Raw genomic sequence first — 72089 nt, forward strand, 5'->3', positions numbered from 1 at the left:
AAACCCTACACTCAACATCGCGAAGATTTAAGGCTTTTCAGAAATGACATGTGCAGGGTTTCGCCACAGACACATCAACAGAAGGAAAGAAGCAATGCAGACGTATCCTCTTAATGTCACAGGTGTGAACACCAACACACAAAATGGGTTCTACCCTTCGTTAGAACAGGCGTAGTGTACCAGAGCATAGACAAAAATCATACAAGTGATCGGTACCTGGTTTGAAAAGTTGACTGTCATCTTGTGTGATTTAAATAACTTACGTTTGTACAAAAACAAACTGTAAAAGCCGCTAGAGTGTTGAGACCTAAAGAGAAGACTTGGGTCTGTAACACCAAGTTCTGGGCATGGGGGCTGGTTTTTTTTGGCTGGTCTGAGAGTGGGACTTTGCTGCTGGGATGTTTTGTGAAGAGAAATTTGATTCAGAGCCTGTGGCAGGTGAACTGTCCTTGGGGTAAGGAAAAGGCTCATCAGCTTTCCTATCTGCTGGTGGATGCCTCCCCAACAGGACCCTCAAGAAGAAGCAGCATCAGCCCCAGGGGATGCTCTTGCTCTGGCAGAAGAAGGGTCTTCCTCTCCCCCTCTTCCTCACCGAGCACCAGAGAGGAACAACCCCCACCAAAAGGCCAAGGATCAAGTGGCAAGAGTTCTAAAGCCTTCCTAGCCAGCTGTCACTGACCAGCACGTGACTCTGGGCAAGTCATGTCTCCTCCGGGTCTCAACTCTCTCATCTACAAACTGGAGGAGGTCACAGGCATACCTCGTTTTCTCACGTTTCACAAATACTGCAATTTTTTACAAATTGAAGGTTTGTATCAAATGAGTCTACTGGCATCGGTTTTCCAACAGCATTTGCTCACTTTGTGTCTCTGTGTCCTGTTTTCATAATTTTCACAATATTCCAACTTTTTCATTATTTTCATATTTTTAATGGTGATCTGTGATCTTTAAGTTACTATTGTAATTGTTTTGGCATTTTTCAGCAATATCTTAATTAAAGTATGTGCACTGATTTTTTTTTTCAGCCATACTATTGCACATTTAATAGACTACAATATAGTGTAAACATAACTTTCACATGCACTGTGTGACTCGTTTTACTGTGATAGTTGCTTTTTTGTGGTTCTCTGGAGCCAAGCCTGTGCTGCCTCCGAGGTATGCCTGTAGACTGTGCTCTCCTACAGCTTAGTAAAGAAAAACTCTAGCTGTCCTCTTACAAAATGAATCCTTCTCTCCTCCATCCTTAAAGATGAAGTGTTCCAGAAGTTTCTATACATTCTACAAAAAACATTGAGTCTGACACTAAAAGTAGAAGGTCAGAAGAATTTCACTAAAATGATCAAAGGTCTGATTATGAGAACAATAACCTTATGAGAAATAATGAAAATAGGTGGCATTTTTTAACCAGATGAAATAAGGAATCAAGGGCAAATTAGAAATGTTATTTAAGCAGTGAGAGTTGATCATAGGGATGTTGGTAACCAGTTGTCCCCAGTTTCCCTAGGGAGGAAGGAAAGAATACTTGTAGCTGAGAGACTTTGTTGTGAAATAGAAGCTCTGAAACAGGAAGAAACACGGACAAAATGTCATTAGAGTAATATTCCTACCTGTTTCTTGATGGCCTGAAACAAGGCTCCCAGGAGAGAAGTTTTTTCAGGATAAAATGGAAGGAAAAAGAAGATGTCAAATGTGGCATCTGTGACCTGTGGATGTAGGGCAGTGCTTTTTCAGCAGGGGCAATTCTGTGGCCCATGGGACATTTGGCACCGTCTGGAGACACTTGGGACTGTGACAACTGGGGAAAGAGTGTGTCTAGTGGGCAGAGGCCAGGGATGCTGCGAAACCTCCTACAAGGCACAGGACAGCCCTGCACCACAAAGAATTATCTGGTCCAAATGTCAACAGGGTCTAGATAAGGGCGGAGAAACCCTGGTCTAGGGTAGCTTAGACATTCTGGGATTCTAGGACATGTTTTGAAAAAGCCTCGACTTTACTTAGGTCTCTTGCTAAGATGGGAAATGAATGCCAAGAGACCAAAGATGGGTTCTTTAGTTTCTCCCTATTCAGGCTGTGGAAAGTGGCCTCCAAACTCTCCAGTGAAAGCACAAGACGTCCCTGAATCATTCCTGGTAGTGGAGGGCCAACCAGGAGATGGAGCACCCGGAAGAGAGCTATGAGGACAGAGCTTTGGGATGGCTTCTTTATGGTTCAGAAAGCTTGACGAGTGAATAAGACTCTGCCATGAATGGTCAAAGACCCAAAATCAGGCTTGTATTAGATGTCGTCACACAAATCTAATCCCAGGGTCTAATTTAGAAGAGAGAGAGAAATGGACCAGTGGTGAAGACAAGAAAACTGCCTGCCCTGGAGAAACCTTTAGAACAGGACAAGAAGCAAACTTGTTTTAAGAGCAAAAAGTAACCCTCAAGGTCATCCATGGAGACCCCAAACTCAACTACAAAGGCATCTGGAGGAAGAGGACAAGTATCAGAGGGCCCAGCCTGACTCTGTGAGGCCAGGGTATGATCTACTCTTCAGTTAACAGATCTAGTCTCTAGCTGGTGTTTTGGGGCCTCAGTCTATTTGTGCTTTGAAAAAAGTAAATCCTAAGAGCCCTCCTGGCAGCACTGAAGAGTCCCATTCCCGGGAGAGAAGGTGAACCAAATGCCTCTTCCCCTGAAGTTCTGGGATGGCCTGGCTTTTAGCCACATAAGATCACTTGCACCCCTAGGTCCTGAGAAGACTGGGGGTAATTTTCAGTAAGATGCAGGAGATGGGAGCAAAAGAAGCACCTGTAAGAGGGGTGACCAAGGGAAGTCATAAGTATGATGAGCAAGGGAGAAGCTTCATACTTGGGCCGAAGACCAGATGGAAGGGTGGGCCGCTGGGCCAACTCTTCAGAGGCCCCCTCGGCCTCAGGGAACAAACTGTAGTCTGTTTATGGAGGGAAGATGCACACCATCCTGCTGGCTTACGTAAGGGATGTGCGTTCCAAAAGGGCTTACGTAAGCTGTGCACTCCGAAAGGGGAAAGTTCTGCACTTTTTCCTCTGGTCTTCCCAGGGACCAGGGCCATGGGTTTGGGTGCAGTCAGGCTTGGTTCAGTATTCTGGTTCCACAAGCCAGCCACACCCTCATGCTGCTGACCTCAGATACTAGTCAATACACAAGCAGGGTCACAGTTGGTTGGGGGGATAGGGAAGAGGGTGTGTAGGTTACTTGAATGTGACAGTACAAAGTTTTTTCATTTTTCTGGCATGATGTAAAAGTCTTGACATGCTTTAAAACTTGCAAGACATTTCGTGTTCTGTAGTGTTAACATTCCTGACAATTATCAACAAGTCAATTTCCTCCAGGAAAGTGGGGAATATGCCCTGTCCCCTTCCCAATGTATGGAAGTATGTATGTGACATGTGACCACATCAAACCATCTCTGCCTGGACAATGCTTTGGAATACGTGGGTTGGAAAGTCAAACCTCTCTTGGGAAGAAAACCTCCCAAACGAACCTATTTGGAAAGGGCAGAGATAGATAGCCGAGCCTCTTCAGCCTCAGTCAAATAAGTATTGTGACTTATTGAGAGATGTCAAGAAAATGGGTGTCCTTAGAGAATACACCAAGATCTACAGACACAGACTGAGAAATACATATATCAGCACCTAGCAAACTGAATGACACTGAACAGATGCTCAATAAATAAGCACTGAATAACTATATATGCATATGTTTGTATGTACACACAAACACACACATAGCTACACCAGGTTAATATGCATATTGGATCACCAGAAATAATTTATCCACAGGCTGGTGAGTATGCTTGTGATTTTCTGGGGAGCAGAAATCCTAAAACTGATGAGCCTTTTACAAGTTTGGTTTGATGAAATTTCTCCCAGCCACAGGGTTTTCTATAATTTGCAGCTCACGTGCAGTATTCATGCCAATTTTGAATTTTTGTTATTAAATTTCAGTGGTTCAAATATTTACTGATCTTAATAAAAAAATTTGGTTGTCCATATAAAATATAACTGCACACACAAGACTATAAACATTGTAAGCTTAGATTTTCAGTATTTATCTACTTATTGCAAAAAGAGCCATCTTTTTTTCATTAAATAATCATCACATTAGTACAATACAATTTTATATTTTTTAAATATACTATATATGTTAAGGATAAGGGGTGAAGTTTTCTTCCTCTGTAATACCTGTTTCAAGAGTTTAATGGATTAGGAGATTAGTTTTAACCTTGAGGAAAAAAGTACAAATTTGTCTCATTAGGATATTTCTACCAAGTATTTCTTAAGGCTATATTTTAACATTTGGTTTCAAAAAGAAAGAAAAGTTTCATTTAAAAAATAATTTAGTGAATTACATTCTTTCATAACTTCCACCCTAATTAGTTACAAAGATAAGTCTAAAGATTCTTAGTTTTGTGTACTAATTTACATTTATATTTAAAGATTAATTTTACTTGTATCTTAAAACAAGAATTTTATGTTGGAAAAAAAACACACTAAATACATTTGTATAAACGCTGTAAATGTCCAATGGCAAATGCTCTGTCTCGATTTTTTTTTCTACCACAATGAGAAATAGGTCTCTGCAGACAGAGACTTGGGTTCTTAAGGTTCACCTTTCTGAGGAATCGTGGGCTATGGATCTGAATAACACACAGAAACAACTCGATTTCTCTTTTTACAACTGTACCAGAACTTCACAGCTACAATGAGTATGAACACATGAAAAAATGACTTCAAACAGGATTTAGAAAAATCGGGGTGACCTCAGGGCCAGGGCAGCACCCCTGCATGGTGAGGTTTACAGTCAGTCGTTCAATCTGGAGAGTGTGTGTGTGTGTGCGCACATATGTGTGTGTGTATATACAGATATCTATATATATAAATAACCACGGTTAGTCCTTTACAAGCCTGTAAATATGATGCTGTGCTCCATGTTCACTATTTGAAACTTCAAATACACAGGCCATGCACAGGAGAGTTTCTTGTGTATCCCTGTTTGTTACCACCTGTTAAAAAAATAAAAGTGTAAATGGAAAAGATTGTGAAAAATAAAGTACACATATATATATGTATAACTGAATCACTTTGCTAGATAGCAGAAATTAACACATTATAAATCAACTACACTTCAATAAAATTTTTACAAGTTTTATATATACATACACACACATATATATCTATATCAAACACCACATGAATAAAAATATTCTACCTGTACCATGATGAAATGGTTTACTCGGGGATGAATACAAAGTCTAAAGTTCAAAAAGTTGATTAATTAGAGATCTATTCAGCCTCACTCTGCCCCCTCCTGCACAAACTCAGGATAATAAGGGTCCAACTTAAATCCTATCTAAGTTTAGTTACCATATGTAAGAAAGACCTTAAAGATGGGGTCTCACTCATAATCTGAGCCTAAGAAGACACCACAAGAATTACTGTGAGTTTTTTTTGAGGGCGGAGGGCTGTGACTTTTTTTTTTTTTAACAACATAGAGAATTTTCTATAATTCTGTCCTATAGGACAGTCATTTATCCTAGGAACTGTTTCCTATCTTATCCCTAAACCTTCACTAAATTTTGTTGCACAATAGTCAATGGGAGACATAACTCTGTGAATGACTTAACTCACCACTGCATTAACATGTAGTGCCTGGACTCAGTGAAGCAAGTGCTGAGTTAAAAGGAACAGTCATGCAGTTTAAACCCATGCAGTTCAAGGGTCTACTGTATTTGCTGAATGGATGGAAATTCACAGAATAACAGCCAGCATCTGTTGACTGTTAACTATGCATCTTCTCGGTATTAAACACTCTGCAGGAAGAATCTCATGTAATATTCCAACTCCAGCAGCAGGTGTCATTTCACCCCCGTTTGACAAGGGAGGATGATTGAGGTTAATTTGTTTAAGGTTGTACTAATGTCAATGAGGTGCTTCCCTCCTAGCTCAGTTGGTAAAGAATCCACCTGCAATACAGGAGACTCCAGTTTGATTCCTGGGTTGGGAAGATCCACTGGAGAAGGGATAGGCTACCCACTCCAGTATTCTTGAGCTTCCTTTGTGGCTCAGCTGGTAAAGAATCCGCCTACAATATGGGAGACCTGGGTTTGATCTCTGGGTTGGGAAGATCCCCTGGAGAAGGGAAAGGCTACTCCAGTATTCTGGCCTGGAGAATTCCATGGACTGTATAGTCCATGGGATAGCAAAGAGTGGGACACAACTGAGTGACCTTCACTTTCACTTTCAATGTCAACAAAAAACCCAGATCTTCTGACTCTGAAGACCTTTTTCTTACCTGTTATGCCATGCTGCTCTAAATAAATTAATGCATACAGTGATGAATCATCTACTTTTTCTGGGTAATAAAGTTTTTTCAGTACTAACATCCACCTGCTTTTCTAGTCTCACTCCCTGCCTCTTCCCTTACAGATCAAATACTCCGAGTGTGCAAGTCTTTCATGACTGAAATCTCTCTCCCTCATCCCCACATCCAAACAAATGTCATGTTCTGCTGCTTTTACCTCCTCAAGATTTCTTGAATCCACCTGTTTTTTTCCTACTGCCACAACCCAAGGTATCAGCAAACCTGATCTAGACTCCCCTACCAGGAGTTACTCTTGCTGGGCACCAGTTCCATCTGCACACAGCAGCCGCCACGACCTTGAAAGAGAGAGAAATCTGACAACAACACCCTCCTGCTTAAAAACTGAATGGACTCTTTTGAAATTCAGGATGAAGAGAAAGCCTGTTCTCCTCCTACAAGGATGAGCGTGAGAAGAGACAGGGCCCAGGCCGGCTGGTGCTGCCTGCCCAGCACCCTGCTTGCGGCCCTCCTCTTTCTCCCTATGCCAGTCACACTGCCGTTTCCAGTCCTCCCAGTGCCGCATTCCCTCCTGCACGCAGTATTCTCTCCTCCCCTCTCTGCCTATCTAGCCATCTGGCAGACACCTTTCAGTTGCTTGTTGCTCAGAGAAGCCTTCCCTGACATCTCATTACACACCTCTTGGCACCACGCACCGACCTTTACCAACCGTCTGCCACAGCTGAGTTATGCATCTGGTGACTCCCTGTGCTTGACAGATGCCCACCTCTCTCACCAGACTCCAAGGTGCCTGCCCCGACTGTCCTGTGCACCGCAGCCCTGCACCTGACACGTCAGTATGCACCCATCGAATGACCTTTTCTTGGTAAATTCGAAAAACACATCTGCTTATCCATCAAGGCAACTTAAACATCATCTTTTAACATCCCTGAGAATTCCCTACCTCACTCAAACTACAGGTGCCTGCTCGGGCAGTTCAATGACTCTTTTTCACAAGCGTACCACACCATGACAGCCCTGCAGGGTCGTCGTCTACTTTTCTGCCTCGTTGCCCTCACCAGACTCACATTTCCTGCGTTTTATTTGCGCTCCATTGCAGCAGCCAGCAAACCTCGCCACAGTTTAGCTGAACAAATGAAAACACTCTCAGTAACCAACGAAGTGGCGAGGGCAGACTTGAGCACTTTGTAAATGGAGGGAAAATGAGGTCTGGAGATTTTAAATGACTTCACCAAGGTCATAGGTAGAGCTGGGACATAACCCAAGTCTTCTCATTCCACGACCACAACATACCCTGCAAAGTGTCTTTTCTATCAATTCAAATCTTAATTTATGTCTATCACTAGCTCTGTGACCTCAGGGAGGCCTAACATTCCTCTATCCATAAAATGGGAATACAAATGACCTCACAGTTCCGCAGTGAGAATTTCATAATCTATCTACAGAAGATTCAGCATTGTGCCTGCAACCTCTGTGATCTAGCTTACCTTCTTGCAAACTTTCTATGAAAGAATATATCCTATATCCTATTTATGCTTCATGCTTGTGATGAGGAGGAAAGAAAAAAAGTGTTTCTAGCAAGCTATATGTCAAAGTATGTATGACCTTGAAAGATGACTGGAATCCTTGGCCCACAATTCAGTTGCTGTCTTCCTTGGCCTGACTGCCATTATTAGGGCCCTGAACCTACAGGGTCACCTCAATTCCAGAGTCATCCTGATGAAACCAGAGACTACCTTACAGGCCAGTAAGTGCCTGGAACTGGTCTTGGTGACATACAGGTTTTGTATTCAATGATCTAGTAAAACACCTGCAACTATGTCCAGCAGCTGTCATCCTGGCCATGTTCTTAACCCCACCCTCTCCAAGGAATCACTGAAAAGCACAATCTCTGCTGTTTATCAGTGAGATGACTTCATTACCCAGGAGTGCTGGCTTAATTTCATTTTTCTACAGAAAAATGTTATTCCTAGCACATATTTATTAAGAGCTACTAATTCTTTACAACAAAGGGATTTATGTAGTTGATATGTTTTAAAATTAATTTTACCTGGTAAGTTCTTTGGATGGAAGTCATGTTTTCAAAGAGGCATTACCAATATAATAGTTCATGGGTTCTGTGGGTAATAGATACTCACAACTTTCCCAGGTCATATATTCTTTGGTTGTGTTTGAGGTCGGGTTTTAGGGACTGAGGACTTATTCCTTAATGTGCTGAAATAGTCTCACCGGTTTGTAAGAAACAGCTAAGACTCCTTCCAGGAGAGGGAGGGTAGCCATCCATTCAGAGAGTTTTGCTTAACTTCTGAGGTTATTTAACATCCACATAAGGATGCCACACTCACCTTCCGCTCATCTGAGCACTAAGGTGATTCATATGTCCTTAAGTAGCAACAAAAAGCATCTACAGCCAAGTACCTGCCAACATCCTAAATCTTGAACTGCTCAATTTTCACCAAATGTCATTAAAGAAAAGGAAAATAATGAAGAGTTAGTGAAGTATATGTTTTTTAAACTTTCTCCCAGACAACTAGCTTCCACGTTTCAGAGGGACATGGACACAGGAGAATCCATTGAGATTCTCTCCTTGGAATAAATGAAAACAATATACAAAACCATCTGTCTGCCTACTGTCTGCCCATAGTCACATGTCTATGAGCTGAGGCCCCCTGTGGCTTACTCACCAATCCCATATAGCAATGCGTCTAAACCTGGCTGCACACCAGAACTACCTGGGGAGCAGTAAAAATAAACAAAAACCATGATGCTCGGCTCCATCCTTCAGAATTTTTTAAAAAACATTTACTTATTTGGCTGCACTGGTCTTAGTTGCAGCATGTGGGATCTAGTTTCCTGACCAGGGATTGAACCTCAGCCCCCTGCATTGGGAGCCTGGAGCCTTAGACACTGGATCACCAGGGAAGTCCCCTGAATTTTTAAAAGTGTCCTGGAGGAATCCAATACACAGAAGGTTTTAACTTTCTTAATTTTTATTTATGTATTTATTTTACAGTGGTATACAGGAACTGGTTCCTACTAGCTTTGAATATAATTGTTATATATTGAGGAATTTCATGAGCTAGATGGCCACTGTAGCTTCAAAGTGTCCATGGAAGATATATTTATATCATAAAAAATGGGCAAAAACCATAAGTCAGGGTTTTGGGAGAAACTAGGGGACAGCCTTTTATTTTCTTTCTTTTTTACCAGTACATTACAGGGCTTCCCTGGTGGCTTCTGCATGCAACGCATGAGACCTGGGTTTGATCCCTAGATCCGGAAAATGCCCTGGAGAAGGGAATGGCTACCCACTTCAGTGTTCTTGCCTGGAGAATTTCATGGACAGAGGAGCCTGGCAAGCTGTGGTCGATGGAACCGTAAAGAGTTGGACACAACTGAGTGACTAACACTTATACACACTGATTGAAAAACAATGTCCCATTGGATCCAAAGTCCAGGTACAGAACTCCTGCTCTTCAAGAATTCTTATTCTAAATTCTGGTAACAAAGAATAACAAAGCAGGCCTTCAGAGGGCTGAATATTTTACCACAATATTGTCCTGCTGCCCCTTTTAGCAAAATCTCTTCCACTGAATTTTGTTTTGGCATTTTGCCTTTGGTTTAACCAAAGAATGTTATTTTTTTAAAAAACCGAGCCTTATGAAATCCATTACTACATATTTTATGGGTGTATTTCGAGGAGAACATTGTACTTATTAACCTTCCTAAGTCACCAAATGAAGTCTCCACGAGAAATTGTTTTAAAGTTAAATATTTGGGGAAGGAAAAAAAACACACACACAGAGCATTGCCCAAGGGAACTGGAAAACTTTCCCATCGTGGACCTTGAGCACTACTGGTTTTTCCTTGCTCTTTAGCTGCCTGTTAAGTTTTGACCATACTTTTCAGCCCATAAATATTCTCCCATCTCCTGCTCCTGGTTATGCCATTATATTCTAGTTAACATTTCTCCTGGTACTGAGAGTTTACATTTTACTATATTAATATACGCTACTTAGAATAAGGCCTTGTAAACCCTTCCTGAAATGAGTGTAGGTATGACTTAAGTACAAACCTGCTAACTCAGCTTTTGCCTCATTTATGGTTTGTATACTACGGGGCAGCTGAGACTTCAACTTAGCTGCTGCTGGGATAAGCTGGGGAACTTTAGAAAAATACGTGCCTGGGTCCTATCCTCAGAGATCCTAATTTTACTGATCTAGGATGCAGTCCTGCTATCAGGATTTTTAAGACATGCTTCAGGTTTCTCTTATCTGCAACCATAATTGAGAATCTAGTTTCATTACCCCCACCCTCCTTCCCCAAATTCCAGTTCTGCCAAGCTTAGAAAGCCCAGCCAGATGAGAGCCCTTCTCTTTCACAAACCTGAGCCAAACCAAGTTTGCCTTATGGATGCATGAATTCAGCTGTTGACTGACCACCTGGGACCCAGACCCACCCAGGCCCCTCTTCCCTGGCAGCTTCATGGCTGAGTCTGACAAAACAGGAAGAGACAAAACAGTTACCAATAAAATAGTGAAGTTTTCCAAAACACTGTTCATCATATATTTCTCTGGTAAGTGTTTGAGCTTGTGGATGAAGTTGATCATATATTCACACATTGGGGAGCGGTTTATTCGGTAGACAAATCGGCCATTCTCAAACCTTGCGTATTCCGTCTGTGAGGGAAAAAGGGTTTATACTTTTGACTTCAACATACATGAAAAAGATATGATTGTCTATAAAAGCATTTCACTTTTTCAACATGAATCAGCTGTTATATGTTGCACTACTTATGTACTTAATCAAAGAAAACCCTAACTCCAATTTTAACACCATACTCAGGATCCATTATTTTTCTGGAAATTTTTTTTAAAATTGTAAAAATACTTTAATGAAAAGTTGTATAGATGTTTTTTCAGCAAAGGTCAGGAAAAAAAATGTAATTGCCTGCTGAGTGATTCCCTACCTAGAAATTTGTGAGAGCAAGCCCAGCTAGTCACAATTCTTCAAAGAGCCTGCAGAAGATCTTTCTTTACTGCGATAAGGCCTCATAGGCCAAAACCAATGCAGCTAATTTCTCTGCTCTAGGAAAAACTGCTTCACACTGATCAAGAGCCCCTGGCTGTGGTATGTCTTTAATTTTTAAAAATGTTTTATACATATATATATATGAGAAGGAAATGGCAACCCATTTCAGTATTCTTGCCTGGAAAATTCCATGGACAGAGGAGCCTGGCGGGCTATAATCCATGCGATTGCAAAGAGTCAGACACGACTGGGTGACTAACAAAACAGTTAAATACGTATTTAAAGATCCCACTGAAACACTCAGAGAGAAGAAAGACATTCTTAGATACTTTGGATCAAAGAGGAATTTAAAAAGAAATTACAAGCTATCTAAAGAGTAATGAAAAAGAAAATATTTACATCAAATTTGGGGGACTCAATGAAGCTGTACTTGGAGGAAAGCAGCTTCATGTCTTCATTATTAAAGATGAAAAGTTACAGAACTTAGTACACATCTTAAAAAGTTAGTAAACCCTACAAAATAAACCAAAATCAGGGAAAATCAGGAACCAAAAATTAATAAAAATAAAAGCTCAAATGAGTCCAAAGGAAATAAAAAATGTAAACAGGATATAAAATCTAACTTTCTAAAAAGACAAAACAAACCCTCCACAAGCCTAAGAAGGAAAAGAAAGAAGACAAAACAACAGTCACATTATCAATTGGAAGGTTAAGAAAAGGTTACTTCATGTAACTCTATGGCAAACAACCAATCCATCAATCAATAAAAGCAAAGAAAAATCCAGTGAATATGATGATGTCCCAGCAAAACACAAATCACTAATACTCAACCAAAAAGAAGTAGAAAACTCCAGTAGGTCAATTACTGTAGAAATAACTAAACACTATGTAGACACCGACCACTGAAACAGTCCGAAGACCGAATGGTTTTACAGCTAAATTTTATGTAACCTTTAAAGAATTTTCATCTTGTGACATTTTCAGTGTTATTCAAACTATTCTATACCATAGAAAAAGGTCGGTATTCCAACTATTTTTGTAAAACTGATGTATATTCAATACTGACATATGATGACGAGATTATAAAAAAAGAAAAGTAAAAACTACTATCACTTATGCAATGCAAACATTTGATGTAAACAGCAAACAATGCATTAAGGTAACCAAAATAGAGCTTTCTTTGGGAATGCTGTGGTGGTTCATACGTGGGATGTTTGTTAACTCGTGATGTCAAAAAACAGAGTAAGAGTTGGTGAAAAGGCATTTGATAAAATATTGCAGCTATTACTAATAAAAAAATTAAGTGAAATAGGAATAGAAAGAATTTAACATAAAATAAAGACCATTTATAAAAACCAATAATAAATCCAATGTTAAAGCATCAAAACGGTTTCTACTGACATCAGTAACAATATAAGGATACTCACCATCACTATTTCTTTTATTTCTTTTTACAACTGCGTTGGAAGTTTTAGCAAATGAAAAGGTGAGAAAATAATAACAGTAATAATAATAAAAGTGGCAAGAACATTGGAAAAGAAGAGATAAAATAAAGTCCTTTTTTGCTGCTAAGATAACATATCATAGGAAACCCAAGAATCTGGAGGGAAAAAAACCACTAGAAATAAATGAATGTGGCAAGGTGGCCAAATAGAATATACATATGCAAAAAGTAGGAGGTTTCTTCTAGTAATTAAAATCTAGAAGTTGAAAATTGTATTAACAAATTTATATAATATTTAGAGATATATTTAACAAGAAAGAGATGAATCTACATATGAAAAGTGTAAAATCTTACTAAAATAGATAAAATGAGATGAAAATTCAAATAGATTCTCAATTAGAAAGATTTAATGTCAAACTGCCCCTAAATAACATCTAAATCTAATGCAATTACAATTGTTGCTGTTGTTATTGTTGTGTTAGTCATGCCTGACTCTTTACGATCCCATGGAATGTAGCCCTCCAGGCTCCTCTGTCCATGGGACTCTCCAGGCAAGAATACTGAAGTGGGTTGCCATTCCCTTCTCCAGGGGATCTTCCAGACCCAGGGATTGAACCAGGGTCTCCTGCATTGCAGGCAGATTCTTTACAGTCCGGGCCACCAGGGAAGCCAGCAATTACAATTAGGTTGCTCAAACAAGGCTTTTGTTTCTCTTTACATTTTTTAAATGATCTCATAACTTTGGAAGAATAAATGCTGGTAACCTGCCTAGAAAATATGTGAAAAGAAAGAGTAGGGAGACTGATTCGCCCTAGCAGATATCAGAAAATGCTACTGTTGTTGTTTAGGCGCTAAGTCGTGTCTGACTATTTGCGACCCCATGGCCTGCACCACGCCAGGCTTCCCTGTCCTTCACTATCTCCTGGAATTTGCTCAAACTCATGTCCACTGAGTTGGTGATACCATCCAACCATCTCATCCTTTGTTGCTCCCTTCTCTTCCTGCCCTCCGTATTCCCTGGGATCAGGGTCTTTTAAAATGAACTGAGTCTTTGCAACAGGTAGCCAAAGTGTTAGAGCTTCAGCTTCAGCATCAGTCCTTCTGATGAATATTCAGGATTGATTGCCTTTAGGATTGACTGGTTTGATTTCCTTGGAATCCAAGGGATTCTCAAGAGTCTTCTCCAGCACCACAGTGCGGAAGCATCAATTCTTTGGCACTCAGCCTTCCTTATGGTCCAACTCTCACGTCCATACATGACCACTAGAAAAACCACAGCTTTGACTAGACGGATTTTTCTTAGCAAAGTGATGCTTCTGCTTTTTAACATGCTCTCTAGGTTTCTCATAGCTTTCCTTCCAAGAAGCAGGTGTCTTTTAATTTCATGGCTGCAGTTACCTTCCACAAGTGATTCTGGAGCCCAAGAAAATAAAATCTGTCACTGTTTCCACTTTTTTCCCTTCTATTTGCCATGAAGTGATGGGGACTGGATGGCATGATCTTAGTTTTGTGAATGTTGAATTTTAAGCCAGCTTTTCATTCTCCTCTTTCACTCTCAAGAGGCTCTTTTGTACCTCTTTGCTTTCTGCCATTAGCATGGTAACATCTGCACATCTGAGGTTGTTATTTCTCCTGGCAATCTTGATTCCAGCTTGTGAGTTATCCTGCCCAGAATTCCTCATGATGTACTCCATATATAAGTTAAATAAGCAGGGTGACAATAAGCAGCTTTGACATACTCCTTCCCAACTTTGAATCAGTCCATTGTTTCATGTCTGGTTCTAACTGTTGCCTCTTATCCTGCATGCAGGTTTCTCAAGAGACAGGTAAGGTGCTCTGCTATCATCATCTCTTTAAGAATTTTCCACAGTTTGTTATGATCACACTGTCTAAGGCTTTAGCATGGTCAATGAAGCAGAGGTAAACGTTTCTTTGGAATTACTTTGCTTTTTCTATGATTCAGTGAATGTTGTCAATTTGATCTCTGGTTCCTCTGACTTTTCTAAATCCAGCTTGTGCCTCTGGAAGTTCTCGGTTTACATGCTGTTGAAGCTGAGCTTAAAGGATTTTGAGAATTACCTGGATAGCATGTGAAATTAGTGCATTTGCACATTAATTTGAACATTCTTTGGCCTTGCCTTTCTTTGGGACTGGAATGAAAACTGACTTTTCCAGTCCTGTGGCCACTACTGAGTTTTCCAAATTTGTTGGCATATTGAGTGCAACAATTTAAAAGCATCATCTTTTAGGATTTGAAATAGTTCAGCTGGAATTCCATCACTTCCACTGTTTTGTTTGTACTAATGCTTCCTAAGGCCAACTTGACTTCACATTCCAGGATGTCTGGCTCTAGGTGAGTGACCATACCATCATGGTTGTCCGGGTCATTAAGATCTTTTTTGTATAGTTCTTCTGTGTATTCTTTTTTTTTTAATACATGTTTCAATGCCATTCTCCCAAATCATCCCATCCTCTCCCACTCCCTCTTCTGTGTATTCTCACCACCTCTTCTTAATCTCTTCTGATTCTGTTAGGTCCATACCATTTCTGTCTTTTATTATGCCCATCTGTTCCCTTGGTATCTCCAGTTTTCTTGAGATCTCTAGTCTTTCCCATTATATTGTTTTCCTCTATTTCTTTGCACTGTTCACTTAACAGGGCTTCCTTAATCTCTCCCTGCTATTCTCTAGAACTCTGCATTCAGTCAGGTATATCTTTTCCTTTCCCCTTTGACTTTTGCTTCTCTTCTTTTCTCAGCTATTTGTAAGGCCTCCTTAGATAACCACTTTGTCTTCCTGCACTTCTTTCTCTTGAGAATGGTTTTGGTCACCTCTTCCTGTTACAAACTTCCCTCCATAGTTCTCCAGGCACTCTGTCTACCAGATCTAATCCCTTGAATCTGTTAGTCACACTGTATAATCATAAGAGATCAGATGTAGGTCATATCTGAATGATCTAGTGGTTTCTCTTATTTTCTTCAATTTAAGTCTGAATTTTGCAATAAGAAGCTGATGATCTGTGTCACAGTCAGCTCCAGGTCTTGTTTTTGTTGAATGTATAGAGCTTTTCCATCTTCAGTTGCAAAGAACATAATCAATCTGTTTACGGTATTCAGCATCTGGTGACGTTCATGTATAGTCATCTCTTGTGTTATTGGAAGAGGGTGTTTGCTGTGACCAATGTGTTCTCTTAGCAATACACTATTAGCCTTTACCCTGTTTCATTTTATATTCCAAGGCCCAACTTGTCTGTTACTCCAGGTATCTCTTTACTTCCTGCTTTTGCATTCCAATCCCCTATTATGAAAAGGACATCTTTTTTGGGTGTTAGTTCTAGAAGGTCTTGTAGGTCTTCATAGAACCAGTCAACTTCAGCTTTTTTGGCATTAGTGTTTGGGATTACTGTGATGCTGAATGGTTTGCCTTGGAAACAAACCAAGATCATTCTGTTGTTTTTGAGATTGCTCCCAAGTACTGCATTTTGGACTCTTGTTGACTATGAGGGCTATTTCATTTCTTCTAAGGGATTCTTGCCCACAGTAGTAGATATAATGATCATCTGAATTAAATTCACTCATTCCCATCCATTTTAGTTCACTGGTTCCTAAAATGTTGATGTTCACTCTTGCCATTTCCTGCTAAACCATGTTCTATTTACCTTGATTCATGGACCTAACATTCCAGGTTCCTATGGAACATTGTTCTTTACAGTATCTGACTTTACTTTCATCACCAGACACATCCACAACTGAGCGTCATTTCCACTTTGGCCCAGACTCTTCATTCTTTCTGGAGCTATTTCTCTGCTCTTTCCCAGTAGTATATTGGACACTTACTGACCTGCAGGGCTCATCTTTCAGTGCCATATATTTTTGCCTTTCCATACTGTTCATGGGATTCCCGAGGCAAGAATACTGAAGTTGTTTGCCATTCCCTTCTCCAATGGACAACATTTTGTCAGAACATGCTACAAAGCTACTGTAATCAGATCAACACAATACTGGGACATGTAGAGATAAATAGAGGGTGGAAAAGAACAGACTCCAGGAACAGCCCTCCAAGTATATGCTTTCTCCATGAAAATTCCTGGAATCTCATCATTCAAAGGCAACCAGCTATAGGAAAGCCCTGACAACTTGGCCATTTGGTAGCAAAGCCTAACACGAACCTTCCGTGTTCCCAGCCACCGACAGGTCCCTTTGCTTCTTCCTTCTCGGGGGAGACAGAGGTCATGTACTTCCAGGTCTCTCAGTCATGTCTCATTACACAGCCACCTTCTCACCTACCCTCTCCTTAGGGTGAGGAGCACCCCATCTTTCTCCTCGGATTCTCTGTCTGCGCCTCCCTTCCACTTACCCGGAGGCTGGCTGCTGCTCATTCTTTATTCTGTGCTCTTTCTATTTCCTCCCTGCAACTAGCTCTCCATTCCCATAGCGCTGATTATCTTTAATGCTTAGGATTCCCAAATGATACTTTCAGTCTTGTCTCCAAAATCCTAGTCTGGCATCTATAATCATACCTAACTATTTCCAGTTGGACATCTTATGTACCTATCTCTGCTGGAGACTGCAATGTCCTTCGAAGCATAAAATGTGTGATCTTCAACCCTTCCTTTTTCTTGATCTTTAATATTCAGTCAGTTTCTAAGTTCCATTCCAAATGTCTTCTGGGATCCCCTCTGCCACTTTTTTAGTAACATTCAGAACACCTAAGCTTATGGCAACCATCTAGTCAACTCACTCACATCTTCCTCTACCAGCGTTGTTCTTGTTCAGTCCCTAAGTCGTGCCCAACTCTTTGCGACCCCATAGTCAGGCTTCCCTGTCCTTCACTGTCTCCCAGAGTCTGTTCAGAGTCATGTCCATTGAGTCCGTGATGCTATCTAACCATCTCATCCTCTGTCGCCCTCTTCTTCTGGCTTCAGTCTTTCCCAGCATCAGGGTCTTTTCCACTGAGTCAGCATTTCGCATCAGGTGGCCAAAGTACTGGAGCTTACACTTCAGCATCAGTCCTTCCAATGAATATTCAGAGTTGATTTCCTTTAGGATTGACTGGTTTGATCTCCTGGATGTCTAAGGGACTCTCAAGAATCTTTTCTAGCACCACAGTTTGAAAGCATCATTTCTTTGGTGCTCAGCCTTCTTTATGGTCCAACTCTCACATCCGTACATGACTACCAGCATAAGCCTCCTAACACCATTCTCAGGATGCCCATCTTGTGCTCAGGAAGCTATGAGGGCCTGCAGCATCCCCAGTCCTCCTGTTCAGCCCAAAGTCTTGAAAAACATTTCCTCGTTCCCTCTTTCCACCCAATACATCCCTTCTCGAGAGAAAGGATTTATTTCTGTGGCACAAAAGTCAGGGTGGGCTCCTGGACCTGAGAGGTCCTAGACACCTGTGAATAAAAGCCACTGTGAGCATGGATGAATTGGGTGGTGGGTAGAAGACACTGGAAAACACAACTCCGAATGAAATATCACCTGCAAACATTATTCACAAACAGCAACCCACCCCAGTAAAATGATCATCCATGTTTAGAAAGGGAGGGAAGTGTGAACTATAAAAGCCATAAAGAAGTTTTTGGTCCCAGTATGTACTGAAACAGATTTAAAACAATTATGATGAAGGGAGTGGAAATGGCAAAAGCAAAGACCAAACTCAAGGTGGCAGGGACTTAGAAGTGAATGTGAAGTGGCTCAGTCGTGTCCGACTCTTTGTGACCTCATGGACTGTAGCCTACCAGGCTCCTCCATCCATGGGATTTTCCAGGCAAGAGTACTGGAGTGGGTTGCCATTTCCTTCTCCAAGGGATCTTCCTGACCCAAGGATCGAATCCAGGTCTCCTGCATTGCAGGCAAACGCTTTACCATCTGAGCCACCAGGGAAGCCACCTGGGTTTTAGAAGGCAGCTGCCAGTTAGTTGAAGACAACCTTGGTTATTATCAAGATGCCTGGAAGTGCACTTGAATTTGGGGGTGGGAAGGTAGCAGGATAGATAGAGAGATCCTGGGTAGCAGCAGGATCTATCTCTAACAGATTCTACTCAGCCCCTCTCCTCCTCAAGGCCTCCTGTTGGACTGGCCTGCTGGCAACAGCAGGGCTGACTTCAGATGGTCAGGGAGGGTGGCATGGATTGCTCCTGGCCTTCTTCCTTTCAGTTGCTATCAAATCATTTTGCCTTCTTAAGTAATGGAGGGTGGGGAGTGGGAGAAGGCAGAGAAGGAGAAGACACTTAAAAAAAAAAAAAAACCTCTCTGCCCCAGTTTAGATTTAAAGGAAGGTGACAGGCCACCTCGAATGAAGGTTCCAGCATACAGAGGCCAACTTACCTCTACTTTTTCTACTACTTGCTTCCCAAAGGAGCAAACTTTGGTGGAGCACGTGACTGTCATATTTTCAGAACTCTCATACTGACTGGTTACGCCATAAAAAGCCCCGGCATCGTCTTGAATATTGCAGTTCAAATCAGCCTGTAGGAAATGAAATGGAGGCGAGGGTTACTCTCTTATCACAGGAGTCATGGCAACAAGCAGTAACTATCAGGCGAAGACTTCCACCATGCTGGATGGAGGGCAGTGGAGGGCCGGGGTGGCTCAGCAAGGTGGTGAGTTCATACTCAGCTAGAAACAAGTTCTATGGCCCATCGATTGTGTTTTGAAGAGAATGCTAGCTTGGGTAGTCTTCCCTTGAAATAATAACAAGCTGCATGTATCTATTTCATTTTTACTTTCTTGCCTTCAGTATTTAATCTATGTATCGGTTCATTTTTGTCTGCACTGGGTCTTCGTTGTGATGGCTCCTCTTGTGTGATGCATGGGCTCAGCTGCCCCATGGCATGTGGGATCTTCATGGGCCAGGCAGGAACCATTTCTCCTGCACTGGCAGGTTGATTCGTAACCACTGGACCACCAGGGAAGTCCTGCATTTAGTATAGAATACTATATATCCTTGTAATAAAAGACTCATGAGGTCTCTGAAATATGTTCAGAAAGCAGTATGTGAACTGGATTCATATTCACTAATCTGTAGATATATTTAAAAGAACAGGAGAATCTGTAGCTGACTGGCCATTTGTTATATATGTAAAAAGAGAAACTTCATTACTAATTATGTACCCAGAGGGGAAATGGTTCCTATTAAAGACTGACTTAGAAAGATGCAAAATAGTTAATACAAGGCCCCACTCATTCAACATATTCTTATGACTATTTGCTATGTGAGATTCATGCTAGATACAAGACTACAAGCCAACATGAGAGAAATGTTCAGAAAATAGCTCTAACGTAGATAAAGTCGGAGAAGGCAATGGCATCCTACTCCAGTACTCTTGCCTGGAAAATCCCGTGGATGGAGGAGCCTGGTAGGCTGCAGTCCATGGGGTCGCGGAGAGTTGGACACTACTGAGCGACTTCACTTTCACTTTTCATTTTCATGCATTAAGAGAAGAAAATAGCAACCCACTCCAGTGTTCTTGCCTGGAGAATCCCAGGGACAAGGGAGTCTGGTGGGCTGCCGTCTATGGGGTTGCACAGAGTCGGACACGACTGAAGCAACTTAGCAGCAGCAGCAGCAGATAGAAAGTAAGTACCATGTCAAAGGTGCTCAGAGTTCGGACCATGGAAACATTATTTTCAATTAAAGGTATTTACTTTCAGGATGGTTAAGATTTGAACATGCAGGGAAGGGGTGAGAGAGTATTGTACACGGAGCAGCCTGGAGTGCTTAACTTCAGCCACACTGCAAGGACGAAGGAGATGGGGAGGAAGGGGCAGCAAGGTCCTGGGTCGGGGAGGGCTTAATGAGGGGTGTGAATGGTATGCTGTAGGAATTGGGGACCCTTTGAAAGTGTCACCACCAGGCAATGAAGTGATCAGAGATGTGCTTCAAGAAGAGGTGTCTCAGCGTGGTGTGAAGTCCACTGCAGAGGGAGGCTGGGAGGCTGCTGCACTGGCTCCACCACTGAGGGCAGGGCCCCTTCCCTTGGACATCCCCTGACCCTTTCCTGCACTCTGGGCATGGGTGTGGAGCTAGGGAACAATGCGTGAGCAAGAGACAGTCCCTGCAGTCGTGCAGCTGACAATTTAGGAGGGAGGACATTGCAACAGGAATAAGTGCTCCTGGGATGGGCACAGAGACACGAGAACAAACAGCAGAGAGGGAGCCCTTCCGGTCGGGGAAGCTTCAGATGATGCTCTTACTATTATGATGTAGCTTGTATGAACAAGTTTTAGCTTAAAAAAAAAGCACACACAGCAACAACAACAAAGATAAAAATATATATGTGGCAAGTAAATTAAAAAAAAAATCAAACTGTAAAAAGGAGGAACATTTTATTTCTGTGCTTACCACTCTTCTTAGGTGACCAGCTATCAGTTTTTCAAGCATCCTCTTAGAGATATTTAGCATTTACATATTTAAGCATACACATTCCCCCTTTTCTGCACAAAGCATAGCATTCTTCAAAGCCTGGCTTTAAAATCAATCAATCAATGAATAACTACTTTTTAGAACTCATATAGTACTGATGTAGGGCATCCCTAGGAGATCAGTGGTGAAGAATCCACCTGCAATGCAGGAGACATGGGTTTGATCCCTGGGTTGGGAAGATCCCTTGAAGTAGGAAATGGCAACCCAGTCCAGTATTCTTGCCTGGAAAATTCCATGGACAGAGAAGCCTGGCAGGCTATCCAGTCTCTGGGGTCCCAAAGCATGAGTGAGCACGCACATAGACATACATACACTGATATAAAGTATCAGTTTTTTAAAAGAAAAGCCCTTTGAAAAATTGAACAGCCACACTTTTGGTGGCTGCATAGTACTCCATTATACAGATGCAATATAATTTAACATATCCCCTACTGATGGACATTTCGGATGCTTCCCAACAACAATGCAGGAACAGGCGGAGCAGGAAAGGTACATTAGAAATTATTTTCACTTTTTAAAAAGATTTTGTCTTTTTCCCACTTCTTACTTATTTTTGACTGTGCTGGGTCTTTGTGGCTGCCTGGGTTTTCTCTAGTTTCGTCAAGCAGAGGCTGCTCCCTAATTTTAGTTTGTGGGCTTCTCACTGTGGTCGCTTCTCTTGTTTCAGAGCATAGGCTCTAGGGTGCTTGGGCTTCAGAAGTTGCAGCTCCCAAGCTCTAGACCACAGGCTCAACAGGTGTGGCACATAGGCTCAGCTGCTCTCCAGCATGTGGGGTCTTCCCAGACCAGGGATCAGACCCATGTCTCCTGCATTGGCAGGCAGATTCTTTACCACTGAGCCACCAGGGAAGCCCCTACTTTGACTTTTGTTTTCATTCAATTTTTAAAAATTCCCAGCTTTGAAAATGAGAATTAATTGACCATAAATACATTGTTAACCAATATGGCCATTTAAATTCATTATTTTGATGTAATCAAGTTGTTGTGAAGGACTGATTAATAATCAAAAGCAGTTGGTGTTTGTGGTGTAATGGGTGGAGGGTGGGAAGGAGCCGGGGAAATTAGCAGTGGGCGGAGGAGGCGACAGGAGAGCACAAGGAGCTATCCACCTCAGCCTGCATCAGTGCTCTGGGCAGGCACCTCAACGCCCTAGGTGCACTGCTTTCTTTCTTTCTTTTTTTCTTCAGTGTTCCATTTTTCACTTTATTCACTTCAGTGGCATTATCTTCCTATGCAATTTTTAAGTGTTACTTTCCATTCGGTTATTGCAAAACCTTGGCTATATTCCCTGTGTTGCACATCCCTGAGCCTAACTCACAGCCAGCAGTCTGTACCTCCCATTTCTCCACCTCTATACTGCCCCTCCCCGCAACTGGTTACCACTAGTTTGTTCTGGGAGTTTGCTTCTGTTTTGTTATACTCACTAATTTGTTCTATTTTTTAGATTTCACATAAAATTGATATCATACAGTATTTATCCTTTTCTGTCTGACTTATTTCACTTGGTATAAAGCTGTGGCCTTTACTTTCGACACGTGAAAGATTTACAATGTAAACAAACCAGGACTCTTAAGATGTAAAGCAAGCATAGAAATAAACACACAAAATAATTCAACCACACATACAATTTCAAAATGTTACCCAAGTTTAGAAAGGCATTCGCCATAAATTGATATTAGCAAAACTGCTGAAAGTTTTCAGCTTTTTTGTTTCCATCTCTACAAGTTCCCACACTTCAGTAATGCTGGTGTAGCCACAACACACCTCGCGTATCTGACAACTGAGAGCGGGTGGTGTCCAAGGCCGGTTTCCTTTATTTAACAAAATTATCAAAATTATTTGAGTAATAATCAGCACCGTTTCACTGTTTTTAAGTTTAAACACAAAAACTCTGTGGTAACAGAGAATGACAGAGTTGAAGTGACTCTATTCTACTTTTTTCGCCTTCATAATTACTGTGCTCATTTCCCGATCATGGAAGCAGCAGCACTGTGCGGGCTGCAGCTCCAATGATTCCCAACTGTCCGAACTTACCCTGGAAATGAATATAAGGGCGAGTCTGTGATAGCATGTGCTATTAAAGAATAAGTGACAAAATGCATAAGCAACCCACATGTGTTAGTTTGAAGCATAAATATATATATGTGTGTGTGTGTATATACATATATGAAATGAAAACTCAAGACTAATTTTACCAATTGTTTAAGACTTAAGCTAACAAAGAATTTTTTTTTTTTACGAACACTTCACTGATAGCGTTGTTTAGAACCATAGGCATAGGGTGATAATAAAAATGACAGCTGTTTTTAGATGGTTCTGCCATATAAACTTCTGTACAACGAAACTCCTTAATGCCTACATCTGGGGCAGATAATTCCCACCCTCTCACCTTTGGTTCACCACTGTACCTTAGAATTCTCAAGTGAAAGTGAAAGTGAAGTCGCTCAGTCGTGTCCGACTCTTTGCGACCCCGTGGACTGTAGCCCACCAGGCTCCTCCATCCATGGGATTCTCCAGGCAAGAATACTGGAGTGGGTTGCCATTTCCTTCTCCAGGGGATCTTCCCAACCCAGGAATTGAACCCACGTCTCCCGCACTGCAGGCAGACGCTTTAACCTCTGAGCCACCAGGGAAGCCCTAGAATTCTCAAATTTAATTTAATTAGCTTTAATTGGGAATGGATGACCTGCAGGTATAATGACAGAAAGTATCAAAAATGAAAGCATTCAAGAATTCACATTATGAAACTCTGCCGTCAGAAACAATCTCGACAAACTATGATTTTAAAGTTGTCAGGGTTAACTTTTTTACATGAAATTAAAGTAGAACATACATTCAGAAGTGTACCAATCACAAGTTTACAGGTTGTTTAACTTTTATAAAGTGAACACACCCATGCAACCAAGTGCCCAGGTAAGGAAATAGAAAAGAAGTCCCCTGATCCACCCTCCATCCAAGTGAACATCAAACGCTGCTCCGTTCCAGTGTACCTCAAACCCCCTGTGCCACAAGAGTGACGGTGATCCTTTAGTCTTGTCTGGTTTTTGAATGTTACATGCATGGAGTCACATACTGTTGACTCCTCTGTGTTTAGCTTCATTGGTGCAGCATTGCAGGGCGAGAGCCATCTACACTGTGGTGTGTGGTTCACCCATTCTTGTCACTAGAGTACTCTGCTAAATGGAAAATACCACCATCTATCCCTTCTACGGATGGACGTTTACAATGCTTCCAAACGGAACCTATTATGAAGAGCGCTCCTCTGAATTCTTGGGGATACACTTTTCATGAACACATGCATACACTCCTGTTAGGTGTTCCTAGGAGTAGAATTGCTGGTTATGAGATATACGTGCATTTTCAGCTTTCATTTAGGTAAGAGGAACAGATGGTTTTTGAATTATCTTGTTTTTTTTAAAAAACAGCTTGAGAAAACTTTATATATAATTATTAGCATATATTTAACAGGTTGCATTTTAAAAGACTTCTCAACTAGCAGTAAATAAGCAATCTGTTACTACTACTGCTTCTCAATTACTTTATGGAAAATAATTACACAGTCATCCAACCATATCACAGCCCTTCTTTGGGAATTTTCTAGGAGGTATTGATGGGAAAGATAATTATCCGTTAGCCGATAATATTACAATTATCCCAGAAAGAAATGTGGCCATTGAACTCCCGCAGAGCAAAGGTAATATCAAAGAAAGAATGCTAGCATTAAATCAACAACAGGGGAGGTGAACTCTGTAATGAGTCTAGGATTCATGCTGAGTTCATTATCCACCCTCTCCACTCCTTTTTTCCAACTGAAAACTCAAGACAAACCTATTCCACATAGTTTTGAATGCAAGAAAATGAGAGAAGAAAAAAAAAAGGGTGCTGTTTCCAGACATACAAACTATTTTTGTCAAATCAGCTCTTTATCTGAAATCAGGATATTTTCTAAAAGCAAATAAAGACAAAAGTCCAAGAAACAACTAAAACCAGCAAACTTACCTTCCCAGCAAATTCCAAATTCAAACCATATCCTGTCCTTAGGAGATGAGACAGCTGTTGGAGCACAGGGCAGGCTGTCCCAAAATGTGCCCCAGTGGCATTTTGATTATTTTGGATTAAAGTTACTTAAGAAACAACCAATGAAGAGGGACACATGGACCCTCCCCTCTGTCTCCCCCAAAGCAGGAAATAAGTCTCTCAATGAAAGGTGCCCTCCTTGCATCTGGAGGTGGAAGAGACCCTTACCACCAGAGATGGATAATTTAGGATGGAGAAGTCTGTATACACATCTTGTTACTTTTAAAATTTACTTCCCCAAGCCCAAACTCTGTTTAGATTTTCTCCAAACCTATGTTTCTTTGTCCTGTCAATTCCTCATAAATTTATCATTTATCTAAAAAGTATGACAGATGCCTGGCTTTGGCCACTTCTTAGGTCTGGTTTCTATGTGAACCTCAACGTCATGAATTAAAAATTCACTTCTCTTTTCCTGTTAATTTGTCTTGCGTTGATATTATTTTCAGTCCAGTCATAAGAAGGATAGCAGAGGAAGTTTCCTCCTGCCTAACTGGTCATGGACCATGTTCTTAAAAAAAAAAACAAAAACAAAACGAAATAAACCTTGCAAATGTGGCTGGAGGGGGCAAGTCCATGCAAACAGACCCCTCTAAGGAATCTTGGCCCATTTTGCCCTAGAACAAAAACCCTCCATATGAACTGGGTTCAGAGAGCAGCTCTTTCTCCTACCACCCCATGCAAGAATCCTTCCTACAGTACCTTGATTTACACTCTTCTGGCTAAATACCTTCAGATATGGGAAAATCATTAGTTAATAAAATATTTACCATGTTCTGGGCAGACTTAAGTGTTAGAGAGTTGTATTAATCTTCTATTGCTGCTTTAACAAACCACCCCAAATTTAGTGACTTAAAAACAACACCACTTTTTGATTCTCTACTTCTGTAGGTGGGATATCCAATATGTACCTCACCCGGCTGAGATCAAGGTTTTGGAGCTGTGTCCCTTCTGGTGGCTCTACTCTGAGGAAAGGTGAGTCTTTGCCTCCGTCAGTTTCCACAGTCTTTGTCTCTCAGTCCCTTCCCTCCCACTTCAGAGGCCAGCAACACCAGGCTGAGTCCTCACATGGCCAGCTGTCAGCTCTCTAGACCTCGTCTTTCGCCTCCCTTTGCTACTCTTAGGGAAACTTGTGATTTCATTGGGCCCACTCACATAACCCAAGATGCGTCCCTGGCTACTCATAGCAACGCCCACCTCGCTTTCCATGTATTGGAATACGTCCCCTAGCACCATGAGAAGAACTTGGATACAACACTGCCTACCATACCGGTTAAGTTGCCATCGGCTTCTCAGCAGCTTCTACCTAGAGCTCTGCTTTCTGGAAACACACAGGCCTAAGAACAGTGCTGAAAGACAATCCTGCAATTCTCTTTTATTTCCCCCCTAATCTCACCTTTCCACATCCACTTCTCACCCACAAAGTTGCTCAGGTTGTATCAGCTTCCCTAGGATCCAAGTTCCAGGCTTATTTTTAGTAAACTCCATGTGATCTCCCTTCCACTTGGTCCCAAGACGTGAGAACTCTGACTCTGCATCTGTCACCATCTTGTCGCAGCCACCTGATAGACAGTGATCATCATTCCTTTGCATCCCATTGTTCTCATCTCTAAACTCAGAGAAAATCTGCTTCCAAAGGCCACCATGGTGATAAGAGAGAACACACACGAGACTCATCTGTATGCTGAAACCTGCCACGCAAATGGCCATGCCTATCAACCCATGGACTTCAACACTGACCAGCAGAGAGATGAAGCAGAGCCTCAAGTCACATCTCCAGAGCGGGACCTGAAGTAGGCTCATACTCAACAAACAAGGTAAAAGCTTTCCCCCCAGAGTCAGTCTGAGTCCCTACCCACACTTATCAAGTGAGCAGCACAAACACAGCAATGACTTTTTTCAAACAGAAAAATTAGTCGTTTTTCCGATTTGTGAGTTTATAACAAGCCTTAGGTTTCAGGCATAACTGCTCAAACAGGTACAAAATCACCATCTTTCCCACAAAGATATGGTTAGAGATGTCATAAAATTCTTTCTGGAAGCAAAAAAAAAAAAAACCAAACAAAAAACCAAGGTAATAATTAATCAACCATTTGGGGAATTTGAATTAAAGACTTGGGGATCTATTTGTGGACAAGTCCCGGAAAGCAGCAATGCCAAGCAGCGAAAGCAGACTGCACTAGACAGCAAGGACACAAAAAAGTGAAACATCACATTTCCCCAAATCCTTCCCTAAATAATCCTCTCTCACACTTGTTACTTCTGCAGCTGAAACACGTAAGTTATCAGACAGGTCTGTGGCTTGGTTTCTCCTCCATTACCTCCCATTCAGCAAGCGTATTTGTTCGCATCTGTGTTCCACTGTTTCATGTTTTGGAAATTGAAAAAAAAAAAAAAAAAGCAATATTCTTCAAAGAATGATTCTTCCCATTTCATGGGTGAGAAAAATGAGATCCAACCCAATTATGTTGGATCCATACAGTAGCAAGGGCTGGACCAGGGAGTCAACTCTGCCAAACCGCAGGCCCCTGGAAAGCTAGTTTCAGATGCCTGAAGGACAGGAAGTGAGTGTTAGGGTCGCAAGTGCAGAATGGAAGGGCGCAGCATTCGGCTGAGGACAACTCATTTGTCACTAGACTCTGAAAGAAAAGGCCTGCAGGAAAAAAAGAGGAAACAGATCAGCCCGAAGGCGGGGCGCAGGTTAGGGTAGTGGGTCAGCAAAGGAGCAGGCTGCAGACGGATCCCTTCCCACCCGTCTCTCCCTTCCCCCGGGAGGGCCTGGAAGGGCTGGGCAGAATTACTTGGTTGCAAAAAAATGAAAACATCAAGAGGATTGTCCCTGACAAGAGGCAGTATAATAGGCACTGATGGATGCAAGGAGACGCTGGCATTTTCAAACCACCACTTTGAACCTCTCCTCTTCATCCTCTTCGAGCAATGATCAAAGGACCAAGATTTCAAATTGTGAAGCAATTTTTTCCAATGGCAGCATCTGGCTCCTTGGCAGGAGGCGCTGGGAGCCGGGCCCTGTCGTGGGCGTCCATCCAGGCCTGCCACATGGTGAGGCTCGGCTGCGCCGGGCACCACGTGGGCTTTGCAGCTGCTCCCCAAGGCGCCAAAGGACAATCGCTCTGCCCTCCACCATGAGCCATCAGGCAGAAGTACTCCTGAAGCAGCCTGGGCAGGGGGGTCTTGAGGTTGACGACTGCTCCCCAACCCTCTCGCCTGACTCATTTGTAAGCATCTGCTCCCTGGCCACGACCACTGAAGCCACCCCAAGTGGCTTCGGAGCTTGGGGTGCTGGAAGCTGGGATAAACGAGGGACGACCCCTCAGCAAGACTGGACTTGAGTTTGAGGAGAGTGAGAAAGCTGCCCAAAGAGAAGGGCGTCTTTGAGAGTGTTCACTTTGCCTGGTGCCCCTGCCCGACACAGGACAGCAGCTGTAACTCTCTGGCCACAGCTGTTTTAAATAAGAATAGGCATAAACTCAGTCCCTGCTCTCCAAGTTACTTCCCACTGATTATGGCATATATTTACATCTACAAAATAGAAGATTTTAAAAGACAACTGCCAAGAGCCCCTTCATAGCGCAGACTGGCACCCCTATTCGAATTTCATCAACATTTAGTACTTCAAAGAATCTTAAAAGCTTGCTCTAATTACAATAGGCACTGTCTGAAAGACTGGCTGTTTGCATTGCAAATTCCTACAAATACTGGCATTCATTAAAAAAAAAATTCAATTAATATCACCCATATAACTTCAGGTTACCGCCACTGGTGACTTCACACAGTAGCTGGGATGAAAGAGCCAAGGTCTCAACCCCTAGGATAAAGCAGTGGCACAGGCCAGCTGCCTCCAATGGAGGCGGTGAATGAGTCCTGGGCGCCCAGCTGAGCTGGCCCTCCACCCAGCACATTCATCAGGTGTGCGAACACGGACCAGAGACCACCCTTTCCAGACCACAGAACAGGGCCTTTTTCTGGTCTGGAGTTTACGTGCATGGAAAGTCTTACACAGAACAATGGCAACAAATTAATCAACTAATTAACAAGTGTAGAACTGCCAAATAAAATATAGGCTGCCTAGTTAAATCTGATTTTTAGATAAACAACATACCTTTTCATAGGGATAGGGACATATCACTATGTCCCAAAGATGACATGGGACAGACACTGAAAAAGTATACACTGTTCACCGGAAATTCAAATCGAACTGGGTGGGTGGTATTTTAACTTGCTAAATCTGGTAACTCTTCCGACAATTCACCTTTACCAGAGAGAATAAGAAAAACCGGCACTTTTGCTCAAATTTTCATTGCTGTAAGGAGATATGTACAAAATATTTTTTGAGTGTGAAAACAAATGAAGCTGCTGAATAACACATGGAGCATAGCACTTTTTTTTAGTAAAAAACAAATGGAGTATGTACAATGTTTGTGGATGCATATAAGACATGGAGAGAGACACAGGGCTTGTGGGAAGATCTCATTCTTCCTTCTAAAGTCTTTGGAACTGCTTAGAAAATTTAACAAGCTTCTCCTGGCTTTTGTCACGTAGACACTAAATTAGAATGCGGGTGGATGGCAAGGTAAGGTATACCCTGAATCTCTACCCTCACAGGGAGAGGGAGTTTCACGTACCGCCAAGGATGGCATCACCGACTCGATGAACGTGTTTGAGTGAACTCCAGGAATTGGTGATGGACAGGGAGGCCTGGCATGCTGAATTGATGGGGTTGCAAAGAGCTGGACACAACTGAGCGACTGAACTGAACTGAAGGGTCTATGAAGGTCCAAACAACTAAGATCCTTGACGGGTTTATGACTATAACCAGATAATCAACTTATTCCCTGGAAAACTGGGTCTAGAAATAAGCAGACACATACCCTGATAGTGCCACTTCAGTTGTTTTCTTCCCAGGCTCTTCCTGGGGGCGGTTGGAACGGTGAAGTCAGCTGTGCCTGCATGAATGGGGTGAATGCCGGGCGGTGCAGATGGGCCGCATGCATCTGCTTCCCCCAGGCTTCTGGTTAGCAGCAGCTCTGCGGGGCACAGTGGCTTTGTATCTCAGCCTGCAACTGTGGCAGGGAGCAGAGTTAAACAGCCCCATGCAGCAAAGAATGGATGGGTCCCTGACTTTGGCTTTGTTAGCAACCACTGAGCCAAATGGTCCAGGATGGGAAAAGCTGTCAGATGGATTCTTTCACGAGGTTAAGGGAATTCCCAATTTAGATTCCACCTAGATATCCTGAAGAGTTCCAGATTAAAAAAAAGAAAAGTGTCCGTGGTGGGACTGAGGTGAAGGGCCTGCGGGAAAAGCACCATCAGCTGCTGCTCCCATTTTCCAGGCTGTCCTGTTCTGCCTTCTGTTCTCAGGGGATTCAGACTCTTTTAAAAAAAGTGACTGTCAGGCAGAGTATCGTTTCCACTCTCAACTTGCACCATTCTCCTGGTTCTGTAAGGCCCGGCGGCCACTGGGACCCTCAGACAACTCTCATTAGGATTCCTGGTCTCTGCACAACACCCCCCGCTCCACCCGCCCCAAACTCCTTTCCACTCTCCCTCCACTGATTACATTTTCAAGTATCAGCTCAAATGCCACATCTTCGTGAAGCCTTCCAGAAAGTTCTCAAGCAAAAAGAGTTCCTCCTCTACCTATGTTTTCACATTTCCACTACAGCCCCTACAGTGCTGTCCTTTAGCTGCTGTGTGTCTGCCATCCCACACCAGACCCCAAAGCCTGCCTCTTACTCATGTCTGCTCCCTCAGCTTTCTAGGAGCAAAGTAGAGATCAGTGAGTATTTGCCGAATGACTCACCGGTGATGCGTATATTCAACGCTAAAGCAAAGGATTAAACTATTTCTATAAGAACCCAAATTCCCGAGAGAGCCTGGAAAGCTTTTGTGTGAATCCCTTGAGGTCTCCCTCCACCAGCTTTCAGTAAATTCCTTGAGAAAGATTAGTCAACAAACTGTCTAGGCTGACAATCAGAGCTGGCCCAGCGGCAGTTATAGGACCCCATGTACAGCAATTCCTCTAGGTGTATGGAATGAAATCACTCTTCATCTAACAAATTAAAGAAAATAAACTGTTGAGAATCTGCTATATACACTGTGCTGCTGCATAAACAAATGTTACCGGATAGGATCCTTGCTCCCTGGGGAATTTAGGTCATGGGGCTGGGAAAACAGGAAGGAAGCAATAAAAGACTGCAGTCAATGCAGCAAGTGCTAACAAGCTCCAGATACCGTTCTCATGAAATCAAACCAAAATGGGTTGGATGTGCAAGGTTACTACCTACCATTCCCCCTCATCCCTCTACATGAAACATCAGAACCTGCTAGCCAGAGATGATTTTTCAAAAAACACCAGACCCTGGTGAAGAGAGTAAGAGTCACAGTCTACCAAAGATAATCTATTACGTATTAGTCCCAGAAGTACCTCTGAATATGGTGGTGTTTCTTGTTAATCTTCCTTCCACTACATCATTCCATCATTTCCTATTGTTCATATAATTTCAGAGTTTAACACCATTGTGAGATGAGATAGAAGTGGAATGAAATGAAAATCTTGAACTGAAAGGCCCTTTTCTTACTGATAACAGTTTAAAACATGTGGGAAGCATATTATTCCATTTTGCTAACATCCTTTTCCATGAATAGCAACAACATTTGGTCGCAAATGATAGACTCGAGTCTACAATTCTAGCCTAAATCACGCACAATCCAATTAGAAACAGGCTGAAACTCCAGAGGGGGTCTATTTGGCCAGTGTACATGTGCACCCGATTTCTTATCCCTAAATAAAGCCCAGCTGTTTTATTTATAGTGCCTGTCGTTTTGTCCAACAAATGTGATTTTGTTCCTACCAAGATAAAAGCATCTTCTAAAGGCCGCCTTCTTTCCAGATAACTCCTTTCCATTTCTGTTTTATAATATCTTCTCACATCTACTCTGGCTAGTAAAACTAGTCTTGCTTTTTCTTCCTCCAAAAAAGTAGGTTAAGAAAGTTGAATGACTATGAATATACTGTTAATTGTTTATACTGGATGATAATTCCAAGAATTTAATAAAGTAAAACATAAATAGCCATAGGGTAACTTGGAGTATATCCTGATTTCTAACATGCCACTAATTGATTTGACAGAAAAAAAGAAGCATTATAATTAAATGTATATTAAGAATGTTTCTTTCAATAACAGGATACAGATCCATACAATCTCATTTTTCACACTATTTTCTTCTTTATTATTCCAAATAAAGTTTGAGAGTAAGCCTTCATTATCCTAATGATTCTTCTGAATAGTTTTTGACTGTAAGGTTTATAAGTAACGTGTTAGTAATGTGTGGCTTTCTTAACCAGTGTCGCCAAGCTTGACACTTTTGAGCACTGTTAAGACAGAGCAGAATTTTGAGGGCCCTCCAAAAATATTACTTTCACTGCATTTTTTATTCCCTTAAGTAAACTACTACTACTTAAGTAAACTATTCTACTTAAGAAGGCTGAGCATTGAAGAACTGATGCTTTGAACTGAGGTGTTGGAGAAGACTCTTGAGAGTCCCTTGGACTGTAAGGAGATTAAACCAATCCATCCTAAAGGAGATCAATCCTGAATATTCATTGGGAGGACTGATGCTAAAGCTGAAGCTCCAATAGTTTGGCCACCTGATGTGAAAAGCTGACTCACTGGAAAAGACCCTGATGCTGGGAAAGACTGGAGGCAAGGGGAGAAGGACATGGCAGAGGACGAGATGGCTGAATGGCATCACTGACTCAATGGACATGAGTTTGAGCAAACTCTGGGAGGCCGTGAAGGACAGGGAGCCTGGAGTGCTGCAGTCCACGGGCTCACAAGAGTTGGACACGACTGAGTGACTGAACAACAGCAGCAAAACTACTACACGGGCTGGAATCAAGCTTCTTTTGAAAGTGAGCTGAGAGTTATACTTGGGTTTCTGTCTTTTAGGATGCATGACTGAATCACACCCACCTCTTCCAGCTTTCGGGACTCTCTGATCAATTCCAAAGCAGCTGACATTTTATCTTAAATTAGCTGCCTTGTCTGCCATTATCACTGGCAACCCATCTGCATGGATCTCAATTCTGAAACAAAGCACAGCTCTGTCCATTTGTGGGTGGACATCTTCCTTTCTTAGAGCCCACAAAGCATCTGATCGTTATTTTAAAAGGAAAATAAGAAGTATGGTTTTCTGCCAGTGCAAAATGTTGGCCTCACTAACCACAAATCTGGTTCCATACTCCTCCTCACTCATAATAACAATTTCAATGCTGCATCAAACTGTATTTTTTCTGAGACACTTTAATTGGGGATTCAAATTTAAGCTACTAGTTTTTAGTTTAGTGTTAGTTGCTCAGTCGTGTCCAACTCTTTTCAATCCCGTGGACTGTAGCCTGCCAGACTCATCTGTCCACGGGATTTCCCAGGCAAGAATACTGGAGTGGGTTGCCATTTCCTTCTCCAGGGGATCTTAGTATAGTAGTATATACTACTAGTGCAAGCAATTCAACTAAAGTGACAAGGAGGTGGTGAGATGCTTTCTCACAGATTATTCATGACAACATATCCTCTTTACTGGGTGTATCATAATTTAACCTTCTTATTAGACATTGATAATAAGGCTTTCAGTGTGTGTGTGTGTGTGTGTGTGTGTGTGTGTGTGTGTGTGTGTGTATAGGTATATGTGAGTTTGTGTGTAAGAAACCAAGTTGCTTTTTGAAAGCAGTCAAGCAGTTAGTGAATATACCAGGCATAAGCCCACACTGGGTATTATTTACTCCCTGGGAGGTGCATGTGATAATTCCCACTTCACACATAAAGAAACTGAGTCATGGATAGGCAGAGTGACTTCTGCATCGTGACGCAGCTAATCAGTGCCGGATCTGCTGGACTCTGGAATCTGTGTCCTTTCTACTGCGTCTGTGCGTGGAAGCCAAGGGCACCTGAAGTGAAGCAGCACCATTTCTTTGTGAAGATCTGTCATTAGGGGGCACTCAGGTGTCCGTTTACCTGGGCACCAACAGTTGCCTACTGTTTCCAAGAAGTTCAGGTCGGACGCTACTGTGGCTCTGTCATTCATGTGTGTTCTGGCGTCTGAGTCCTGGGGAGGCCAGTCAGTTTTCTGCTCTGAAGCCAGTGGAAGGACCGCTGCACGGCAGAGAGTTGGGCCACAGCTCGGGCATCAAGTGCAGATCCTGCAGGTGGACTCAGTGTTCCACCCACAGCACACTCCTGAGCTGCTCTGGCCTGACTAAGCCCAGGCTGGACATGGAGCGATTAAACATGTGGATAAACTAAGTCATCCTGCTGGTGATAACCTGGAGACTGCAGGTACTTTGAGAAAGAGGAAATAGGGAAGAGAAGAAAGGAGATGTGTAGGTAGGACCTCTGTTGAGATGTACTGAATTTACACGAAAATGAAAATTGGTGAAGCAAACTGCTAATATGAAAGACATTTTAAACGGAAGGTTAAGCCTACTTAAGAAACACCCACTGGAAATACCGACTAACATTCAAGCACAGAGAGTCAAAGTGTAATTCACACTTTCTAGGTCTTTAGAGGAAGCCATTGATATTTCAAACTGCAGCAAAGTGTAAACCTAATTCAAACTGCCTTTTCTCACTTATTCTAACATAGTTAGGACTGAATTTCTTCATAAAGGTGAAATACTGCTAACAATTATGCTGAAGGAGAGATGTCTTTCATCATACTCATAGGAGAGCTCAATTGTAATTCTAATTCTGCAAATCTTAATTTAATAAACTGATATCTAATCTCGTAGAAATTGTTTCTAAATCTGCACATCTCATACCTGCCACTACACTCTAAACATTTGCAAACCTAGACCTCGTTATTTGGGAATTAGTGACTGAAGGACCCTGTCACTGAAAGCATGTATTAAAACCATCCTCTGGGTAAAATGGAAAATTTTACAAGCAAAAACAAAAACTTTCTAATATCAATAGTTTCCATTCCACTTTACAGTCAAACAACAAGCAAGTCATAAGAAGTCTTATTAACATTAAAAACCAACACTTTAATTTGACAGCACTGAAAATGCTTTATTTTTATCTTATCTTATGTTTTCTGATTAATTTTAATTCATTTGGGTATAACAGCCTCTTTTATATCTTTCACCATAGTGGCTCTCAAACTTTTTCATCTCGGGAACCCCTTTTCCACTCTTAAGATTTATTGAGGGTCTCAAAGAGCTTTTGTTTCTGTAGGTTATAGCTATCGATATTTTCTATGTCAGAAATATAAACTGAGAAAGCTTTAAAATATTTAGTACCTGCTTTAAAAATAATATAAGGTTATTTCATATTAACACACATCTTTTTTAAACTGGACCTACCTATATTCTAAAACACAAAAATTAGTGAGAAAGGTGGCACTGACTTGCATTTTGCAATACTTAATGTATGGCTTAATGGAAACTACCCAGATTCTTATATCTGCTTCTAAATTCAATTTGTCATGATTTGTACTTCAACTTTTGGTTGAAATACATGAAGAAAATCCAGCCTCACATAAACACACGGCTGGGAAAGGTAAGACTATTTTAATGGGCTCTTCAGATAACTGGCCATTTTTCTTTGACACTAAATCAAAACTTGATAAGCAATGGTTTCTAAAGGTTAGCTGCAGTGTGGAGTCTGAAGCCCTCAATGAACTTTTCATACTATTACATTAAAACCCATTAGTTTATCTTGTACAGTATTAAAAAAACAATCACATTTTTTAATATGACTACCGTTCCCATCAGAAAAGTCCTAAATGTTGGGAAGCCGTCAAGTTCACCAGAGTGGATACAAATTTTCCAAAATTCTTATTTTTATTTGAAAGTTCAAATTTTATCTTTGACAACAAATGTCAGTGGTTTTCCTTGATGGAGCAGGCAGGTTTGTTGCATCCATTTTAGTGTGTACTCGGTCTAGGATGTAAAACTTTCACAAACGACACTCTTGGTTTGACTAATTCATTTTTTTAATTTAAACTGTGCATGCAACCCAGTCTGATTGATCCCAGGCTTTAGCAGTTTTACCCTATAACACTGGAACCATCAGTATGCATATCAGCAGAATTCAAAAAGAAAATAACATCTCAGTGTCATAATAAAAGTAGTTTTGATCTTGTCGGCCCATTGAAAGGCTACTGAGGAACCCCCTACGGGTCTGCAGGCCACACGTTGAAAACTGTAGTGTTACCATATAACTGGCCCCCAACCACCATTCAAGTCATTGGGTGGCAGTCAAGGAAGTGACTGTTACTGCTTTTTCAGAGTGTCCATATGTATTACCAATCCTGAGAACATTAATTTAAGTAGAAGGTTATTTCCACAATCCAAATTCAATACGGAAGCATGACAAATGAAATCCAGTTACCACTCAAGGATTAAAAAAACAAAACAAATTAAATTGAATATGTAAATTTCCTCCCAAGGAATTTCAAACATGAGTTTTTCCCTAGTCTGTTTGTTCTGCCATTTGTGGAGTTTTTTTGATTGTGTGCCAGGCACTTGCTTAGCTTTGGAGATATGAAAAATGACAGGCAGACCCTGTGAGCAGGGTCCTGGGGGCACAAAGAAGCCAGTAAACAGAGCAGAGGCGCTTTTCAAACGGATCTGATTTCAAGCTCCAGGTGCCCACCTGTCCTTTGTAATCTCTGCGTCTCTATTTTCTTAGCTGGATGCGAGGCAAATTCCACTTAACCCTGGGAGGACTGGAGGAAAAGCACGTGATGCATGAACGCAGCGCACAGCCCACAGCAGGCATTCAATCAGTGTAGCCACACAATGAGTAAGGAGCCTGGAGTCCAGAAAGGAGTGGGACACACATCCCAGTTAATTGTGACACAGCCTGGGAACTGAGGCAGTACCCAACGCGACAGGACTAAAAGAAAAATTAGTAGATTATTTATTTAAGGAAGGTGTGGTAATAAAGAAAGCCACCATCTCAAAAGGGGGGAAAGGAGGAAAACTGTACAAAGTCCATCCAGACACACGAAGGCCGGCTGAGGATGGACAGGAAGAAAAACACCTGGAACCAGCTCCTGCAGGGCCTTTAAGGCCACGCTGAGAAGAGTGAACACGTGAAGCCGTTTTCTTTTTATTTTCGTCAAGAGTGAGGAGTTATAAACACTCAAGGCCAGCAAGTTCTCTGGTCTAAGCCCCGAGGACACATCCCTGACCCCACAGCAGTCCTCTGGCTCAATCCTGACCAGTGGAGATGGGACAGCAGAGATCTCCTTGGAGGCTAGGGGACAGTCCCAGCAGCTGGAGGAACGTGCCCGTGGTGTCTGAAAGCACAAACGGGGCACGCGATAGGCAGAGCCATTTCACATTCTCTCTGACCCTTGAAGTCTTTATCTTTGCCCAAGCCCCTTCTCTGCCTCGGGTCCTAGGCTCCCATGGAATTTATAGGGCGCTTTGCTTACTGGGCTCCTCTGGTGGCTCAGACAATAAAGAGGCTGTCTGTAATGTGGGAAACCCAGCTTGGATCCCCGGGTCAGGAAGATTCCCCTGGAGAAGGAAATGGCAACCACTCCAGTATTCTTGCCCGGGAAATCTCACGGACGGAGGAGTCTGGCAGACTACAGTTCATGGGGTGGCAGAGAGTTGGACAAAACTGAATGACTTCACTTTGCTTACTGGAGTGAGAACCAACAGAGAGTCTAGTGCCCTGCGTCTGCCATCGTGACTCCAGCCATCTGCGAGGTTTCTTGTCATTGCACAACTGAGTTCTTAAGCCCAAGGGACCACCTGTCTGTCTCGGCAGGGATGGCAATGTCGCCTGGGTCCTCATGTGGCTGTGCCGCGCAGCCTGCGTGAGGACGCCCACAGCGCTAGTGTGCAATCCCCTGGCGACCGTGCAGATCAGTCAATGGGAACCCACAACCACTGCAGCTCTGCCCTCGGGTGTAGGACGCGACCATTCAGACAAAAGTGACTGAAGTAACAGCAAGGTCTTACTCACCCAGAATTTTACGAGGAAGAAGGCATTTTGAGGGCCCTTTCCAAACAGTTCCTTTAAGCCACCTTTCTTTTCAGGAAATTTGTCATAAATCTGACGAATGTCCACTGATTCGAGCAATGGGTCACTGTAAGAATGGTTGGCGTGCCCGATGTGCACGAAGAGGTGTTTGTTGTACTGCAAGAAACCAACAGAAACATTCCCATTACAAACCCTTTGGTCAACCTGGGACACAACCATCTCGAGCTGCATAAAGAGTGGTGGTCTTGAAATCCTGGAGTTCCGCCTTGAACAGCCTCAGGTCTGTGCCTTTGAAAAGATGACGATATTAAGAAAAGTCATGGGACTTCCCTGGTGGTCCAGTGGTTAAGACTTCACCTTCCGATGCAAGGGGTGCAGGTTCAATCCCTGGCCAGGGAGCTAGGATCCCATATGCCTTGTGGCCAGAAAACCAAAACATAAAACAGAAACAATATTCTAACAAATTCAATAAAGACTTTAAAAATGGTCCACATCAAAGAAAATATTTTTTTTAAAAAAAGAAAGGTCATTACAGCTCAGGGTTAAAACACTCATTGTCCATTATTGACAAGGGCATATATTCTTCCCAAATGCCCAAAAAAGTCTTTTTGTAGATACAGTAGGAAATGACTTCTGACCCAATTACCAAACCTAGAAACAATTCCATCACCCAGTTTCACCTGATCAACTGAAAATGACAGTGACTGTTATTTACAGTGAAAGCCCAATAAGAAGTATGGGTGGTTCAGCTGATGCCATCACCCAGAAAGCACTTGTTGCTCCAATTCCCTTAGCAACAGCAAGAAAGCAGTACTCGGAGCAACAGTACCCACTTACTTCTTCCAGCAGGAATAAGCGAGCTGAGTGTCTTTCTCATGTGTCCCTTTAGTGACCAGTCTGGCACTTCTGCATAAGGGCTGGTCAGTATGTGGATGTCAGCGCAAAGCTACAGTCATGGGTATAGGTCATGGAGAGGACTCATGGTGCAAGGCTATACGGGATCAATAAAGAAAGAACACCAGGTGCTCATCCACAAAGAGTGAAAGAAGCAACTCAAAACCCTCTCAGGTCATTTAACTACTGAATAAAAACCTTTTCTTCTCCATAAGACAGGGTTAACTGGACCACAAAGGAGTGTGGCAAACAACTGGCTCTCAACCAGGCTATAGCAGAATCACCAAGGAACATTTAAAAATCATCAAAGCCAGGGTCCCAGCCAGGCTAAACTGGCATCTCTGAGAATGAGGCCAGGCATCATTTATTCTTAATACTCCCTTGATGAATTTCAATCCACAGCCAAGCTGGAGAACTACTGGCCTAGACGCTATACTCCAGATCCCCCGTGCCTGCCTCTTCTACTGAATAGGCAGTAAAACCAGCCTAATCTGACACCAAAACATATGGCATGCAGAGGTTCCTGGGAGCTCAGAACATAATGGGGTTCATAAGAGAAACCCATGTCACCAACAGTCTGCACTTTGAGTTTACATTGGCATTTCTCCAACTAGAGTCCTTCCGAGTACTAACCTCATCAGTTCAGTACAAGTACAGTTCAGTCTGTCAGTCATGTCCAACTCTTTGCAACCCCATGGTCTGCAGCACGCCAGACTTCCCAGTAAATTACCACCTCCGGGAGCTTGCTCAAACTCAAGTCCATCGAGTCAGTGATGCCATCCAACCATCTCATCCTCTGTCATTCCCTTCTCCTTTTGCCTTCATTTCCCAGCATCAGGGTCTTTATTCTAAAGAGTCAGTTCTTCAAATCAAGTGGCCAAAGTACTGAAGCTTCAGCATCAGTCTTTCCAATGAATATTCAGGATTAATTTGCTTTAGGATGGACTGGTTAGATCTCCTTGCAGTCCAAGGGACTCTCAAGAGTCTCCTCCAACACCACAGTTCACAGTTCAAAAGCATCAATTCTTCAGCACTCAGTTTTCTTTATAGTCCAACTCTCACATCCATACATGACCACTGGAAAAACCATAGCTTTGACTATACAGACCTTTGTCGGCAAAGTAATGTCTCTACTTTTTAATATGCTGTCTAGGTTGGTCATAGCTTTTCTTCCAAAGAGCAAGTGTCTTTTAATTTCACAGCTGCACTCACCATCTACAGTGATTTTGGAGCCCAAGAAAATAGTCTGTCACTGTTTCCATTGTTTCTCCATCTATTTCCCATGAAGTGATGGGACTGGATGCCATGATCTCAGTTTTTGAATGTTGAGTTTTAAGCCAGCCTTTTTCACTCTCTTCTTTCACTTTCATAAAGAGGCTCTTTAGTTCTTTTTCACTTTCTGCCATAGGGTGGTATCATCTGCATATCTGAAGTTATTGATATTTCTCCTGGCAATCTTGATTCCAGCTTATGCTTCACCCAGCCCAGCATTTTGCATGATGTACTCTGCATATAAGTTAAATAAGCAGGATGACAATATAGAGCCTTGACATACTCCTTTCACGATTTGGAACCAGTTTGTTGTTCCATGTCCAGTTCTGTTTCTTCTTGACCTGCATACAGATTTCTCAGAAGGCAGGTGAGGTGGTCTGGTATTCCCATCTCTTTAAGGATTTTCCACAGTTTATTGTGATCTACACAGTCAAAGGTTTTGGCATAATCAATAAAGCAGAGGTAAATGTTTTTCTGGAATTCTCTTGCTTTTTTGATAATCCAACGGATGTTGGCAATTTGATCTCTGGTTCCTCTGCCTTTTCTAAATCCAGCTTGAACACCTGGAAGTTCACAGTCCACGTACTGTTGAAGCCTGGCTTGGAGAATTTTGAGCACTACTTTGCTAGTGTGTGAGATGAGGACAATTGTGCGGTAGTTTGAGCATTCTTTGGCATTGCCTTTCTTTGGGATTGGAATGAAAACTGACTTGTTCCAGTCCTGTGGCCACTGCTGAGTTTTCCAAATTTGCTGGCATATTGAGTGCAGCACTTTCACAGCATCATCTTCCAGGATCTGAAACAGCTCCACTGGAATTCCATCACCTCCACTAGCTTTGTTCGTAGTGATGCTTCCTAAGGCCCAGTTGACTTTGCATTCCAGGATGTCTGGCTCTAGGTGAGTGATCACACCATTGTGTTTATCTGGGTCATGAAGATCTCTTTTGCATGGTTCTTCTGTGTATTCTTGCCATCTCTTTTTAATATCTTCTGCTTCTGTTTGGTCCATACTATTTCCTTCCTTTATTACGTCCATCTTTGCATGAAATGTTCCCTTGGTATCTCTTAATTTTCTTGAAAAGATCTCTAGTCTTTCCCATTCTATTGTTTTCCTCTATTTCTTTGTACTGATCACTGAGGAAGGCTTTCTTATTCCCATAGGGAATATTCTTATATTCTCATAGGGAATGAGAAGTCCCAAATAAAAGAAGGCTGCTCCAAGCTTCTTTTGTACAAAAGAAGTGTACACACTGTACAAGCAGTCTGTGTGCTGGCTAAGAGATGAGTTTGGGCTCAGTCTGCTCCAGCCCAAAAGATTGTGTTATTACCAGTCAGCCATGACTTTGGGTAAGTCTCCCCAGCCTCTACTGGAGCACCTCCATTCAACAAAGAGTAGACACTCAGTAAATGTTAGCTACTATTATTTCTCATAAAATCTCTCTGCTTTGAGGTTCACAGTGAATATAACAGGTTAAAAGCACTATGGTAGAGAAACACTGTTCAACTTTCTATAGCCTAAAGTTTTCCAAACTTGTTTGGTCACAAAACCGTATAAATGTATCCTGCAGAAGTGCTGGTTCACACCCATGATCTGCCACCTACACAGTGGATCTCTAGCCACAGTACTGAAGAGCAGGAGGGCCAATACCCCATCCGATGCCAGCTGTCCCCAGCCACTGCACGTACAGGGAGTGTGGCCAGGACCTAGCGCCTTCTGAACAACATCAGAGAGTCACCTTTACCAAGGCTTCCCAAACCCTAAAAGGTGTCAGGTGACATGAAAAAGAAGAACTCAGAGCTCTGACAAGGACCCCCCCGCCCCACCCCTGCCTCTATCCCAGCTGGATTTCAGGATGGACTGAGTCCTGGACACAGACATGCAGGAACAGAGTATGCTGTGCTCGAGGGGAACTTTTGAAACAAAGTAGGAGCCCCCATCATGTTAGGGAGGTACGGTTATGGGGGAGCTGAAGTGCCTCTTTCTGATCTTTAAAAATTTTTCTCTAATGTTATCACATCATCTTTTCAATTATAAGCAAACCAAAGCCCACAGAAACATCTGGGGCACCGATGCCGTGGCACTTCCAGTCTCATTTAGAGGGTATAAGCAGAGTAAACACCACAGGAGAGGCAGGGGACACAGACTGGCGCAAGGTCCCCAGAGATGAGGAGGGGATGTCTTGTGTCTGCCCCTCCGCTGGCCCTCTCGTTACTCACCAGTACAGGAGCAGAGGCAAAGGCATTGTTCCTCCAATATCCAAACTGGCTGGCTGGCTGTCTGTCACCCACCTCTGACTGCAGCAAGTTCTGAGCCCTGCTGGACTCTGAGAGGCACCGCTTCTGCCACTTGCTGTGGTGTCTATAGGCACTGAGTTTATAGGAAAGAATGGGATACAGACAGAGCCTTGGGGACATCTATGAATAGAATCTGAGTCTCTGCTAAGCACACCTCACTCCCTACTCTTCCACCTCGCCAGCCTCCATGGGCCAGGGCAGAGGTGGGGTGAAGTTACGACTCGTAGAACACAGGGGCCACAGCCTGGACCTCCAGGGGTCAGAGATCAGGAAAGTGAATGGAGGGTAAAATTCACCATTCTTCAGTGGGCCCACTCCAGTATTCTTGCCTGGAAAATTTCATGGCAGGCTATAGTCTATGAGGTCACAAAGTCGGCCACGATTGAGCAACTGAGTATATTACTTAGTATATCAAGGAAGTATATCTAAAAATCAACATGCTGAGTGCAAAAGCACTCTAGAACCAGCTAAGAACCTGAAATCTCAGTTTTCTCCTGTGTACAATGGGGATCTATGACTGCCATATTGAACAGGTTGGAAGATTAAAGGAAATGATGCACAGAGGGGGTTCTGGCATACAAGAAGCGTTCAATAAATCGTAGCTGCTAAGACTACTGTTGTGGCGGTTTATTATGTGAGATTAACTAGATCCTGGGGTAGAAGCAAAAGAACTTTCCTGCCTTAGCTATCCCTCCTGCCTAGCAAAGAAAAAAATAAACACAAATAAGCCAAGAGCTGGGAGCAAGTTGTGGAGCTGCATGACTTTTCAGATCCTTGATTACGGCCCACTCAAACCAGCGGCTGGAGTGCGGGCCTCTTACCTATGTCTGCAGGAAGAAAGGGAGCTGTGTCTGTTCAGTGTTTGTACAATGTGCTTTCGATAAATGTGACCTCGGATAATCCTTGCCTCACAACGGTACTGTAGGTGGGTTTTATTAAAGTCATTTTCACAGATGAGGAAATAGAAGCTCAGAGATGAACAGATTTGCCTGAAGCCACACATCCAGGAATAGTCCTGAGGTTAAGAAGAAAACCTGGATCCATCCACGCCACAGCCCATGCATTTGCTGCGCCATCAACCGCACTGTCTCCAGGAGAATATATAAACGCCTAGATCCTTCTAACTCAGATCTACCTTTTCTGAAAGTTGATTTCAGCGTTTTCCAGGTTCTGAGAAGTGAAATTGCAATTTGGGACACACAAAGTGACTCACAGATGCATCATAGGGCCTTCAAAGGTTTCTGTTCTGAGGAAGTTACCTTTGTGCCCAAGTCGCTGAAATGAACTGAGAACGGGCAGGCTGTCTTTGCCAAAGGAGATCGGGCACTGCCTCTCACAAGGCTGGTGACTCGAAACCAAACCCTGACTGCTGGCATTTGAGTGGCTTTACTCGTGCCAAGAGGCGACTTTGCTTCTAAGAATACAAAGGAGTAAAGAAGGCGTCCTGGAGGCCACAGCAGGGGAAGAAACAGACATCCCTCTCTCCTTAATTCAACCTGGCCAGGTGAGGAATCCCTTTGCCCTCACATCTAGAAGAATGAAAAGAAGACATCTGATATGTTTGTGTTCAAATCTTAACAAAATTAAAACCCTAAAAACTATCTGGGGAGGCCTTACCTCCCATCCTGCCAGGTCTTCTTCTAAGGGAAAAAGGTTAGGGTGCTCTCCCTTCCCAAATAAATTCCATTTTCTTTCCAGCAGTGATGGTTTCCCCAAAACTAACAATGGAACACAAAACCAAAAAAGAGCAGTTCTATACTATGTGGCAGGAAACAAATATTTATATAAACAACAACCAACAATCCCAAGTGTGTCGGGGAATGTACAAGCAGAAACAGGACAAATGTCAATGAATTACATCTATCAAAGTCTAAGACTAAATCTCCTTGACATCCAAAGTAGAGGTTAACAATGGCTTGTTCAATTATAAGAAAGTCTCCCATGTGCAGTAGACATGCTGATTATCAACATATCAATACAGCAACAGAAAAGGTACTCACTCTGCATATTTCTTTCTGGATTTCACACCTAAAAGGTGTGTGACCTCACACACCTAAGGTCCATTATGTACCAGGCACTGTGCCGGGCACAGGGAATCCATGAACTAATAGTACAAACAGCGTGTCTCCTCAAAGAACCTGTATGGAGCCAATTTTTTGCCTCTTCAGTCAGAACCATTGGGCATCCATTAAAAATATGTTCTCAAAGATTTCTAGAGATGACTGGGATAAGGACAGTCAACATTCCTTTTCCTGTACATCAAATGACTTTTGTCAGCACTCACCTGCTTTTTTTATATGGATGTCCATATCCTCCAGCACTAAACATATAGTGTTATTCATTAACAAGAACATACGTGGAATTTACCTTGAAAATGTGAACAAAGGTTCATAAGCTTAAGATGAAAACCAAGTTAACCATCACATGTGAGAACAGAACACACTCTCAGATCTGTCAGGTTTTAGAAAACTGTCCTTCCTCACAACTATTCTCAGATAGCAACAGGAGGATACGCTCTTGTGAAATGAGGGAGCCGAACAGAAAAGAGGGAGGTGAAGCGGTAGCACAGAAGCGGTAATATGCTGGACCACAGCTGGGCTTCTGACCTGGACAACAGCCAGTCCAGGAGGGACAAGGACCTGGAAGCAGGAGGGCTCCTAAAGGGGCTAGAGAGGGAGTCCCTGACTTAGCTGACCATCTGGAGAAGAGTTTGAGAATTCTATTAGACACACGGGGCATGAATCTGTGTAGGTATATACAAACTGAACAAACAAAGGCAATGACAAACCTTAGGAAAAACAAGTTTTAGAATCAAGAAAATGACTTTCATAATAAAAATACTAAGTGCGAAACCTAAAATTGTGAAATAACCATACTGGAGGGGTGGGGATGGAGGTGAGAGGGGTCATGTGCTAAATTCAGAGTTAAGTCCTGGTCTTCCACAGTAAGAAGTCAACAGATGAGGTCTCAGATCGTGGACCGAGATAGGTAGTGTAAGTACGTTGCTTAGAAATACGGAGCGAATATACACAGCAAGGGCTGAAAGGTTGCAGGCAGCTGTCCTGAGGAGGACTGGGAGACGGAGCAGGGCGGGCAGGGCACAGCTGCTTTTCCTTACAGGCCATGCCTGGGGTTTCATCGGGCTTACACATGAAGCACATCTATTACTTTATTAAATTAAATAAGCAGCCAATCCAAAGCTATCTCGAACCATCATGGAGTTTCGTGAGGAAAGAACTATAAAGGGAAACAAAAACACACAGAGTCGTGCTCCAGGATGTTTATTCTAGTTGGCCACAAGTTCCCTGGACCCAAAATGAGGGTGAGATCAGAGCCTTCCTCCGGCTCAAGACACTCGGGATGCCTGAGCAGGACCTCGGATCCTTGTCTGCCTGCAGGGTTCACCTGACATCGCACCGGGGCAAATCCCACTGGGCAGAGACGACCCCAGCTCAGCTGCCCCCGCCACAAATCCAATACACAGATTCCTATTTCAACTTGGAGAAGAGTTCATTTTCTTTTTGGATTGCTATAATCCCTCCAGTTATTCTTCACAGCTGTTGCAAACAGTGACAAAGGTAACTGTAATCCTAAAATCTCCACAGAGTGACTTGCAAAGGGTTATTTAGCTACCCTGGGGGATTAACAAAGGATGCTCTCCCCTTTCCTCTAAGGTGGTTCTAAGAGGTCACTTTCCTTCCTGATCTCTGCTGCTTCTTCTCTCTGCTGCTAGGGAAGTTGCCGGGGGGAGGGGGGCGGAGGGCCAAACACTGGACTCAAGCACCAGAGTCAGACGGGATCTGGGTCTGAATCCTGGCGCCGGCCTTGTTTCCTAGCTGAGTCATCTGGGAGGGGTGCTTCCAGCCCTCTCCACATCCGTAATCCAGGGACAATAATAGTATCTACCTCGAAGGAGTGTCATGAGGCTTGAAGGAGATCACACATGGAAAATCCACAACGCTGTACCAAGCATGCAATTCTTCATTATTATTATTGTTGATATTATTATTTCCCCCAATAGTCATGATGTGTCTGTACTCTGGGTGAGATTACCTGAAATTATGCCTGTTCCTCTGACTGTTTTAGGTCCTGTACTGTAAGGTGGCTGGGGTGCAGGTGACATGCACACAAGGCCTAGAGGGATCTGGCCCCTGAATTTCTCCCAGTGAAGAATGCAAAGTCTGTCCTGGCAAGTCGGGCTGGGGCAGCCTGGGAGGTTGCCCATTACTGCAGATGAGACAAACCAGAACAGACAACTCCCAGAATGGCCACTAGGGTTTAATTTTCTTTTCTTTCTTTCTTTTTTTCCCCAAAGAGCTGCTAATACATTCTAATCCAGAGCGCTCTGATGAGGCAGTTCACTTTTTTGTGCAAAAGGAAAGGGAAAGCCCTAAGAATCTGCTGGCCCTTGGCATCTCAGAGGCTCCCATGGACACGCCCCAGCGCTGCACTACAGAGTCTGACCTGAAGATGGCGGTGTTTCCCTAAACTTGTTCCAAAAATGCCAAGTATTTGAAGAACGCCGTAAAACCTTAAAAAATGACTGCTGTCAAATAATACCAGGAGAAAAATTATAATCCACTTAGGAATTTAAAGAAACCAAGACAAATAACTCACGTCAAGGGATGCTAATGTACAAGTTGAAACAGGACAAGGACAAATCACCTCCGTTTGCTTCCTGTTATGTTCCTGCCTGGACAGTCTGCTCAGACACCCCTGAGAGCAGCCTGGGCAAACTACGATGGCCTCCGGGCCCTACAGGGGCAGGGAGTGGCTACAAGACCAAGCCAAGGGAAGTGACCTGCACCTTTGGCACCTGTTGGGGTAGGAGTGCTGGGGCGCTTGCTCATGGTCCAACAGGCTCTCTCCTCAGCTACTGCTCAGAGGCACCAGCCCTGCCCTGGCTACTTGGCCCCGAGGTAGCTGGTCACTCTTCCCTGTGCTCTTCCCAGAAAGAAACATCATTGGAAACAAGAAACAAGGAACAAATAAGTCCTTCCTTCCTGGATCTCATCCCCACCTCCCCATTCCAGCACCATCTCCATAGAGTGGCCGCTGTTTTCTTAGAAGGGAGTCTTCCACACACAAGTGCAGCTGTGAAAGCCGACTGGCTGAGTGCAGGGACTGCAACCAGGAAGGCACGCGGGTGGGGTGCTGACCTGCCAAGGAAAGCAAATGGAGCCTGGCTGGGCCTCTGTGAAATGCCTATAAAACCCAGCTCTCCAGATGCTTTCAATTGCCTCATCCCCAAATGGTCATGAATAAAGAGGTGAGCGTCCAGAGAAGCTCAGACATGAACAGCAAACCACCCACCTTTGCTACGAGAGGGTGTGACTGGCATGGACAAGCTGATGGGAGAGCTCGCAGTCATGCAGGCCAGGGTGGGAAAGGCCACACTCACCACAGTGACCTGTCACTTCCAGCACCAGAGAACCCTCCTTCTCCTATGCCCTAGTGGAAGGCGACACTTGGTAAAACGTAGGAGAAAAAGCAGGGAGAAGCATAAACAGGACACAGCCAACCAACAGACCCGCTGCACTCTTCCTCTGTAGACCGGGAAGGCCAAATGTGCTCTCAGGCCATTTATACAAAGCACGTGGTGCACACATTAAGAACACAGGTTGGAATTCAGGCTCTGCTATTTCTGAGCTGTGTGTGGCCTGAGGCAAGCTGCCTAACCTATCTGGGTTGGGTAGCCTCATCTGTACACAGAGATGACACCTGGCCTGCTTATCTCATGGGTCAATGGGAAGGTCAAATGAAACAGTAAACATGATGGTTCTGTGTGAGCCTTAGGGAGCTACACAGATGCTAGTATGCAGGTTAATTATTAATGAGATCCACACACAAACCATGAACTAGGGGAGAGAAAGAGCCTCCTTTCTGAAGGACCAGAAACCAAATCTGCCCAAAGAGCTGTTTCCCATGAACACACAACCCTGCTCTGAGAGGCAGCGACTGCCTTAGCAAGCACTGAAGGGCTTGGAAGCTCCTCCAGAGAAAACCTGCCATCTTCCACTCTACCCAGGATATAGGAGAGGATCCTCCTGGCCCCAAATCTAGAATCTAATAAGTGTTTCTGATCTCACCTCTCTGGTCAAATCCCCACACAAGCCAACCAACTGTTCTTTCTGCCACTGGCCTCACCAATGGTCCTGTTTTCTGAGTTGCCCTGGTCACATTTCCCCAACCAAAGTCAGCATCTGTGAGATCTAATAAAGAAATTTAGTTAATCTGTGAAATTAGGCCTTTGAAAGAAGCAAGAAAAACATGAAATCATCCTTGGGCCCACATTTAACCAGCTGCCCATATGGAAAAGAATCAGGTTATCGGCAGAATGTATTTGCAGAAGTTGAGGGCAAGGCTCCCCCAGAGGAAAAAACTTGGGCCCCCTCGGGCTGTGAAGACTGCTGACTCACTCCCCATGTCCAGAAAGTCCCAGGCTTTTCTGCTGTTCCATTCATTTAGCATTAAAGATTAGGAAACAGGTCATTCCAGATGGCAAAGCTCCTCGCCTTCCGGTTGAGGACCTCCCATTGTCCACCGTTCAAGGATTCTCTCCTTCTGTCAAGTGTCCTTTCTTTTCTTTTTCCAAGCGTCCTGATCACCTTCTTTCACTGGCTGCGCCAGGGTGAAGGGCCCTGCTGCATCCAGCCTGGGCTTGAGGAGCTCGAGGCTTTGAAGGGCAGCTGTTTTTGCATTTGAGTAATTTTTAATTTCTTAAAAAATACAGTGACATGGTTAAGAATACAAAGTGGAGCCAAACTTTGGCTCAGCCTCCTCCTGGTGGTGGAACTTGATAACGTACCTTGATGTTCCTGAGCTTCCATTTTGTTACTGAGAGACTGGACGTAAGAACAGTATCTGGGTCAAATGCACAGCACGTGATGCTCACAACACAGGTCAGCAAGAGCTGAAGGTTACCCTGACAGCTGTAACTCAGGAAGGTTTTCCCTAAGTGAGCTGAGGTGTGCACTTCCTGCTCAGGTCTGTTCCTGCGACCACATCACAGAACTTTGTTTCTTCCCCAAGGTAGTGCTTCTTCAAAATCTAAAGAGAGCAATCTCCTATCCCACCCTCTCCATCTCAAAGCTTGCCCTTCTCTGGCTGTGTAACTCTACCTAACTGAACTCCTCGCACACTCTCTTCCGAGATCACGGTTGACATTAAACACATTGCCTTTGCCTGGAAGATGTAGCTGAGTTGCCAGGCAGCTGGAGGAACCTGCTCTGCCCCAGGGAGTGGGTAGAGGGAGCCCACTACCTTTTCCCTAGTGGCTCAGATGGTAAAGAATCCTCCAGCAACGCAGGAGACCTCAGGTTCAATCCCTAGGTCAGGAAGATTCCTGGAGAAGGAAATGGCAACCTAGTCCAGTATTCTTGCTTGGAGAATTCCATGGACAGAGGAGTCTGGTGGGCTACAGTCTGTGGGCTCGCAGAGAGTCGGAGACGACTGAGTGACTAAAACTTCAAACTTTCAAAACTAGGCTTTAGCAGGAAAACCAGTCCTCGTGCACACTCGAGATTCAGCCTACAGCTCTCAAAGGTTGGGTTTTCATCTCTCTGAAGCAGCAGCTCTTGAAGTTGGTCTCTAGGAGCTGGGCCCTGATGACAGGTGAGGAGGCCCTTTTAAAAGAGCCCACCCTAGATGGAAGATCTCGCACTTAACACTGAAAGTTCTTTGATAAAGCAACACTGAAATCCTGTAGAAAGTGTGTCTTTAAGCATTACTAACCACTTCCACAACCTAGATAGCATATTCAAAAGCAGAGACATTACTTTGCCGACTAAGGTCCGTCTAGTCAAGGCTATGGTTTTTCCTGTGGTCATGTATGGATGTGAGAGTTGGACTGTGAAGAAGGCTGAGCACCGAAGAACTGATGCTTTTGAACTGTGGTGTTGGAGAAGACTCTTGAGAGTCCCTTGGACTGCAAGGAGATCCAACCAGTCCATTCTGAAGGAGATCAGCCCTGGGATTTCTTTGGAAGGAATGATGCTAAAGCTGAAACTCCAGTACTTTGGCCACCTCATGCGAAGAGTTGACTCATTGGAAAAAACTCTGATGCTGGGAGGGATTGGGGGCAGGAGGAGAAGGGGACGACAGGGGATGAGATGGCTGGATGGCATCACCAACTTGATGGACGTGAGTCTGGGTGAACTCCGGGAGATGGTGGTGGACAGGGAGGCCTGGCGTGCTGCGATTCATGGGGTCGCAAAGAGTCGGACACGACTGAGCGACTGAACTGAACTGAACCACTTCCAAAATAGTCTTTGTTTTTTTAGATCTTCCTTTCTTCACCCTCTGCTGTTTTTCTCTCAGGTTCTAGTGGACCCAAAGGTAACAGAGGGCTGACTTGCTGGTTCTCCACTAATATAAACAACCATTGACTCAGGGGCAATGTCTGGATTACAGATGCTGCAGGCCAGCAGGGGGCGCTCCTCCCCTGGATTAGTCTTCCCTTGGCTTCTTGTAGATTCTGGCTGGCTACAGGTACTCATCAGATGCAAATGGACCCAACAACTTTTGGTTACTGGAATCAACACATCTAGCTCTGAATCCCATTTCCAATGTCAGCTGTCGGTTGAACACCGGGCAGTCTACGTCGCAGGGCTGGGTAAGACAATGCATCGTGCAGGCTATCACCAGCACGACTACTGATAGGGGTGGGAGAGCTGTGAAGAATCTTTAGTGTTGGCAGTGGTGATACATGTGGTAAACTGAAGAGTGAATTTCCAGAATAGCTGGGACTAAGAGAGACAGCTAATTGAAACGTAAGAGAATTCACAAGACTTTTTAAAGCATTCTGACAAGTCTTCTAAGCACCAGCTTCTCATATTATATAATATGTGCTTTATTTTGCAAACATAAGGTGCTGTTACAATGAACATGTAAAGGCCCTTGAGGTCCAAGGTCACACTGAAAAAATGTGTAGTATGGGAATGGTTTCGTTGGTTCTGAAACTTTCAGAGCCGTCTAAAATAAATTCAGCTGGTACATTTATTTAAACAAACACAAATATGCTATCCTTAAAATTTAACATCAAACATTAAGCAAGTTAATTTGATAAGGAAGCCAACAAAGTGATCAATAGTTACAGGTCCTAAACAAATTTAACTTTGGATCCTGCAAATCTCTTGTCTGTAATAGCTCAGGCTCACTGCAATCAAAGGGCTATGGGTAGTGCTGGCAAAGACCAAACAAATAAATTAATGAGTGTGGTACAGTGTGACTTTTTCCATCCATATTACAGCCCTAAGAGGTAGGGAATTCTAGTTCTTTCTATACAAGAGGCTTGGAGAGGTTGCTGGCAATGGCTGTGGCCAGGCCTGAACCTTCTCTGTCCATATGGTCCCCCAGGAGGACACAGGCAAGAGATGCATACCTGAGGAGCAACAAAGCCAGGAGGAGGAGAACCTAGTTTGCTGGTCCAGGGTGACACCCTTTGTCCCAGCTACTCTGGAAATGCACTCTCTAGTTAACCACATTTATCATCGTCACCACTGAAGTCACGTGTTGGAGTTCTAGAGGTAAGCCTTTCATTCATCAGTAAAAGGTCTACTCTAGTGAAAACAGCCAGACTCTTAATTCTGAATGTACATGAAACACACATATCTGGGCACTACTCCAAGGGCTTGGTGGGTCCTGCCTTTCTAAACTATTCACTAGCTTTCACCTGCTTTATCTACACCAGAGTCATCACCTCTGGAATGCTCTTCTTCCTTACTCTTCCCGGCCCATAGCGATCCTCTGCCTCTTTGCATAAGGGCTGGCTCCTCTGCACAGCCTGCCCAGTTTCCTGTCCACTCACAGCACTCCTAGCCATCACATTTCCCAGTGACCCTATGGGGGATGACTGCCTCACCCACCAGACGTCAGCCTCCACCAGGGCAGAGTTGCTGATGGGCTGGGCAGCACCAAAAGGCGCCTTCTTGGTACAGCACCCTGAACACGTGGGTGCTCATAACTTTATAGGATGGACAAAAGGAACTTCTCAGCGATGCACAGTGGGGAGCCCAATTACCACTAACAACTAGAAGAAGAGGAAAATGGTCATTCTGGGCCCCAGTAGGTCCATAACTGAGAAGGACAGGTACCATGAGCGTGCTCCATAAGCTTCTTAAATTAAAAATAAAAATTTGTTTTGTGATAAAACATTATATTGAGTCTTTTAACAAGGATAACAACTAACATCTTGGGATTTGTGCTTCCTAGTGTCTTGGAGTTCTATTTCTAATAAGGAAATGTTTACAAGTAAACAGGTTTGCTCGCCCAAGAGTACAGACTGGACACACAATTCAAGACCTTCACCACCGGTGGTGGTTCATAGTAGTGAAAGAGTATCCTGAAACAGAAGACCGGGGCTCTGGGTCCTCCTGCTCATTGGCTAAATATTCTACATCTTTTAATGTGTCTTGGCCTCAGATTCTCCACCTGTAAAATGGGTAAAACAAAGTCTACTCCACCAGCACTCGGAGGACAAAATGACACAACCAATGACAGGGCATTCTGTGAGCGACAAGGGGTCACACAAGCATGAGTTACTCAGAGGAGAAGCATGAGCTGAGCCAAAGCCCAGCCTGCAGCCAAAGAAATGTCTACACCTCCTTGAAGGAGGAGGAAGCAAAGAGTCGCACAGGTCATCTTCTTGGTGGTTTATTTCAATGCTCCCACAGACATGGATTTAGGCACTCACCATCACCCTTCTGGTACAGCCACTCAGACACTTGTGCAGAGTGACCCAGGAGGCTGGTCTTCTCTTCCAGGCTGGTTTTCAATACGCTCCTTTTCCTTTGCCTGCCTCGATGGGCCCAATGACTACCTCTCTTTCTTCATTTTATCCTAATTTTGGAGCAGACTCTATTTTTCTACCAGCATTCACAATTCATAGGCAGAAATGCCAGGGGACCACATGTGGGTTCCTGAGTGTCCACTCTGGTGATGGCTGGTGGAAACCCCTCTATTCGTGCTGTCTTCCTGTCCTACCCTCAGAGGCTTCCCACTGAGCCAAAGCACAAACATCTCAGGGAGAGGTCACCGCCGGTGGTTCACATCCAGGTTGTTTACAACAGACGATGAACTCACTCGTGATGCTTTCTCCCGGTAACAGAATGACAGCAAGGCAGCAGACAGACAGACAGCGGGGCCCCTGTGTGCTTTTGGGAGCCACCAAGATCAGCCGGGTGGGGTGAGGTGGAGAATATGGAAAGGAGTTGGTAAAGATCCCGAAGACAAACCCATGATTCCTTCCATTTTTGCCTTGGGCTCACCCACACACAGATGCAATGCTCACACTCACAGCCAAGGAGTGGGAGTGAAGGAAGGGGCTTGGGCTTGGCGGGTGGAAAGAAGGGAAGCTCACATGTGTAGGGGAAATGGTGGGCCCAGCTGAGAACAGTAAGAGGACAGGAACTAGATGGGGTGGGGAGACGCGAAGGAGGAAAATGACAAACTGGGTCCAGATGCTAGCTTAGTGGATATTTAGGGTATTAAGATGCATCGCATTCTATGTCAGACTGCTAAAGTACTACCCTGTTCCTTCTCCTTCAGAAGCTAAGAATTCGCCGTCTTGAGGAAACACAGCTTGGAAAAGAAGTATGAAAAATGGCTAAATAGGCTTGAGTTTAGGTTTGAGTTGTAAAGACAAGAATTTGAACCTCTAATCCATCAGGTACTAACTGGGTGACTACAGAGAAGTTACTTAACCTCTCTGTTTTCTCATGTATTAAGACAGCACCTACCCTTATGGGGTTAAGAGTAAAATGTGATGGTATCTATTAATCGCCTTACACAATACCAGGTCAGGGCTCAAAAAATGTTGTTGTTCAGCCACTCAGTTGTATCCGACTCTTTGTGACCCGTGGACTACAGGACGCCAGGCTTCTCTGTCCTTCACTATCTCCCTGGGTTTGCTCAAACTCATGTCTATTGAATTGGTGATGCCATCCAACCATCTCATCCTCTGTCGTCCCCTCCTCCTGTCCTCATTCTTCCCTAGTGTCAGGGTCTTTAAATGTAAGAGGCTGTTAAAGTCTTACTCTTCTGCTCTAGTAATTCCTGGAGTTTGCAGTCCAGAGCATCCATAACCATTTAGCTCTAAAGTTTTACATATTTGTCAACAGAAATACCTTTTTACTTCATTGCAGGGTTGCTCGGCCCTCCTTACCCAGGCCTGCTTTCACGCAGGGTGTCTGATCTGTCAGGCCCAAAGGCAGGGTAAGGGGAGCAAAGCCCAGGTTCAAGGCACCCAACTCTGAGCACACTCACCGAGTCTGGGTCTCGCTGCTGTTCAAGGAAAGCTGAGAATTCCACCAGGCGAAGTTTGGTTGTGCCAATGGAGCGGCCCTGCCAGGCCGGGACCGAGGGAGCTGGGGCTGACGCAGGTTCAAACCCTGAAATACCGATCGATCGTTACCTTAAACCCAGCTCCCTGCCTCCCATCATCAGGTCTCAGGCCACCCCTGGGGCAGGGGCCTACAAAATGGACCACCCAGGAGCAAAGCTAACAGCTCTGTCCACCAGAGTCCAGGGCTGGAGGTAGGCCAGCAGAGGTGGGTTCTGGCAGAGGAGCCCAGAGGCATGGCCAACCGGAGAAGCACAATGCAGGTGGTTCTTCCTAAAGCTGGTACCAGCCCAGCTTGAGGGCTGGGGGTGAGGACACCTGACCTGGGGCAAAGGGGCCTCACTGGGGACCATGGCCGAAAGATGAAGTGTGGAAGTGGATGCTGGCAAAGCGCTCCTGTGAGACAGGGATGAGGGCACTCCCTGTGTTCTTCCAGCTCCCTTCCTGAGCAAGATTGCAGTCACCAGCACTGTGGAAGATTCTTCCGGGATGCTCCGTGGTGCTGGAGCAGAGGGCAACGTGTGAATGCATTTCAGTCTGGGAGCTTATAATGAAGAGTGTGTGCGTGTGTGCGTGTTGGGAGGCAGGCATGCTGGCCGGATGCATGTTTTCTAGCTGGGCTTTCATGTAAGCACTCCTTTAAAGAAAGGATACTCAGAATTGAAATACACTTCTCTAAGAAACAGTGAATAAAACCGTCTGCCCACAAGACTAAGATTGCCCAATGTGGCTGTTTATGAGGAGGAAGGAACCAAAGCAACTTCTCCTTTCAAGGGTGACCCAGGGCCCTGAGTGAAAGTGATCAGGCTTCCTGTTGTTTTTTTTAAAAAAGCCCATCAGAAGAGCTCTCTAGAGATGACGGAGGCAAAGCAGGACCTGGGAGGGGACACTGGTGACCCTCCTGAGCTCTGGGTTAACCCTGCCTTGAGGAGGGTGGTGGCAAGAAAGGGGTGTCCATGGCCCTGCAGGGAAGGGAGTTTGTGCAGCTGGAGAACAAAGTGAGAGGGTTCCTCAGAGACTCACCTGGAATGGGGGCCGTGACTGCTGGCTGGATGGGGTAGGCCTGCTGCACGAAGGGCTTGACGCTGGAGAGAGACAGAGGACAGAGAGAGTCAGAAACCATGATTGTAGCAGCAGGTACTTCCTAGATCTGGTCGGGGCCTCCCAGGGCTAGGGACTCCTCACTGTGAGCTTCCCTATCTGCAGGTGGTAGCAGAGCTCAGGCAGAGCTCTACCAAGATGGAGACCCAGTTGTGCTGTGCAAATGAGAGGGACTGGCTGGGTGCCAATGACTACACCACCAAGCCTCATGCCGGTTCCACGGCACAGGGCAGATGTCAGCTATCCTTGCATGCACTGTGGCATCTACCTCTGAACCTTGCTTCTGGTGCCTGCAGAGACCGAGGTCAGCAGTCATCATGGGCAGGCAAGGCTTGGGACATGTTTCAGGTTCTCTTTCTCTGGACCAAATACCTCCATTTCCTTTGAGAATATACAGGAGGAGGCTCCTTCCTTTCTGCTTTTATCCCCAATCTGTCCTCGCCTTCCGGCTTACTGAGCTTACCTCCCATGCTCTCAAAGCATCAGTCGGATTTTCTATTAGCTTCCCCCACTACAGGGAAAGCGGGAAGAAAATGGACTATAGGATCACCTCCACTGTCCTCTCTCAGGAGGACCCCAGGCTCTGCCCCCTCAAAGCCATAAAAGGACGGAGACCCTCCTCCTGTTGCCAGCTGCAGGACCACTAATACTGAAGGTGGGAGTGAGTTCTTTACATGTCTCCCAAATCTGAGCATCTCTTTCCTGCTACTGGCCTCAGGAGATAACGGGGGGGGGGTGATATCGGTGATCTCAGGTTATATCTCCCTCCCACCGCACCCCCCTCCGCAAGGCCCCAGGAAGTCTGGTGCCAGGAAACCTCAATCTGGGGTGGGCTGTGACCAGCCCCTGGTTGGTTGTCAGTGCCAGCCCCTCCTCAGACTTACTCTTGTGACGATCCAGGCTGCCCTGTTTGTATCATTCCTGGCCAGAACTGGAAGGCAAAATACAAAGAGCTTCAGGATTAGGAGTTCACCTCAAAGCACTGTTCAGGATGTCTATGCACTCCAATCCCTGCTAAACACAGGGGGTGCAGGTCATCTGCCAGTTGCCAAGTGACATAGCCTAAATGCAGATACCACAGGTTGCTGTCCTGCAGAAGATGTTAACCTCCCTGAGGGCAGGCACCAGCTCTTTAAGAGTTCACTTGACACCCAATAGGAATCTGGGTGCATTACAGAGGGTTCACAAATATTCCGTCTGACTGCTTCATCTATGTGCCCGCCCGCCCTTCCTTTCCTCCCTCCATTGTGCAACACTTCCTACGTGACATTCTGCCTCCATAGCTCACAGCCTGGGGTGAGGACACAGCTCAGAACCAGGACAATGCAGACACCTCCTTTGCTATGGGTTTTCCTAGGCCCTGGTGCCTGCCGACAGCCTCCGGGAGTGGCAGCAGATGTCAAGGGATTCGGACAGCCTTGGGTTTGAGCCCCGACATGGCTCTCCAGGTGATTATGATCGAGTTACCCAAACTCTTGTTTTGTTACTAATTAACTTCAGTTTTCTCATCTGTAAAATGGCAGTAACAGTAAGAGGCATTTAAGATTACTGTGAAGATTAAATGAGACCACAACATTAAGCTTCTCAGCCTTTGCCAGGTGCAAAATGAAAATAGTAGTATAGAATACTTTTGTCTCTTTAGAGGCTAGCTGCCATAAAGTGACCCCAAGGACACAGGAACAGAGACTAAGGGCCAGGAATAAAATGATAGAAATGGAGAGGCAGATCACAACCTGGAATGGTGCTGTAAAGTGATACCTAATTCCATGTCTTCAGGGACTAAGATCCCCCTACTTCTTCCCTCTCTCTCTCTCTCCCCCTCTCCCTAGCTCCCTGCTTTTCTCACCATTTTGCACCTAGCATCAGGGCTCCACAAGGTGGTCCTTCCCCTCTCTTATACCTGGCACAATTAACAGGAAGTGCCAGGTAGATATTTTCCCGCTCGGCCACGTCGGCTCCATGTGCTCAGGGGCCATCACTACCAGACCCAGCTTGTGACTTACCCCTGGCGCCCCCGGGAAGGTGGGGCGTGGGATCCCAGGCAGCCCCAGCTTGTTGTGAATGGCAGTGGCCGAGACGATCTGGGCCGACGACATGGCGGCCATGTGCTGCAGGGCCTTATCCTTTGCAGTCTGATCCTTGAAGGCGACAGTACACACAGACTTAATACACAGCGCACGGCTACCAGGCGGCTTAAACAGGCACAGCCGCGAGCACGGGGCTAAAATACAGAGCCACAAAGGAGGCTGGAAAAGCAGACATGCATGGATAAACGAACACAGCCAGAAGGCTAAAACGGCCTCAACCTACTGAAACTGAACGTTTACTGAGAACACCCAGTAGCAAGATTTTAAAAAAAAATTCTTTTTTTAATCCATTTTACAACAGAATGGGAAGCCTCTGAGGAGAGTGGACAATGTATTTATTTTTCCAGCTTCCAAAAGGAGATGTCTCCAATTACTTAACAGACTCAAAGAAACAAGGGGAAAAAAAAACAAAAACAAAAACAAAAAACGGCCCTGCTTTGAAGCACACAGATGGGAGGAGGGCGAGAGAAGAGGCATGGCTGTGGATCTGGGGTGGGACCATCCGCAGTGCCGGGGGGCCCATCTGTGTGCGGCCTGGGAGCCCTGGCAGACGCTTGGTGGGGGCTCAGAAGCAGCGGGGCGGCGGGGCCAGGATGGGGCCAAGCAGCATGCTGGCGGGGGACATGCTTTCTCAGGTATCGCCGCTGGGGTCGAAGGCTAGGCGGGTTCACTCTGTAGCAAGGACGCAGGGGGTTCTACCAGGGACGTGGTTTCTCCTTTTCCTAAAAGGGTCTTTTCTAGGAAAGCCAAGGCTGGTAACACACAGCTTGCCAAAAAGTCTGCCAAGCACAGCTCAAGTACAGAATACTCAATTTGGTGAAAATACTTACCATGCTTGTTACCTGGATACAACAATAAACAATTTGTTAAAAGGATTGCGTACAAAGGCAGGTTTATTTTTCTTCTTAGTTAAAAAATATACACGTATACAAACAGACGGTACAATAAATCGTGTAGGAGTGTGGGTTTTTCCCCTCCCCCCGACATTTTAGGAGAAATGCGTGACCTGGGTAACTATCTAGAAGGACAATTACCAACAACCCCAGCTCCCAGCTCCTCTGAGTTGATTCCGAGGCTTCCCCAGGACAGATGGAAAAATGGTCAGGCCCCTGGTGTGTGACACGCCCTGACAGTAGGGCCAGGGATTCACACTCAGTGAACCTGCTGAGGCTCCCGGATGCTTGCAGGAGGTTTATACACCCTACACACTGGGCCCAGACCCCATCAAAGCAGGAGCAAAATGGTGACATCAAAGCAGAAAGAGCACTCGCCACAGCTGCCATTCAGAGTTCAGACAGAGTGAAGGTCAAGGGGAGCTTCAGGCTGAGACACTGGGTACCAGCTGAGAGGTGGCTTCAGTGTTTACAGATTTACCCAAAGGTGATGAATAAACATGCTGAGGTACCAAAGGAAGGCCAAGAGGAGGAGGGAGAAAAATCAAAGCCTACAAGACAAGAACTAGAGGTTCCAAGATGATCAATCAGGTGGTCCCAAGGCACAGACACCACTTTGCCCCATAACTACCAGGAACACCATGTGAATGTTCAAAGGAGTATATTAACCCTTAGAAAAAGACCTAAGACTTGCATACAATTTTATACCGTATACATTTCCCTGGCTCTCAACTGGAAAATGAGCCTTATCTAACAGCTATTGGGGATACCCATGGCCAGGGCACTGTGGCAACTGAATGGCACCACGAGGGTCCTGGGTGCCTGTAGGACTACTGGGCCCCAGGACTGAAGTGATGCCCTTGCTGCCTCTGGTCAGATGGCATTTCTTCAAACTGAAGCTCCATTTGCTAATCTGCTGAAGTTTTTAAACTAAAGCTAGATTCCTCTGGCAACTTTTTTTTTAAGACCCAAAACATTTCAGACAATGAGATGCCAGGAGGAAAAGAGACAAATTTTGAAGTCAGTGGAATTCTATGATAAACTATGTGTGTGTAAATGCCCTACAGCCAAACTGAGCCCAACACACGAGATCTCAGGGCTCATTAGTCTACCCACAGCTGGTCCTGCAGTTCCACCTGCCTGGCCACCCTCTCAGAGGGTGCCCAGGTATAATAAACGGGAAGCCTGGCTCAGTCACACTTACTTCCTTCTCTGTCAAGAGCACCCTGACATCAGTACAAGCTTGTGGGTTTCTCTTTGGATGGTTACTTTGGACTCCAGCCCCCAAGTCATTTAACCCCCAATAAGTGGTTATCAATACTCTCAAGGTGATTTTTGAAACTGAAGGAATGGCCCAGGTATAACCCCAGGTCCTTTCCCAATGAACCCCAAGACTTAACAATCTTTCCAGGGCCCAGGTAGGCGTAGCCGAGAAAACGGCAACCCAGGTTTCTTGTCTGCCTGGCTGATGCCAACCCTGTGGAATAACTATAAAGAGCTGTGGGCTTGGCTCTATTCCAAAACTACGTAATGGGGCGGGGGGATGGGGGGGTGGTGGTGGTGGTGCATTCAAACATGAGAGTTCTGTTTATGAAATGCTGATGACAGGGGGAGTTCTGCTCACCCAAACACAGAGTGTGTTTGTGCACACTTGGGTGGAGTGACCAGGAACTATCAAGTCCAGGTCCAAATGTAGGTAAGCCCCTACATCTTCATAGCCCACTCTTATGCTGTTAACATCTCAGTTGCCTGAGACGTTTCCCTATGCTAGGCTGATGGAAAAGTTCTTCGAAATGTTCATAAAAGTTTGATACTTTTTTAACAGGGAAATCAGTCAATGAGGAAGGGAGAAAAGTCACCACCTTTACTGTTTAGGTCACAAAGCTTCAGAAAGTTTCAGAATACAGTGTTTTGTTAAATAAAGTCAGGTTTGGCTCTCTTATTACCCAGCATTCCACCAGGTACCCAGGTGAAAAAAGAAGTTCAAAAGCAGGAGAGCAAATCTATTGCTTTGACCACACCAACCTACTCTCTGTCAGTAAAAGGCATACCTGCTGGGAAGTCTGGAGACCTGGTCTCAAACCTGCCCTCCACCAGACATTAATGGTACCTTGTGCAAATTACTTAACACTCTAATTTTCTTCATCTAGGAAGGAAAGAGTTGCACTTTATTTTCTAAAGGTCTTCTGGTTCTAAAAGTATTTGTAGCTATGAGTCTGACTTCTATTATAAGCAAATATGTCCTGATACATATAGCCAGAAAACCACTAGTGAAAAGACAGCAAGATGTTAAAATTTAGGCAGCTCTCAGCTGCCTGTCCTAATAGAGAGAAAGCCAAGTGCGGAGAGGAAATTTTATCTCAAGTAGAGGTTCTTTCTGCACTTGACCTACCTATTTGAGAATAGGCAATTTTCTACAAATGGACTAAAATGTCTATACCAGTGATTTCCTACTTTTTGTAGTGCTGACATTCTGAGTACTCGTTTCATTTTATAACATCTCCCCTCTATTATATACATTGGAAAATTAAGAAGATTAAAATTTTTTGTTTAAAATCTAAAGCAACCATGCAGATAATAAGCACCACCAGGGCTATCTGGAAATCAGAATGGAGAGCCTGGCTGTAGATCTACTTATCCTGAAATGGGAGCACAGAAGGACGCTGAGCTGGGAGATTTCAATAGAAGCATCTCTAAACTGTCATTTTCAGCCTAGAGATACATGCCTGGCTTTGGAGAAATTATAACTGTCAGTGTCAGACCTGAGTAAATGACTTCTCTGCGTCATTCTGGCCTAATATCTTGGACTTTTAAACACTGCACTCTATCATCACCACTTACCCGCAGAATAAAGAGGGTGGGGTTGCTAATCTGTCCAAACAACAGTAGCTTAAGTAAAGTCAAAGATATCTGTGACATTTGTATACCACATTAATTTTATTCTATGATGTTTTCACACTAACGTTTCTGAGGCGTGATGGGATTTACAAGGGATGAACACATTGTTTTATCTTGAAAACCGTGATTAAGTCAATGCTGAGTTATAATCTATGATGTCTTAGATTACAGGAAATACGGACTGTACGCATGTGTACGTATAAGCATGCGTGAAAAAAAAACATGCCCTAGGAAAAAGCTCGGACAACTTCACACTGACGCCTTTTTGCTGATTTTAAGCCCCTCTGTTCCTAAGACTGTAAAGAATGAGGCCACAAAAAGCAGAAGTGGGGAAAGAAAAGGCAGATCTCCCTTATCCAACCAAACCCTAACTCAAGCCCACAACCTGAAATGTGGGAATTATTTATGGAACAGGAAACACGGGTCTCAGTCTATTAATGGAGTGCTAAGAACAAACGGCCTATGTGGCCTGAGAGCGAAGGCACAGCAATCACCCCAAGGTGGGGTGCACGTCTCGGTTCCCACTCGACTCTCTTCCTGCCCCATTCCTGGCACTCTGCGCTGTCAGCAGCCTCCCTACCTCCACCACGGGGGATCCAGCAGGCAGTGGCAGACATAAACTCTTCAGTCTGAAGCCTTTCAAACTGTTTATTGTTACTAAGTAAACAGATTTTCATATTTTATGAAGCAGAGCAAGGCTGCCACTACAAATCTGGGTTCAGCTGACTGCCTCCTTCCTATGGTTGAAATGTACACAATGTTTGGAAAATGTCTTCATGTAACAACTGTGACGGGAAGGCAACCTACCACAGAGGGACATGGCTGGACTGGTGTGCTCTGCAAACTCAAGGATATTTTATGAACCAATCTCTGCAAAGTTGGGGACCCCTGTCTCCCCTCTGTTTTCTCAGCTTTGGATTTTTCTGGGGAATCAATTATCTCATAATTTTTAGGCATTAGCTATAAACTAATGTTAAAGATAATAAACAACGGCACCTGCTTGTATGTACAATATTGTAGCGACTGTATATGAAGTCTGAATGAACACACTCCTGCTTAAGGACTCCAAACTAATGTATTCATATGAAAGTCCACCAACATATCAGGAAAAACATGTACAATCAAAAAGAAAAAAGACCTTGGATTCAAAAACTTCTGAGAGCTATTAAATGTTCTTCTCCAAATATACTTCTCTCAGCAGTATGAAAATACAGTACATGAGAAGAAAGATAGCAATTTGCTTGAAAATCACTTTTTCAGAAGAAGACAAAATAGAACCCTTTCCTAAGAAGTAATTTTGCAGATGTTGTTTCTAATCTTACACTATGTAGATTCACATGACCTCTGCAATTATTAGCAGTTGCTCCTGAGCAGATAAACACTACAAGAGTCTATGATGGTTTTGGAGAAAGGATGGAGGGCACTTGAATTTTTCTAGCCATGATCTCTAATTTGCTTATTATTAGAGAAAGCAGAAGTAAGTACAAAAGGGCCTATTCCGGTCGGGCCACAGCTAATGCTGAGGAGACAAGGCACATTCATACTTCTCCTGACTTGCCATGTAATGAGGAGCAATTAATTCAACTTATTGTATTTCCAAATGCCAAAGACTCCATTCACATCAAAGGAAAAAATTTTCAAGGCTTTTACCATTGTCCATTTTTAAATGTACTGGGCTATATTTAGCATTCTGTAATAGTCAATAGTGTTGCCTTTCATTGTGATGTGCGGCTTAGCATCATAAAGGATTGCAGATGAGGGCCCAGGTGATTTGTAGGTGAGCCTGGTGCCTGTACCAGAAAGCCTGGGATTTAGGTCATCTAATGCCAGGTCTGGGTTTTGGGGAGAAGGCACCTTTCTGACCTTTAGCCCATCTCCCTGGAAGGTGACAGCAAGAAGTGGGAGGCAAATCTCCCTTGAAAAGCCAGAATGTATCAGCTCCCACCAGTCATCTTCTCTATTTAATTCAAACAGGCACAATGAAAATAGGGCTCGGTTGAGGGAGATGATGCAAAGCAACTCGAGCCAGGGCAACAAGCCCTCATCCTTGACCAGCAAGGACCCCGTAAGAAGGCAACGTGATATCACACGGAGAGTTTGGTCTGTGGCAACAGATAGCCCTGGGGAGAAATTCAGACTTGTGACCCTGGGTGAGTCCCTTAGCCACCACGGCAAGCCTCTGCATCCTCGTATGCAAAGTGCGGGCAACAGCCACCTTGAGGAACTCCCTGAGAATTGCGTCAAGCACTCTGACCACACAGTGCCACTGTGTGTGTGCACTTGCTACTCTGTGGACGTGACATCTTTAGGGCCCGTGTGGCCCATCATCCAGGTTCAAGTCTGCTTGAGACCTGAAATGCTTAAAAGCCCAGGTCCGGAGTACATCATCTCTGGGCTCAATGTGATTCTAGGGCACTGTCTATATCAGAGGCCAGTTAATAATGGGATTTCTCTATGAAGGGGAAAAAATGTAGAACGAGGCTGTTTCTGCTACTGCCCTTACAGAGAAAATCCAACCTGGCTCAGCTGACAGAATAGAGAAGTAAATGTATGCACTTCCTCGATTTACACTGTAAGTTCTGCATCATCACATGGTTGATGAGAGGTTCTAACTCCATCGCCTCTAAGCACAAGAAATTAACTGTCTCCAATCTTGGTCTTAACCCAGGCAAAAGGAAACAAGGTAATGAAAATCGTGTTGAGGAGAGAGGGTACATGTCATGAATGCAGAACTCCCTGAAGACTGGGAGGAGATGCCAGGAGAGGTGGTGTATCATTTCCCAAATCCCGTGACAACACCAAGTGTCTCAGCTGGTGCTGAGACAAAGGACATGGTAGTTTCAGGCTTCTTTTGCTGTGTGTTCTGCTGACAGCCAGCGCTTGAAGGAGCGAAGCAGCCCAGTGGGCCACAGGGAACATCTCAGGATGGAAGGAAGTGTGTCTTCCCTGCGGGCAGGCCCATTCCTGGGTAGAATCAGTGGTGACTTGGTCAGGATTCAGCCATGTGGCTGCAGCAGAGCCCTAGCAAAGTTCTTGAACTTATCAAGAGGATTAAATCAACAATTTGAACTTTAAGCTCTCTGCTTATTGGAAGGAATGGCAGATTGGAAAGAACGGCCTGCTCAGAAATCAAATGACAAAGGCCACCAGGGTGAGAATGAAGAAAATGGCCCCGGGGAGCACATGGAGCTCATAAATTAGTCACCAGCGACCAGACACAATCAGAGAAGCTCAGGCCTTTTTCTGCTCTATTGGGATGATGCAATGTCAGCAAGAGCAGGCTTTTCTTCAATACAATCCAGAGCTTGACACGAACACGTCTACTGCCTAAGATGTATTCCTGCTGAGGTCAGGACAGAAAGAAGACTTCCCTTCCTCTGAGGACTGTCCAGAGTCAGGCATTCACCAAAACACACCCAGACAGCAGCGGCCTAGTCCACCTTCAGGGTAAGACAAAGGCGGTCCACAGTGTGGTGGTGGCCTGTGAGGCGGGCTGCCGCTTACACAAGCCTCTGACGCCAGCAAATCAAGGGCTGCCTTTTTGCTTCTATCATGGAAAGAGGCCTCTGGGCAGGGACTGGACAAGCTCTGGGGACAAATGAACATTTAGAGACTCAGAGCAGGAAACTCTAGGAACTCTGAGTAGGAAAGAAAAGACTGCTTAGTGCACAGAGAGTATTTCTACAATCTTTCTTTCTCTTTTTGTTCCTTCCTTCAGTCTTTCTACATGCTGAGATGATAAATCCCTGCAGCTTTAACAAAAGAAAAACAAAACAGTTAAAGACCTTTTGATGAAATAATGGTAAGTGAAATAATTTAAAGTAGAGAATACTTTCTGCAATTGCAGGCTGGTCCTCAGATCACACCACACTGTTTTCCAGACAGGCTGCTGCCTCTCACTGTTCAAATACAGATTCCAAAGAAGGGATAAACTAGGTGGAAGGGGAGGAGACGGCAGACAATATATGAAGCCAGGGCAGGTAACACTGCTGTAGACGCAGCTGGTGACACAAGGTCCAAGAGCAGTCCCTCAGTCGGTGTCCTTGGAATTGCTTGATGCATGCTCCAAACCTACAAGCCATCTGCATGCTGGAAATGCATGAGTCCATCTTCCCCTTTGAGGCTTCCCTGGTAGCTCAGACTGTAAAAGCGTCTGCCTGCAATGCAGGAGACCTGGGTTCAATCCCTGGGTTGGGGAGATCCCCTGGAGAAGGAAATGGCAACCCACTCCAGTACTCTTGCCTGGAAAATTCCACAGATGGAGGAGCCGGGTAGGCTACAGTCCATGGAATTGCAAAGAGCGACTTCACTGTACTTTTTGTATCCTCTACTTTATAACTAGAACCAAACATCAGAAGACTGATGGGTCAAAAGAATTGTGTCTGGATAGGGGTCAAACATGTGGTCCTCTCATCACTAAGAGAACTGAGTGCTTTCTAGAGCAGTAGTTATCACATTCTGACTTGTAGTTTAGACATTTTGGTCAAGAAAACTAAAAACAAAACAAAACCCCAAACTGCAAATACATATTTCACGTCCCATATCCTGGCACTCTGGCTACAAATGCCCTGCATTTCCCATCTGTCTCAGGGCTTCTGAACCTCACCTGCACTCTGCTGACCCTTTCACCCCTTCCCCTTACTGCCCTAGTCTTTCCTGGCTCTTCTCTCCAAACATCACTCCTTGAACTCTCCAACTATCCCCTAGTTTTCCTTGCCCTTTGCATCTCTCTCTCATGGTTGCAGTCTGTGTCCAAGGCCATCCTGAACTGTTGGTCAAGTCTGTCCTGGCTCAGGCCAGGAGAAACTGTAGATGAATAGTTTCACATTGGTGCCAATGGCTTTAGGACAAGTTCACAGTAGACAACAGGTTTAAAAAAAAAAAAATCTAGATCAGTTTTAGGATAAAGTCAAAAGAAAAAGATATAATTTTCACTGGATATGACTTTCTCAGGGAAAGAGTAAGTGGCAAGGAAAGACAATGATGGGTCACGGGGTGGAGTGGGGGGGAGGCTGAGACTAATTGAGGAAGGACAATGGGCAGAGGAAATCAGAAAAAGTAAGAATAATGTTTTGCCCTTGATTTCCTTCAGCTAAAAAAAAAATAAAACTTTAAAGGAAATGTAATGAAAATAATCATTTCTGGATTGTGCAAACATGAATGTTTAATATGTCATTCTCTGTACTTATTAACTATTTGTTGTTCAGCAACAAAAACATCATAGTTAATTTTGATGGACACTCTCAGATAATGGCTATTCCTTTAAGAGAACCCAGCCTTTAAGAACCTAAGTTTCAAATGCTGCTATTGAAAAGTTTCCATGTACACTTTCCAGACTTAATAAGAGTGGAACTTTTAAACAAAATTTGCTGTTCAGAAACAATGAGTGAGAAAGCGGACACAGCAGTGGAGAGGACTGAAGTGAGGACCAGCCAGTGATGACAATAAGGAAGGGTAAGTGCTGAGTGGGGCCCCTAACCCTGGTCCACGCCCACACCTCCCTCCCGCTTACAGCAGCCCCTGAATTAGCCTCCCTGCCAGCAGCCTCCCTCTCTCCTCGCTGTCCTCCGAAAATGGCTGGAGGGGTCTTTTCCACAGCATGCTCCCCAGGCTCCTCACATGAACCTCACTCCTCTAGCCTCATTCCTGCCTCCAGCTAGAAGCTGTTCCTCATGGTTCCCCAGCCCCCCATTCTCTGTGGGAAGTCTCTGCCTTCCTCCAAGCACAGTTCTAAGGGCACCTCCTCCATGGAGCTTTCTCTAATTCTCCCACACTCAGAATTAATCATTCTTTCACTGCTCGAACTTTGTACCACTCTGTTAAATATCTACTGCAGAGTCCCCTAGCTGGAGACAATCCACTGGGAATCTTGTATTTTCCCCAAATGTGGCCAAAAATAACAGAAAAGACAAATGTTCTTCGGGAACAGAGACTGTGCTTATTCAACTTTTCAGACCCAACTACAGGGTCTAGAACACATAGGTTCTCAATGGAACGGTTACTGGACTGCATTAGGTAATCATTTGTGTGCTTTTAAAGTTCAAATCTGCATGGAAATCTTAAACTTCTATTAAAACCATTTTTTTAAGCAAAAATTAAAGTCCACACATTTTGGGGGTGATCTGGCTCACAAACAAGCACTTTGGGAAACACTGCACTTAGCAAAAGCCTAAAGCCAATCTCTGAAACTCATCCTAACAGATTTTCAGGAGTGTGACCTCTGTAGCTAGAATGGCTCATCTGTGACTGTGACATGAGAATAACCACTCTCTCTCCAGCCTGTTTCCTTCAGAAGAATATGGCAGAATAGGCTATGGGACTCAGAAGATGTGGGCTTTCAGTGGGATCCCCAAGCTGTCTGGTATAAAGAAAGCCAGAAGAACGGCTGAAAGGGATGGCCCTTTCCTTTACCTTCTGTCTAAAGCAGTGGGTTTTCAAACTTTATTCAACAGAACCAGCCAAAGAGGCTGCTGCTAAGGATGAGAGAGTGAGAGTTTTAATTAAAACAGCTTTTACATTTTCATATATTGAAATTTTCAAGTAAGATTTCAATTTGAAATGTGAATTTTGCTACTTTAAAAAGGCTAGAAAATCATTAGCCTAAAGAATTCTCCCGCACCCTTCTGAGGAAAGTCAAGACAGGCTCACAGGCCGGAGGGCACCCTGGAAGCCATACCAGGCTCTGGCCCTGCCTATGAGTAAACTGCTTTTTCAAACTCCAGGGGAGGACAGAAATGAAACTCAACTCCAGTCTTCATAGGAGGGCCACAGGCCTGTTCACCCCAGAGAACAGAAATCCTCTGACTGCTGAGCATGTGGAGAAATGGGGAGGGGCCTGGCTGGGCAGGCTCAGCAAGGACAGGTCCAGAGACGGTCAGTCAATAGCCACCTCCTCCAGGAAGCCTGGTCATACCACCTAAGACAAAGCAAGGCCCCTCTTGTGGGTCTGGATATTTCCTGCCATCCCCACCCCGCTCAGAAGCTCTCCTTTTTGTGTACTGGGATGACTTCAACTTTCAACAGTGAGTTTATTTGGAAGGCCAAGAAGACAGAGGCTATCAACCTGACTGCACCAGGAGCTTGGTGAGGATGCTCATCCCTGCCTCCCCTGACTATTAGACTCCAGAGCTGAACAAGGAAGTGCAGACCGAGTCGGGATAGGTACCTCTCCTACCAGGCTCATGGGGCTGAGCCCACTTCCCAGGAAGGGCTGGTTAGGAAGATGAAGGAGAGCATCTTTAGCATAAAATGCCCATGGGAGATGAAGGCAGCAGCAAGGCGGGCAGGTGACAGGCAGCCTTATTCTCCTCGGCCGTCCTGACTCCCTCCAGGTGGGGACGCAGCAGCTCTGCAGCTAGGAACGCATCTTGCCCCTGTCTTACTGATTATCAGCACAGCATCAATCCCAAATTAAGCCCACACTGTTTCCACCAATGGCTAAAAGTTTAAAAATCATCTTATGTCTGAAGTGTGAAGGCTGAGGGATTATGGGAAGAAGGGGCTGTCTGCCCAGTTCCAAGGGGCATCAGGGGTGGTGACAGGTTGTCTACCCCATACACTGACATGAAGCCTGTTGCTTAAAAACCACTTTAGCCTCTGCCAGATGAAACCCCGTCTGAAAGAACAGTGGCTTAGAATTCAAAAAGATCTGAGTTCAAATCGTGACTTGGCCTATTCCTACATTGGTGGCTTTTGGTGAGTTAACTGAACCTTTGGAGACCCGGTTTCCTCAATAGTACTGCTCAAAATCTGAAGAACAGAACTCACTTTGTAGTGAGCTAACGCGTGAGAACACACGAGGCTTTGCATTGCACTAACTCCTTCTTTCATCCCCAGACTCAGCAGACATGGTCCATGCAGCTTGTCCCTGGGACTCCCTGCATGTTTCCCTTTGGCTCTCCCTGCTAACGCTTACCCTACCGTGCCCTGTATTTCACATTCCCATTTCCACAGCCAGCTCTATGAATAGAGGATTGGTTGTTAGCTGCCCACCATGATGAGCGCCATGCCTGGAACACTCAACTGGTATTAGCTGATGGGCAGAACAAAGGCCTCCATTTTCCCCAGAATAATGAGGTCGGCAGGAAGGAGAGGAACTGTGAGAAGATGGAGGTGGTTCTTGGAGCTGAGATGCCGAGCGCCTTGCTGCTCCACTGCCTCTGTTTCTGCCTCCCCCTCGTGCCTACTCCAGAGGAAATGGTCCAGCGCTGGCTGCAAGTGGGGAGAGGTCTTTTTTTAAAAAACAAATACAACCGTGTGTTGGTATGTTTGTATACGCATAAGGTAACAACAAAACTGTTTCCACTGAGGAAGATTTGTAACATCCCCAAGAGAGAAAAAGAGTGCTTGTGGAATCCCATAGTGATCCCCTCTGACCAGGAGAGCTTTATCCACCATTTACAGGGCTTTCGATCTAGGGCTGTGTGCCCCGGGGAGCACACAGGAACCACACAGTGCAGAAACAGAGCAATTTATAACATCGCAGATTGGAAACACAAAGTTGATGTCTATAAACTTATTTGTACATCATTAATCCATTAGGGAAACTAGAAACAGAGTGAGAACTTGAGCAAACACTGGGGTAGTTACATCCACATAGAAAGGACTGCACCTTTGGTTAAAAAGCAGGAGCTATAAAGTTATTTTAGTCTTCCAACTGCTCAGCCAGTGCAGCTAAAAGCCAGCCACCATCAGCCACACGTGCGAGCGAGCCAGCATGCTGCCCACTGCAGAGGGCACACCAAATGCGCCTTCCTGGTCACTAGTCCTATTCCACAGCCAGCCTTGTTTGCATTTAAAAAGTTGGAGGACTTTGGAAAGAGTCCTGGCTTTCACCACTTAGGGCTGTGAAATTGCACTTTGTTCTTTAGCTTAGAACAAACATACAAATTTACTTAATACATGGGGGAAAAAAATCAAAAGAGAACCAAGAACAGGCATGGGAGAAAGACAATAATATGGATTATGGATTCATTTTTATTATAAAGCTCCTCCATGCAAACTATAATCCCTTTGCATTTCTAAAATAGGACATTAGGGGGGAAAAAAGAGTCATGTATACTTTACTGCAAACTTTGCAAAGGGAGAAAACAAGAGAACTTGCATTTTAAAATTGTCCATGCCTCTGTTTTTGCTATGAAATATATTTTAAAAGACTAGGTAATGAGGCACATGAAGAAAAAAAAATTAAATTCAAGTATAAACAGAATTGCAAACATGGATTTGATCAAAAGCTTTCTCATCTCTAAGATCCATCTTTTCTTTTTTAAGGCCTCACCTCAAATTTGTTTTAATTAACAAAGCCACACACTTAAAAAAATATTATTAAGAAATGTGGAAGAAATCTGACAGAAAATATTCTCTGTTGGAAGAACACATAAAAAATTCCATGAAGAAGATGTATTTTTCATAAGTATTGAAAATACATCAAAAACACAAATTTAAAATAATTTCTAAATATTTCAAAAAGTAATTTCATGATGATCTCTTGGAAATGATTCATTTATAATTTCTACACCAACTTTGCATCTCTTGGACTTTTCGTCCCTCTCTTAGCTCAGTGCTTCTTGGTAGGTATTTGAAGACTGAAAAAAAAAAAAAAATGTTTCTGTGCTAAAGTTATCAAGACTAGCTCTCTGCTGCGTTTGCATTGTTATTAGGGACACACACACACACATGCGCGCACACACACACACACATGCGCGCACACACACACCACACACTCTGAGCTTAATGTGAGGCTAGTACAGAAACAGAGAGATTAGACACAAAGAAATGTAAACAGCTCTCACATGCGAGGAAACTAGGTTACCAGAATCCCAGCACCAGGCATTCACCAGTCACCATGGAAAACAGGAAGTGAGATGCATAGCAACCACAAGCCAAAAAGCAGGAAAGCGCATACCTTTAGCTTGGAATGAAAATCACGAGATTTCCTTCTGGCAAGAACCTGAATGTGACTAGACACCTGCAGGG

At 44.1% G+C, this 72089-nt stretch overlaps 1 protein-coding gene across 1 annotated transcript; it reads right to left on the bottom strand.

Annotated features, from left to right (window-relative positions):
* Positions 1–4875: 4875 nt before the first annotated feature.
* TEAD1 (TEA domain transcription factor 1) lies at positions 4876–58341 on the bottom strand. The gene is made up of 8 exons (XM_068988426.1): positions 58249–58341; positions 57121–57167; positions 56159–56220; positions 55060–55184; positions 38318–38491; positions 19148–19288; positions 10871–11023; positions 4876–5028 (listed from the first exon to the last, which is right to left on the bottom strand). Exons 1-8 carry the CDS (start codon positions 58339–58341, stop codon positions 4915–4917), a joined length of 909 nt encoding a protein of 302 aa, XP_068844527.1. The 3' UTR covers positions 4876–4914.
* Between the last annotated feature and the right edge of the window lie 13748 nt (positions 58342–72089).

Source organism: Capricornis sumatraensis, chromosome 16 (genome assembly GCF_032405125.1).
Source record: "Capricornis sumatraensis isolate serow.1 chromosome 16, serow.2, whole genome shotgun sequence".
Lineage (NCBI taxonomy): Eukaryota > Metazoa > Chordata > Mammalia > Artiodactyla > Bovidae > Capricornis > Capricornis sumatraensis.

Bases quoted from the DNA above. Each gene is read 5' to 3' on its own strand.
- TEAD1 (XM_068988426.1), bottom strand. From the start codon at position 58,341: ATGGCCGCCATGTCGTCGGCCCAGATCGTCTCGGCCACTGCCATTCAC. The intron at 55,185-56,158 runs GTGAGTCTCTGA...TCGGTATTTCAG, and splicing joins AGTCACGGCCCCCATTCCAG to GGTTTGAACCTGCGTCAGCC. The intron at 5,029-10,870 runs GTAACTGTTTTG...TTTTTTTAACAG, and splicing joins AAAACTTCACTATTTTATTG to GTGGTAACAAACAGGGATAC.